Source organism: Cnephaeus nilssonii, assembly GCF_951640355.1.
Source record: "Cnephaeus nilssonii genome assembly, chromosome: 4".
NCBI classification, from domain to species: Eukaryota; Metazoa; Chordata; class Mammalia; order Chiroptera; family Vespertilionidae; genus Cnephaeus; species Cnephaeus nilssonii.
In genome coordinates, this window is record NC_137075.1 from 15691373 (window position 1) to 15763461 (window position 72089).

The 72089-nt window shown below is 41.6% G+C and overlaps 1 protein-coding gene across 1 annotated transcript; it reads right to left on the reverse strand.

Annotated features, from left to right (window-relative positions):
- Positions 1-220: 220 nt before the first annotated feature.
- LOC307098696 (cyclin-Y-like protein 1) lies at positions 221-46530 on the reverse strand. The gene is made up of 10 exons (XM_079769724.1): positions 46363-46530; positions 45334-45365; positions 31882-31933; positions 30284-30403; positions 26536-26702; positions 15516-15678; positions 13412-14374; positions 7495-7649; positions 6444-6536; positions 221-320 (listed from the first exon to the last, which is right to left on the reverse strand). The coding sequence occupies exons 1-7, from the start codon at positions 46450-46452 to the stop codon at positions 14264-14266; spliced, it is 735 nt and encodes a 244-aa protein (XP_079625850.1). The 5' UTR covers positions 46453-46530; the 3' UTR covers positions 221-320; positions 6444-6536; positions 7495-7649; positions 13412-14263.
- Positions 46531-72089: the final 25559 nt, after the last annotated feature.

The window sequence follows — 72089 nt, forward strand, 5'->3', positions numbered from 1 at the left end:
TTGGTAAGATTATTTTGGTTTGCTTTTTACATATATGTCTACTTCTCACCTTGAACTGTAATAGGGAGATGCCTAGAACTGTGCCTGGTACAAAGCAAGTAGAGCAAGTGTAAGCAACGTTTTATAAAAGAATTTTAATGTAAACACATAGAAAAGTACTTTCTACAGAACCACATTAACTTTCAATGTCGTTACATGCACACTGTGTTCCATCTGTCCTCTGTAATCAGATGTATTTTTCCCATCTCTTCTCTTTTGAAGCCATTTTCTTGCTTTCTTTGTAAATGATAAGCCATTTTTTTCTCTAAAAGGTGTTGTTTCTAAGACATTAAAGAAAATATATTGGTTAACATTAACTTGCTATTTAGAAATGCAAAACAAATATTTGTAATATGACAATATATTGGAAATGAATAGTCATTCCTGTCTTGTGACTTGTAAGGTTCTCTGAGTATAAATTTGGGAGGGTAGTAAGTAAAGGGTAAATTTCCATTGTGGTCAAATAGGATGAATATACATATTTAACATAGATGCAATTTACCTCACTGCACATATTCAGGGAACTAGTCCAGTTTCAGATCATAAAGGGTCTCTTAATCCACAGCTGTCCTAGGAAGCTGAGGGAATTTCTAAATCTTCTTCAATTGGAGGATGTCTGAGTGGCTTAACCACAGTCACGCAGGACCACCATAGGTAAACATAATATAATACATGAAATGTGACTTTCCTTTGTGAATTTCAGTACTAATATTGATCCTGGATGTACCAGGAAGGATATCATTGCACAGAGCAAGAACCTCAGATCTCCTCAGAGGGTTCCCCAGCATAGTCAGCAAGAGAATGGATCAGTACATGCATGTGAAAAACTACCCAAGGCCACAGAAAGGCCCATCCTAAAGGATTAGAGAGAACAGAACCCCTCACCCACCTGTCATGTCTCTTCTCAACCACCCTGGAAAAATTTTAGTCACTGTGCATTGGGTAGAGTATTAAAATGGGGAATAACTAGTCCCAGATTAAACATGGTTCTGGCTCCACCTAACAAATGTTAAAAAGCAAGACCTATAATAATCAAACTGCTTCTAAATAAATTACCTATATCTAAGGAAATAGCTAAAAACATTTACAAGCACATAAAAATACTCAGCACCCAAAAAGTAACATTCATGGTATCTGGCATCCAATCAAATACTACTAAGCATATAAAGAAGCAGGGAAATATGGCCCATTAAATGACTAAATCAAATATAGTACATGGACCAAAATCCAAATAGTCCATGTATGGAAAATGGAAAATGTTCAAAGGGATATCCAAAAAAATTTCAAATGCAACCATTGGAAATATTGATGGATATCCCAAATACAAATGAAGATCAGGTAGCACCATGTCTATTGAAAATAAAGTTGTTGATAACACTTGGATTGTTCCTTATAACCCGTATTTGTGCCTTAAGTATAACTGTCATATGAATGTTGAAGTCTCTGCATCGCTTATAGCGAATGGTTAGTAAAACTTGGAGATGGCAAACTTGATAGCAGTTTTCATTTAGGAATGGATATTATTGAAATCCCCTGTGAAATTATTTGTAATGGAACTATTATTGAAGCTACCTTTGGAAGTAGTATATCTATATATAATATTAAAAATATATCTAAACGTGCGATTCTTTGTCCAAAAAATGAGCACGTTCAAAAATTAAATGAAATTTTGGATATACTCGAGGAAGAGTTTTACACATATTTGAGTGATGATTCCATTGATTCAATGGATGATGCTAAAAAGGAAAATTTTCCCATCTAATTTCTTAATAGTATTACTCCTTCGGGAATGCTGTGTCATAAATTAAAATGGAAAGTGGGTGCAATCATCATGCTACTGAGAAATCTTAATAGTAAATGGGGTTTTTGTAATGGTACCAGATTTATTATCAAAAGATTGCGACCTAACATTATCAAAGCTGAAGAATTAACAGGATCTGCAGAGGGAGAGGTTGTTCTGATTCCAAGAACTGATTTGTCCCCGTCTGACACTGGCCTCCGATTTAAATTGATTCGACGACAGTTTCCCGTGATGCCAGCATTGGCAATGACTATTAATAAATCACAAGGACAAACTCTAGACAGAGTAGGAATATTCCTACCTGAACCTGTTTTTGCCCATCCTAAAGGATTAGAGAGAATAGAACCTATTCTCAGTTATATGTTGCTTTCTCTTGAGTTCAAAGAGCGTGTGACGTGAAAGTTGTAAATACTTCATCCCAAGGGAAATTAGTCAAGCACACTGAAAATGTTTTCACTCTTAATGTGGTGTACAGGGAGATATTAGAATAAGCTTAATCACTTTATCTGTCATTGTTTGTATCAATGTTGTTTTTATGTGATGTTTTTATATCATGTTTTTGTTGTTTTTATTTCATCTTTGTTGTTATATCATGTTATTATTTATTAATAAATTTATATATTATTTTCATATACATTTTACCAATTTTCTTTCATCTCTGACATTTCTATTATAGAGAAAGGGCAAATAGCAATATTAAAATATTTCCTCTAATTAATTCCCTTTCAATGTGCACAAATTCATGCACTGGGCCACTATTATCAAATAATAGGACAGTACTTTTTATATTATAGTCAAAACATAATATGGCTGAAATACAGTAAAAATTTCCAAAACTTTCAGTTTTGTACATTTCATATCATTGGGGGGAACTGATCCACTATCATTCTATATAGGGTACTTTCAAAAATAAAAACTAGCAAAAGCTTCTCCTCTTAACAGCCCATATTAGAGGTGAAAGTTAACTCTATCTTCTTGTCACTCTCTCCTCTCTGCTTCTGTCCACCACCAACAAGCAAATTATAAGTCAAGAGCCTAACAGAAACCAGGTCAAGTGTAGTGAAAGTCAAACACTGGTTTTCGAATGGGCTTCTTTCCTTCCTGCACTCCTATTGGGAATGCAGGTGTGGTTATTTATTATTTTACTAAAGCTAAATTTTAAAAAGTATCTTCCTCACACTTAGGGCTACAGAGGAGTTAAATGGTGTCTATAACTCCCACAATCATCTCTTTAACAGCAGATATTGGTTCACATATGTAGTTTGTGGTATCAGCCTCATTATTTTATGTAACAACTTGTATATTATTGCTGAGAAGAAAGATTAATGTGGGTACATTAAATAGACCTGAAATGACTTCAAGAAGTCTGACAGCTACAATTATTTATGAATGACACACTGAACACACCTTTTCTCCTAATATTTTAAATGTATCTCTCACCTTTTCAATTTTTCTAAGAAGACTAAGTTTTCTTATTTGTTCCCACTGTCGTCTTTCTTCTCTGTCCATCAAGTGGTGGCGCTGCTCTTCTGCTCTGCGCTCACATTGTTCTAATTTCCTACTTATCCAAATCCTATATAATAAAACCCTAATATTCAAATCGACCAAATGGTGGAACGACCGGTCGCTATGACGTGCACTGACCACCAGGGGGGCAGACACTCAATGCAGGAGCTGCCCCCTGGTGGTCAGTGCACTCCCACAGGGGAAGCGCCGCTCAGCCAGAAGCTGGGCTCATGGCTGGCAAGCGCAACGGTGGTGGTAGGAGCCTCTCCTGCCTCCGCGGCAGCACTAAGGACCCCAACTGCTGGCTTAGGCCCACTCCCCACAGCCGAGGGGTGCTGGACTGCGAGAGGGCGCAGGCCGGGCTGAGGCTCTCCCCCACCCACAGTGCACGAATGTTGTGCACTGGGCCTCTAGTATCTAAATAAAAGTACAAATGCAAGTGAAGGTGAATTGGGTGTTCCCCTTATAGTGGCATCAGCTGCTTTGATACGCCCAAACTACCGCCTTGCTCACTTTATTTTTACAGTTTTACTATCAGCTCTATTCATGTATTTGTAAGCCAGCTCTCACCATGTTTTGTTATACAGCTCTCCCTACTATGTTCTTATGGCCAAGACAATGGTAAAATGTGGAGCAGACTCATTAAAAACATTTCGCACAGAAATATTCATCACTCAGTGGGTTTAGGGATAAGTTTGCAAAGAAGGCTGGAATAACTGAAAATTGATGTCAAATCTAGAAAAAAAAAGCAGATTTAAATTTCCTAAGAAAATGATGTATCCTGGGTCCCCTCTGATTTGCAGAGCCTTGAACAAATCCTCCATCTATAGTTCGGGTCTTGGTATGTCAATATGCTTATGGAATTACCACAAAATGAACCCATAGAATATAAAAGTCAGGCTGTGCAGCCCAATCCCTCACCTTAAAGAAGGAGGAAAGAGGAGGAGGAAAAAACTATAATGTCCCTTCACTTCCTAAAAATGTGCTTGACCACAGAATGGCAATGGTTGACTATGAGGAGGTAATATCTGAAGAGTCACACGTTTTCACTTAGGGACAATGCATATTTACATTGGCACTAGCTACAATTTAAGTAGACATCTATTTTTGACTTTGCACTAATAACTTCCTCAAATTTAATGCTGGCTGTCAACCATTAAAGAGGAATCATAAAAAGCGTGCGCTAAAAGATTCTTTTCCTCCATTTCCAATTACAGGAAGGATTTTGGATCTGATTTTGGTCTGATTCTTTCTTCAGTTATGTTTGGATTACCTCTTAGACTCCTAGAAAGCCTGTCATTTCCAGTGGAAATTGCTCTTCCTTTCCTTGCCATCCAAGTTCCTAATTTCTGTACCTCTTGGTCTCTCCCTTCCTCTCCATACTGAGGGCGGTAGTGGAGTTAGTGTCTAGTACATTAAAAAAATTCCTAACTTCAATTCTTTCTTGAATTTTTCCAATGTATTTGAGTTCACAATCTACCATACTTTCCGGCGTATAAGATGACTGGGCGTATAAGATTTTCCTGGGTTAAAAAGTCATTTTATACGCCGGAAAATACGGTATATTGGACTATATTGATGGGATTAGATATAATGGATTAGATATATTGGACTACTGTATTTTCCGGCGTATAAAACGACTTTTTAACCCAGGAAAATCTTATATGCCCAGTCGTCTTATACGCCGGAAAATACGGCATACATAAAATATGCACTAACTTCAATTTTACCTGGGCCTTATTAATTGCTCCTGGTCCTTAAAAGATTGGGTGTCTTCCCATAACAACCAATTTTGGAACAGCAAAGCATCAGAAAATCTAGGTAGTTGATTGTTTTCTTGTAGTTTATTTACTTGTTTTGCAAGCATTTTCTATTTTAAAAAGGTGTGTATCATATATATGTATATATCTGTATATGTGTATATATAAATATGAAGTGTTTTTAAAATTTACAGAAATAAACTGTTCTTTGATATGCCTTTTTATATTTAGTGTTTAGTAAAATTCCTGTCCTTTCTAAATAACTAATTCTGTTTAACTGCATTTAAATCTTTTTTGAATCCATTACAGATATGGGTAACTGAACCAAAGTAAAAATTTCTCTCTCTGAAAATGAAAGGTAAATATCTCACCATACATTTCCATCCATTCTAAAAAATTTTAATGAAAATATGGAAGAAGGGCAGAAACTCTAGATAAAAAGGGGAAAATGGGGGATAATATAGAACACTTAAAGGTATAGGAAAGTTATTCTCATTTCTATACTACTCTCTTACCTCTTACATTTGTAAAAGTACACATATGCATACCTTTCTAATTTTTATTCAACCTTCTTGATCCTAAAATTGAGTCAAAAATTGCAAGGAACCTGGCCAGTATGGGTCAGTTGGTTGTGTGTTGTCCCGTGCACTGAGAGGTTGGTGGTTTAATTCTCTGTCAGGGCACCTGCCCAGCTGTGGGTTTGAACCCCATTAGGGGGCATACAGGAGGCAGCTGATCGATGTGATGTGCCCTCACATCAATCTTTCTCTCTTCTCCCTCTAAAAAAAATCAATAAAACTATTTAAAAAATAATAAAAAAATGAAAGGATGTCACTATTTATACCCACTCACTCTACACCTAATCATTCCACTTTACCTTTATCATATAATTTTTTAGTGGTTGAACATAGCTGCATGCGTGTGGGTGCAAACACGCAGTGTGCATGTTCTGGAGTCACCCGTAGGACATTATAACTGTGCTCACTGTTCCTCTCCTGTCACTCAGGCTGGTTTTGGTTCTAGCTTAAGAATCGTGATGTCACAATAGACTTTTCCTATTGGCCCCAACTCAGATAGAAGGAACACATTGGGTAGCAATTGAATTATGCCCTCTATCACTGATATATTAATATATGACCTGATCCCTTTCCTTTCCTTGGCCCAATAAAGCAACCTCAAATTATTTTTTATTCTTGTTCTAAATTTTCATTTGGAAAATATATTTAATTAGTCTGTCAAAATTAAAGGTAAAAGTATTTTTTAAGAAAGTACTTTTCATACAAGTAAACCTTTCTTCCAAACCCTATGTAAGAAAACAAATTAAGTATTTAACTTACGTGTTCTTTTATGTAGTTTTTTTTTTGAAGTCTAACTTTAGACTTGTTAAGATATTGCCCATACCTATTAAATGCTCTCAAGTTACATACAACCTAAAAAACAAAACAATAACAAAAAATATAAATACAAACATTTAAAAACCATAGCAATCACTTTCAGGAGTAAAAATAATAATAATATAAAATTTGATAACATTTTGGTATCGAGTAGTAAATTGCTAATAATTTTGTAAGTGGTATCTCTCTACAATTGTTAAACAACATTAGTATCTCTCTACAATTGTTGAACAACAGGAAATTTCTATCCAAATTCATTACTTTTAAAAAATATGACTTATAAATTTAGTACACACAATTGAAGTTATTAGAATAAAATACCAATGTAATAATAATATCCAATACAAATCAGGATATAAGACTATTCTTATGTTCTATTAAGATTCTAGCACCCGACCGGTGTTCTTCAATAGTGAGTGTCAATCCATGAACCAGGAGGTCATGGTTTGATTCCTGGTCAGGGCACATGCCTGAGTTGTAGGCTTAATCCCCAGTGGGGGGCATGTGGGAGGCAGCTGATTGATTATTCTCTCTCATCATTGATGTTTCTATCTCTCTCCCTCTCCCTTCCTTCCTGAAATCAATAAAAAACAAAACAAAACAAAAAAACTAGATTATATATAAAAAAGCTTCTATCAGGCTAATTTTGCCTCAAATTTTTAAAAATTTCATAGGACATAATCCTTGACAAGCATACAGAACCATTGGAGACAGAGAAAGAGAACTATGATACAGTTGGGAAATTATCTTTATATTTTCAAATTATTTTATCATCTTTTGATATTACAAATAAAAAAAAGATGGAAGTAGCATCATTTAAAAACAACTATCTTCTGATTTCCCTTGACCCAAAATACTAAGTAATTTATAGTATTCCCCATTAAGTATCTCTCATGACCAAGTTAAAGGTGAAACCCATCCCTACTCCAGTGAGGTATAGGAGCAAGCTTATATCAAGTCTTCAATGATTAAAACAAAGTAATCTTCAACCCACTTCATTACTGCTGGTGGTGTAGCCTCCTTCCTTTAATCTCTTCTGGATATCTTTGCATGAATGGTATGCTCTTAAATGTGGATCATGGAGACTATTATATTGGTTTTCCAAAAGTTGACAATAAGGATCAGATTGAAACCATAATGTTGAAAAGGCTGCAAATACAGATTTTAAAATATGACAAATGTGAAATTAATTTCATTTTTAAATATCTAACTATTAAAATGACTAGGATGTTCACTGAAAATAAAGCATGCAAGAAGAATTTGAAGTGGGGAAGACTGCCAACAGAAAGATTTGGATTGAGTAATGCTAATTGCTTATGCCTACTTTCCCCCCACTGACCTGAGTTATTCTAAACACCCACCCTCACTCAATTCCTCCACTGATCTCCATCAGTCCCTGGCCCTGAGCTGAGAAGAAAGGAAGAGGTGAAAAGAAAGAGAAGAGGATAAAATTTGTTTTAATGTGTAAAGCTAATGCCAAGTTTCTTCACTTCCCTCCTCCTTCTTCCAGGTCAAGGCACTGTACTCAAAGTATAAAGAGATAATATCTACACTAATAAAAGAGAAACATGCAAATTGACCATCACTTCGCTACTCACACCAGCCAATCAGGAGTGAGTATGCAAATTAACCCAACAAGATGGCGGCGGCCACAGAGCTGGAGTGAGCAGGAGGCTTGGGTTGCCCCCAAAGCCAAGCTTCCCACCCGCCCTGGCGACGGCTGAAGGAGGGGCTGGGAGCGAAGACTGCAGGGGAGCGAAGACTGCAGGCTTGGCTCTGGCCCGGGAACGAAGACTGCAGGCTCCAGCCGGGAGCAAAGGCCTGGGTCTCGGGTGCCGGAGGAAAACTGGTGCTTGGAGCCAGGGAAAGGAAGGCCTATTGCACGAATCTTCATGCAACAGGCCTCTAGTTAATAATTATGACTATTATGTCTCAACTAGAGGCCCAGTGCACAAAATTCGTGCATGGGGGTGTGTGTCCCTCAGCCCAGCCTGCACCCTCTTCAATCTGGTTCCCCTCAAGGGATATCCGACTGTCCGTTTAGGCCCGATCCCATCCCTCTCACAATCCAGGACTGCTGGTTCCCAACCGCTTGCTGACCTGCCTGCCTGATTGCCCCTAATCGCTTCTGCCTACCAGCCTGATCACCCCCTAACCACTCTCCTGCTAGCCTGATCAACGCCTAACTGCTCCCCTGCCAGCCCGATTGCCCCTAACTGCCCTCCCCTGCTGGCCTGGTCCCCCCTAATTGCCCTCCCCTGCCAGCCTGGTTGCCCCTAACTGTCCTCCCCTGCAGGCCTGGTCCCCCCCAACTGCTCTCCCCTGCAGGCCTGGGTCCCCCCCAACTGTCCTCCCCTGAAGGCCTGGTCCCCCCCAACTACCCTCCCTTGCAGGCCTGTTCCCCCCCAACTGCCCTCCCCTGCTGGCCATCTTGTGGTGGCCATCTTGTGTCCACATGGGGGAGGCCATCTTTGACCACATGGGGGCGGCCATCTTGTGTGTTGGAGTGATGGTCAATTTGAATATTACTCTTTTATTAGATAGGATAATCTGAAAATGAAGAAAATGGAAAATCTCTTTCCATGATGCATGGAAACAAGCTTATATAAAAAAATAGAAGTAAAACTCCGACGTTAAAGATGATGGATTAAAAAGTTATTATATCTTGGGGTCTTATCCAATACAAAAAAAAACAAACACAGCAATCTTTGAGTGCTTCAGTCAGAAAAAAATTAAAGATCTGAATTATAAAGTTCAATACATTGAAGAACCAGGTATAAAGGATATTGATAGGAATTGAGATTTCTGCATATGTGTAAAGAACAAATACAACCTTGTACAATAGCCATTAGCATATAAAAGAAGAAAAATATCAGCTAATAGTCATTTCTATATGTGATACTTTAGAAGAAACAGCTCAGTTATTTAATCTCATTTGTAAATTAAAACATTTCCAAAGTGAGTGTGTGTTTTTGGGTGTTTTTGTGGGTTTTTTTGGTGTTAGTTCTTAGTCCATTTTCCAATAGCAGGACGGTGTTAATGCGTTAAGGGAGACCTGTGAAAGGGAGAATGTGGAGGACAGTAGTGTAGATTCTGTCCTAACGTCTTTATATTATTTTTGTTTTCCTTTGTGTGTTTTTGGCAAGGAAAACAGAAGTTTTCGTTTAATGTCAAAGCAGAAATTGGCCCAAGTGAAAGGTGACTGGGATGTGTGGGGATGTGGGAATCCTGAGGACCCGTGCCCTGTTTGCAGGCCTTCAATTCCATTTATAAGACGCCACAGTCCTGACCTGTCTGCAGGGACCTGTGTTGCTCTGTCTGGCAGCAGCCACGTCAGTCATAAGCAGCCTGGCTGGGTGGGATCCTCAAGGAACTCCCTTAAGGTAGGTGGGAGGACGCTTCATATGTGGGCAAAGGGGCAGACTGGTGGAACCTGATAGGATGCTATCTTTCCTTTCCATTTAAAGCTTCCTTGGAAACTTTCTGTTCTCATGCTTAACACCAGACTTTAATCCCTTCCAGGGGGCCTAAATCATAAAGTGTAATCATTCTTAATTGCTAGTGCTTCCCCAAGAAGGCAAAGAAAGGAATTGTATGGGGCAATGCCTTGAAGTCAGTGAAGCCAGATATGAAGCAACCAAATATCGTGAGTTAACATCTTTTAGATGTTGACATTTACTGTTGACTTTTTAGATATTGACATTTAGTTGTGATGAGATGTTTCTCAAGATCAACCTGGGCTACTGACCTATATACAAAGAACACCTTTTAAACAAACCCATTCACAGGAGCTAGTGTAACCCTATTGCTGTCAATTAAAATAATTAGTTTGTTTCCCTTTAAATAAATAAAAAAATAAATAAATATGTAAATATTACTTCATTGAGGAGTTTTTACTGAAAGAAAAGGAAAGCTCTCATAAACTCAGTCTTCAAGGAAATAGTTTGGTGCTTAATTATAATTAAAGACAGTTTTTTTGGGGGGGATGAATGTAATGAAGAATAGAGAGAACATCTTTTTAAAAGTAGCTGACAAGTGCCCTGGTCGGCATGCTCAGTGGTTGGAGCCTTGGCCTGCACACCATGGGTTCAATTCCCAATCATGGGTACATACTTAGGTTGTGGTTCACTCCCCACCCCTGGTTGGAGCGCATGCAGGAGGCAACCAGTTGATGTGTCTCACATAGATGTTTCTCTCTCTCTCTCTCTCTCCCTTCCCCCTCCCTCCCTTCCACTCTCTCTAAAAAGCAATGGGGGGGGGGAAAAATCCTCAGGTGAGGATTAACAACAACAACAAAAAGTAGTTGACAAGTGAATTAATATTTGACAAAAAATGGTAGTACAGCAAACAATATATTTGAGGGAAGACATGGTTAAGTTTAGATACAAAAGGGGAGTGATATAGGTTTGAAGCCTGCTTTAGGAAAGCTAGTTTGTGTGAATGTGACCCAGTTAAATTGTGTGATGTAGGCATGTGTTCAGTTAGCTTGCTCTATCTTAGAACAGATTTGTTTTTAAAAACAAATTATTTTCTATAACGCAAAACCCATGGACACAGACAATAGTGTGGTGAAGGCCTGAGGCAGGGGTCAGTGGCAGGCTAGAAGCGGTCAATGGGGGGAAAAAGGGACATATGTAATACTTTTAACAACAAAGTTTAAAAACAAATATTTTCCAGAAGCAAAGCCTGCCTTAAGAAATCATGTTTACTAGGCAAGTATCAAATACTAAGGAGCCCTATCATTTCTGACATCAGAGAGTAGAAGGGTAAGTGGGTCACTTGGAATTCTTCCTTATAGAATTTTTTGTGATAATAATCAAAGAAACCATTTAAAAAGCATTTATGAACCTCCTTCAGTGTAGTGATTGAGTCAACGGCTGAGGAGGTTTGAAGGTGAGAATAGCATTGAGGACTAAAACAAAAACTTGAGGGCAGTACACACTATAACCCACTATGATTTAAGTTGTAAAGTTGTAAATATAGAATTGTAGTGTTGAGTAAAACCATACAAATCAAGAACAATGCAAATTCTAAAAATTTGGGGGCTATGATAGCTCAGAAAAAAAATCTTGAAAGATGGCTGAAATTCATAGACTGAGGAGAAAAGGAAGGGTACTATCATCCTAGTGAATTATTTTCCACTCATTTCCTTCAACTGTAAATTTTTTTGAAAAGTTATGCTTGAAAACCTGAAAAAGAAATGTCATTGAACTGTTTAAATTTTTAAAATTCTTCCTTGGAAATGTATTTGCTATTGTAACTGCAGAGGTAGGAAAGAAAACACTGACATCACAGACACATTTTAGCTCAAGGAGGCAATAGTGCATCACAGTCCCATAGGGAAAGCAAGATGTATATCACAATCAATCAAAATGTACTTTCTAAAAATAATAGTTAATGGAATGCATTATAGGTAGAATAAGTCATTTATTCAATACTAGAGGCCTGGTGCATGAATTAGTGCATTGGTGGGGTCCCTAGGCCTGGCTGGCAATCAGGGCCCATGGAGGCCAACCGGGGGGAGGAACAGAGGGGAGGGACAGTGGGAGGTTGGCCGGCTGGGGGACTACGGAAGGTTGGCTGTGGGAGCACACTGACCACCAGGGGGCAGCTCCTGCATTGAGCATCTGCCCCTTGGTGGTCAGTGAGCATCATGGCGACTGGTTGACCACTCGTTCCGGTCGTTTGGTCCTAACGGTCGCTTAGGTTTTTATATATATAGATAGAAGATAAGCACTTGGAACTACCAATTAGCAAAAGTCACCTGCTAGCAAGATAGTTCCTGGAAAGAAAAATAGAACAGCAACTACTTTCATCTAGCTTCTGTACCACCAGAAATCTCCATTTTACTAGTTCATTATGGCAGTTTTTAGACCAGTTATATATTAATTTTCAAAGAGAAATCTTCAAAGTCTGAAAAGCTGAAATTAAAGCTCATAATTAAAATTACTTTAAAATAATTCATATACAGTAACAATGTCCAAAAAGTTCCGGAGTAAAGGAAACAATGCATAATGAAAAAAAAAAAAGTATCCATTTTGCTTTAGGAAACAACAAAAAATATTTAAGAAATTTTCTAATGTCAAAAAAATCGCTTTTTTCCCCCAATATCAAAGTAAACATTAAAGCATTTGAAACTCTAGTATATAGAAATATACTTTAAACTTTCTAAATGAGAGTACCAAAGCTCAAAAGAGAATGTCAAGTAGGAGGTTAACTAGAACTTTTTAAAAAGTTTAAAAGACACATTTCCTCTTTCTCCAAAAATGAAAGCAAAAATAAACACATGTAATATCCTGTAGTAATTAAAATAATCAAAACAGAAATTAAAAATACTAAGGTTTCGTTTTTTATAAGAGTACTAACAGCTTGTTTTGGGGCAGGAAAGGTGATATATCTTGAGGGGATTTTGTTTGTTTGTTTGTTTTGTTTTGAATTAGATTAGAAGCTCATGATGTTATAACTATTCATTTCACTTTTAAGAGATTTTTTATTTGCATTTCTCTGATGATTAGTGATCTTGAGCATTTTTTCTTGTCTACTGGCCACCTGTATGCCCTTTTGGAGCAGTGTTTATTCAGGTCCTTAGCCCATTTTTTAATTGGATGGTTTGTCTTCCTGGTGTTGAGTTATATGAGTACTTTGTATATTTTGGAAAGTATCATTGGTGAATATGTTCTCCTATTCAATGGGTTCTCTTTTCGTTTTTCAGCAGGATAGATGATATTTTTCATGTAACTGTAGATGAGCAGCTCATAATATTACAACCTCTCTTCTCTCCCTTAAGAACAGAAATAATAACTGCTAGTTTTTGAGCAAAAGAGGTGATATTTCTCCAGTTTTTGTGTTTGTAGATGACAGGCTACTAATGATACAACCCTAACTTCTCTTTCAAGACAGGAAACACTTACCTTCTGTGTTTTGAGTAGAAGTTATATTTCTACAGTCCTTGTACTTGTAGATGAGGGCCTCATGATGATACAGCCCCTCATTTTTTCATTAAGAGTGCAAATAAGCCCTGGCTGGTGTGGGTAAGTTGGTTTTTGTACAGGAGCAGTTGGGTGTCATCCTGTTCAGCAAAGGGTTGCAGGTTTGATTCCCAGTTGGGGCACATGCCCAGGTTGTGTACTGGATCCCTGGTAGGGGGCGTGCAGGAGACAGCTGATTGATGTTTCACTCTCACATCCATGTTTCTCTTTCTCTCCCTTCCTCCCTCTCAAAAAATCAATTTAAATAATAGCTTTGCTGGGTTTTGAGCAATAAGTTGATATTTTTCCAGTTCTTTTTGTAGATGAGGGGCTCATGATGCTACAATACCTCATTTTTTTCTTAAGAGAGAAAATGTTTGCTGGGTTTTGAGCAGGAGCGGTGACATTTCTCCAGTCCATGCCCTTGCAGATGAGGGTTCATGAAGTTATAACCCTTCATTTTTTTTTCTTATAAGAGAAGAATACCAACTTTGCTTGTTTTTGAGCAGGAAAGGTGATATATCTTCAGGTCTTATTTTTGTGGATAAGTTCATGATGTTACAACCTCTCATTTCTTCCTTAAGAGAGGAAATACTAACTTGGTTTATTTTTGAGCAGGAAGGTGATTTTTTTTTTTAGTTCTTTACCTTGTAGACAAAAGGCTTATAATATTATAACCCCTCATTTCTCCCTTGTGAGAAATACTAGCTTTGTTGGTTTTTGAGCAGGAGCGGTAACATTTCTCCAGTTATTGTAGATGAGGGGTTCATCATGTCACAACCCCTCATTTCTAGTTTAAGATAAAATAGCATTGGCACACTGCATATCAGTATAATTATCACAGCTGCTAGATTTTTTTATAGCCACCATGCACAGGTTTTTGTTTTCACAATATCTGGAAATGGCCTAGGAGGAGAAATGAGATAAAACACAGGTATGTTAAAAATAAGAGTTCCAACCTTCACAAAGAAAGCATCACTGATAAGCCACACAGTCCCATTTTTTTACATGAATTATAGTTACTGCCTCTTTGGATAGCTGTGGTCTACACTGCTAGGTCCTTGGGATCTACTTTATGCTAATTCACCAAGGTAAGTCATTTAGGGACTATGATTAGATTTCAGCGCAAAGGGGAACTTAGAATTTTTTAAAGTTTGGGTTTTCTCAACGATGGCACGATAGGTTCCTAACAACAATATCATCTACTGCCTATACACTTGGTTCCTTGAATATAATAAACATACACTTGGGCAAATCAGTGTTTACTCAGCTATTTAAATTCTACCCACTCTTTATTAGTTAGTATATACTTTAAGCAGATTTTAATGAGACAGGCATGTGCTGTACTTTATTGAAAGGTAGGAAAGGTCTAATGATTGAAGCACCGTAAGGTACTATTTCACTTGCACATTAACTAAGGTGGAAACACATCTTATTCTAAAGTACCACCAAAGTACCACAGAAAGTGTCCATTTTAAAAGTGTCCATTTTAGTTGTGAATTATTTTGTTGCATATGAACCAAAGTCTTAAGTCATAAATATACTTTGTGCCATGTATTTTACAATTTCCATTAAAAACCCATGTACTTTCTACACCAAGTGTTTGAAACACATATTCTACAATCTAAGTATAGTTCTCTCAGGTTAGCTTTGTCTAACAAACTCATGGGACTGAACTGTGATATATACAGAAAAGACATGGATTTACAAACTGAGTTAAGAGTAGTAAGTAGATTATATTTGTAGATATGATTAGTGATACAATTGTAAGACATTATTTATATATGGTTAGAAAAAAGAACAGTTTAAAATAACCATCAAAGATTAAATTTGATTTAAATTATTTTGAATCGTGGTCACAGAAGCGATAAAATTTTTTTTTTATAATGTGGGATTCTCAAACCATAAAAGATACCAGCAATATGATGTGAAAGAGTTAATAACTCTTCAATGTGTTAGTTTAAAAAAACTTTTAATTTTTCTAGTCATTACGTAATATGACTTATCCACAGATGCTGGTTTGATGTCTGGCAGAAAACAGCCTTACCTCTAAGTTCTGTGCTCTTTCTTTTCGAAGAGGAGCAAACACAACGGGCAGTCCATGGTCACTGGCTAAGGACCGAAGATCAAAATAGTATTTGGCATAGACACTGGCGGAAACATTAAGACGAAACTGGAGTAGATGTAAATATTGCCTTTCCAAGTCATTTCTGGGGAAGAAAGAAAACACAAAAGCAACATGGGACAATTTTAGTCAACAAGGCTATCTTCAAAATTACCCTTCTAAGCTACTAGGATGGCTGTAAGTTTTGTTTTGAGACAAATAAAGGTTACCCGGCAGTACTAACACATGACTGTTCAAACAACAAACAAGGTACAGCTACTTGTGGTCCCTTTTGCCTCTAGCACTTTGAGTTTCGGGCAAGGGGGAGGAGGTTCCCTCTCTCTTGTGCACTCCTGCTGACTCAGGGCTCATGCATCCAAGTCCCATTGGTGCGGCTGTAGATTCATGCTTCTCGCTCACTCACAGGGCCCCACTCTAGTGTTCAGAAGAAGGGAATGATGTGTGTGCTGCTTCTAGGCTCTGAGGAACTTGCAGACATTCTCACCAGGCCAACAACAGGAAGGGCCTTATTAAAGTAGAGATGTGCCAACCAAAGGAGTGGGCACTCACCATGGCAACAAATGGATCCACTGAGAGCCACCACTATTATCTCTGAGGGGGGAAACTCCAGGCAACAAGGATTCATCTCTAATAAATCTATACTAATAAAAGGGTGATATGATAATCAGATCGGACGTCCTTCCAGACAAAGCCACAGCGGCTGCAAGGGCCGGCAGCCATGGCGGCTGTGAGGGTGGGTCCAGCACCGTGGTCCCTTTTGCAGAGGCCACGTGAGAAGGCGCCACAGGAGAAGGCAGAAGGGAGAAGGCTGGCACCGCGGGAGAAGGCAGAAGGGAGAAGGCCGGCGCCTCAGGAGAAGGGAGAAGGCCAGCGTCGTGGGAGAAGGCAGAAGGGAGAACCCCGGCACCGCGGGAGAAGGTGGCAGTTAGACAGTTAGGGGGATTAGGCCAGGAAGGGAGAGCAGTTACACAGTTAGGGGGATCAGGCTGGCAGGGGAGAGCAGTTAGGGGGATAGGGCCAGCAGGGGAGAGCAGTTAGGGGGATTGGTCCACCAGGGGAGAGCAGTTAGGGGGATCAAGATCAAGCTGGCAGGGGAGAGCAGTTAGGGTGATCAGGCCAGCAGGGGAGAGCAGTTAGGGGCATCAGGCAGGCAGGCGAGTGGTTAGGAGCCAGTGGTCCCGGATTGCTAGAGGGATCCCGGATTGGAAAGGGTGCAGGCCGAGCTGAGGGACCCCCCGCCCCAGGCATGAATTTCATGCACTGGGCCTCTAGTAAGTAAGTAAATAAATATGCCACATTCCATGGGAAAGGGACCCCCCCCCCCGCACCCCCCGCTCTGGGGGCATAGGGCTAATGTCAAAGACCATATGCAAGCTTCTGTTCACTTTAATCTTACTGGAGTGAGAAATTGTCACTATGACAGAACTGGATGCACTTTTAAAACTTTGGAAGACAGAAAGATTAAAGATAGATGTCTTGACTGGACTAATAGAGCATGCGAGTCAGACTCAAGAGTTCTCCAGTGTTGGGAATGCAATCCCGAGACGTTCAGCATCCCCTGACCCTTGCCAGAACAGAAGGGGTGAGTTCAATAAAGCGGGAAAGGAAATTTGGGAGCAGTCCTTTGCCATGTGACCATACAGCTGTCACTTGCCAAGTAGTTAAATAAAATCAGTAAATTGTACTACTTCCAGTCATCCTTTGATAGAGTTAATTAATAAAATGGTAACTACCTGAACAAACATGAGAGGGTTTTTAAACATATTTGGTTTCTTAGTTTTAAAGTTTTAGTATTTTATTCATTGGATAGGTCAACAAAAGTCTGATGTTCTCCTGCATGGAGAGGGGTCAGAATATTAGCAGAGATGAGGTTTTTCTCACTTGTTAAACTTTAAACCTAGTGAACCTACTTCCAAAATTAATTTCCTGTTCATATGATCATAAGCCTATAGAAAGTAAATCAGATAATGTTTTGATAATCAGCTAAGCAGGACTTAATTTACTACAGGAATAAATGCACGTTACCATCCTTTTAATATTTTCTTCAGTAATATAGGTTAATTGTGAAGAAATACAGTACCTTCATAGGATTAGCAGTCTACTAATAGAGGCTTAATCATGGAAGAAAAGCCTTATGTCTAAAGATTATACATCATCTGGGTTTTTTTGTTTGTTTGTTTTTGGGTTGATTTTTATGGACTTTTTTTGGTTTTTCAATGGCGAGACAGCTGAATGTTTACAAGCACAACAAATTTTCTGAATAGCAGCTGCTCAGTTTAACTTATTCTTTTGAAGGGAAATAATATTCTAAAAAGACACATAGATGTTGGAAAGTTTTAAGGAAAAGCTGATAGACACCAATTTTTCAATTTCCATTCAAAAGAGAACATTACAAATAGTCAGCAGCAGGGCCTTGACACCAATGTATACTAAGCACTGTTATAATACCTTCCAATTTCCAAAGATCATAAATAAAAGCAGCCTATTATAAACATAGCTCCTGGTATTTCTCTGTTCATACACACAAAGCATGCTTTACAAGTGGTCTGTGGCTAGGCACTGCCACCATTTCCCCTAGGGTTCACATCTATGTAAACTCACACATTTCTCTGCATGTTCTCTCATGTTATAACTAGACCCAGAGCCCCACCAGTTGAGGTGCAGGTTTTGAGAAAAGTTCCGTTGCCATTATGGCAGGGCTAGTGTTCCTGAGTACAAATTATACTTCCTCCAAGGGACCAGTCTGAAGACTCATGACAGTGGTGTCAAAGTCACTTCAGCTTCCTCGACTTCCAAAAGCACTTCCATTTGTTTCAAGTTTATTATCTGCTGTCACATCGTTTGCTAATGGCCACCAGCAAGACAACCGTGACTCTTCCGTTTGCACTATTACATGAAGAACTTAAACTTCTCCGCCTGCCTGAGAGGTCGGAGCTTCCTAAACCATCAGACCAACTTTCAAATGCGTGCAATGCTCTTTAAAAAGCAGGAGCAAGCACAGGGTTCTGAAACCTTTATATGTGGTTAATTTTCTACAATGGTTTCTTTAACAACACGACTTTAGATAAAAAGGAGGAAAAGACCAGTAAATGCAAACATAACATTGTGTGACTCAGATTTAAGCTTTAGCCACCCCCCTCAATAGTCTAGAGGCCGTAAGACCATCACAGTGGCCAAAAACTTATTTCAAAGGCCAGATGTATGCCCCTTAAAAATGGACTGGAAACAACAGAAAAACACTGGGTGGGATCCAAAATGGTGGCAGAGTAGGTAAAAGTTATACTCACCTCTTCCTTTGACCGAACTGGAATTGCAACTAAAATATAGAACATTCAACCTGAATAGCCAACTGACGACTACCTGAACGGATTTCTTATAACCAAGGATTTATAAAGAAGCCACATTGACCCTGGTAGGAAGGGCTGGCCCCGGCACCCACATGCAGTGTCTGAGAATCCATAGGGATATCTCAGCTACAAAGGTCCCTTCTTAAAAGTGAGGGGCTCAGCCCCATGCCAAGCTACCCAGCCCAGAGCACCAGAGCTGGGAAGAGGAGCCCACATGATGTCTGGCTGTGAAAATAAGCAGGGATCTGTCTTCCAGGGAGAGACAGGAGATAGGAATCTGCTAGAAATCCAGGTGCCCTCTTAAAGAGCCAGCACACAAAATCTTGTTTGTGGCCATTTACCCTGAGCTTGACAGAGGGAGGGTGGCTTCGAGTGGACTAGTGAGAAGAGACTGGATTGTGTGGCTCATGGGGAGAGAGCTAAGGGACAGCTGCCAGGATCTCTGTGCCGAGTCCCTCTTCCACACTGCCCACACACGTCATCTTTCTTGGGTTGAGGACTCTTCTATGACATTTGCCTGAGGGAATGCGCTAGCCCCAGCTTCCCGACTCTCTGTCTTCCCACCCTGTGGTGCTCATACCCTATGGAAAATTCAGCTACCTAGGCCCAGGGTGTAGAGGTCTAGCAGATTCAGGGGATGTCAGAGACTGGGTTCTGTGGCTCTAAGTCAGGGGCCAATTTTCCCTCGCATACACGACTGGTGCAGAGCCATCCCTTCACATGGCCAACTCTTGGTCTGTTTCAGCCTAAACTCTGCTGCTTGACACCAAGATGACTCCCTGAGACCCCAGCACACCATAAAGGTCTGTGGGCACCCAGCATTTGGCAGCTGGCCTTGGTGCACCCTGAGAATTTTTTCTGAGTGGCCTGAGACTCAGCACTGGCACCAAGTCTGAATACATATCAGTCCAGTGAACACCACTCATCTATACCTGATGACTCACTTAGTACCTACCTAACCCAACTTGGTACCGCTCGAGGCTCTTTCAGTGACTGAGCCTAACAGGCAGCCTACAGGTGGAAGCAGGAGAAAGCAGATCTCAAAGTGGCCTTCTTCTGCCTTTTGGGCCTTTGCTGACCGGCACCAAAACTCAGTGGAAGGTATCCTTGGTGTGCAGCTTGGCCTTCGCATGCACACCAATCAAACCCTGGCCAGCCACAAACTGTGGACTGCTCTGTAGCTCCAAGATGATTGCCCAGGGCCAGTCACAGGCACTGGGCAGTGTCTGACACTGACCTACAGGGAGTTCCTCCCAAGAGACTTCAGAACCAACGCACTCGGCGGCCAGCTTCAGACAATGTCCAAGGACCCAACTAACTTCACAAGCGGCACATCCAAAGGGAGATCTTGGGCACCAGACCCTGCTGAGGCGAATTCTGTTTCATGTGGTAAGCTCCTGCTCAGCAGCTCATACACTACAAGGATATAACCCTTGTAAACATTTATGCACCCAACAGAGGAGCACCTAAATATACAAAGTAAATGCTGATGGACATAAAGAAAGCCACAGTAATACAGTCATCATATAGGGAAGTTTAACACCCCACTGACATCAACGGGTAGATCTTCCAGACAGAAAATCAACAAGAAGAGCAGCCTTAAATGATACACTAGACCACATGGATTTTTAAAAACTTAAAAAATGTATATGTTCTTATTGATTTTAGAGAGAGGGGGAGGGAGAAGGATAGAGAAATAGAAACATCGACCCCCTGCCTCCTACTCACCGCCTATTGGGGATTGAGCCAACAACATGGGCATGTGCCCTGACTAGGAATTGAACCGGGACCTCTTGGTCCATGGGTCGATGCTCTGGCCAGGTGACCATATGAATTTAATTGATAGTTTCAGAGCATTTAGCCTCAAAGAAGCAGAATATACATTATTTTCAAGTGCACATAGAATACTTTCTACCATAAATTACATGTTAGAACACAAAACAAATGTCAATAAACTTAAGAAACTTGAAATCATATCAAGCATTTTTTCTGACCACAGGATATCATACTAGAAGTCAATTACAAAATAAACAGAAAAACACACAAATGCATGGAGGCTAGATAACATATAACTAAACAATAAATGGGTTAAAAATGAGATCAAGAAAGAAATCAAAAGATACCTTGAGACAAACGAAAATGGAAATACATAATCTATTCAACATACCAAAAGCAGACTTAAGAGGGAAATTCACAGCATTACAAACTTACCTCAAGAAACAAGAAAAATCTCAAATAAACAATTCAACCTTTCACTTAAAAGAATGAGAAAAAGAACAATAAACAATGCCAGAGAGCAGAAGGAAGAAATAATAAAGACCAGAGTGGAAATAAAAATAAAACGACAATACAAAAGATCAATAAACCAAGATCTGGGTATTTGAAAAAAAACAAAAAAAAACAAAAAGACACAAGACTGATAAACCTTTAACCAGACTCATTAAGAAAAAGAGGACCCAAATAAATAAAAACAGAAATAAAAGAGGAGTAGGAAGAAAAAAACAGAAATGAAACAGGAGTAGGAAGAACTGACACCACAGGAATACAAAGGATTATAAGAAAATATTATGAACAACTATATTCCAAATTAGACAATCTGGAAGAAATGGGTAAATTCCTAGAAATAGATAATCTTCCAAAATTGAATAAAAAAGATACAGGAAATCTGAACAGATTGATTACAGCTAATGAACTCTAAGCTGTAATAAAAAACTTCCAATAAACAAAAGGCCTGGACATAATGACATCACAGGCAAGTTTTACTAAACATTCAAGAAGAACTAACACCAATCCCCAAACGATTCCAAAAAGTTTAAGAGGATTAAAAACTCCCAAGCTTATTTTATTTTTTATTTATTTTTATTTTTTATTTCTTTATTGATTAAGGTGTCACATATTTGTCCTCCTCCCCCCTTTCCCATCCCCCACCCCACCCCGCTGTTGTCCTTAACCATTGGTTAGGCTTGTATGCATGCACACAGTCCTTTGGTTGATCTCTCCCCGCTACCCTCCCTCTGAGGCCCGACAGTCCGATCGATGCCTCCTAGTTTCTGGGTCTGTTCTTGTTCATCAGTCTATGTTGTTCATCATTTCCCCTAGATGAGTGAGATCATGTGTTACTAGAAATATACTTATAAGAACCGAATGTGAGACGAGCAATAATAGTTATGCTGACAGGCAAATGAATCAGTTTGTAGTAAGTTTCTTTCTGGACCAACAGTTCTTTTGAGACCCAATTTCAATGTCCACCAGTTCCTTATGTGTACATGTCGGCACTGACTTTTCAGCTCTGGATGGTGGACAAATGGTGGTAATGCAGGTCTGACTCCCTCTGGTTTGGTCTCGCCTGGACCCAGGGGTGTGGCTTCACCCGGACTCAGGGGCGCGTGGCCTCACCCGGACCTGGGACCCAGCCTCACCCGGGCCCCGGGGCACATGGCCTCACCCGGACCCAGGGGCGCGTCCCAAGCTTATTTTAAGAGGCCAGCATTCTTCTAATTCCAAAACCAGATAAAAACACTACAAGGAAAGAAAATTAAAGTATAATATCCTTGATGAACACAGATGCAGGAATCTTCAACAAAATGTTAGCAAACCGAATTCAGCAATACATTAAAAAGATCATACACCATGATCAAATGAAATTTATTCCTGGAATGTAAGGTTGGTACAATACCTGCAAATCAATTAACATGCTACACCACATAAACAAAATGAGAGATAAAAACCATATGATCATATCAATGGATGCAGAAAAGAAATTGACAAAATCCATAACCAATTGGTGATAAAAACTCTCAGCAAAGTGGAACTAGATGGAGCATATCACAACATATTAAAGACCATATATGACAAACACACAGAGAACATCATATTCAATGAAGAAAAATTCAAATAGTTTCCCTTAAGATCAGGAACAAGACAGGGATATCCACTTTCATCACTCTTATTCAAAATAGTACTGAAAGTTCTAGTCGTAGCAATCACACAATAAGAAAAAAATAAAAGGCAATCAAATTGGAAAGGAAGAAGCAAAACTGGCATTATTTACAGATGACATGATACTATGTATAGAGAACCATAGGGATTCCACCAAAAACCTACTACAACTGATAAATGAATTCAGTAAAGTAGCATGATACAAAAACAATCAGAAATCAGTTGCATTTTTATACAACAACTAGAGGCCCGATGCGTGAAATTCATGCAAGAATAGGCCTTCCTTCCCCCGGCTGCCAGCACCAGCTTCCCTCTGGCCCCTGAGACCCAGGCTTCCCTCTGGCACCTGGGACCCAGGCTTCACTCACAGCCCCAGCTTTGTCTGGCAGGATGTCTGTTCTAATTAGCACATTTTTATACTTTTATTATTATAGATAATGAACTATTAGTAAAAGAGAAGGATCTCTTACCCTTTTGAGATAGCAAGGAGGGACTTGGAGAGCATTATGCTAAGCAAAATAAGCCAGTCAGGGAAAGACAAGTACCACTGATTTCACTCATAAGTGGAATCTAATGAACAAAATAAACCGATGAACAAAATTGATCTAAAGACATAGAAGCATGGAAAAGACAGTGGAATCTCAGAGGGAAGCTAGGGGAGGGTGGGTGGGTGGGAAGAGATCAACCAAAGAATGTATATGTACATAAGCATAACCCATGGACACAGACAATAGGGTAGTGAAGGCCTGGGGTGGGGGGAAGGGATGGGCTAGAAGGGTAAAAGGGGAAGAAAGGGGATATATGTAATACTTTCAACAATAAAGATTAAAAATAAAGAAAGGGAAACTAAAAAACAATCCCATATACAATTGCATAAAAAAACACCCACCAAAATACCTAGGAATAAATTTAACCAAGAAGGTAAAAGACCTGTACTCAGAAAATTATAAGACACTGAAGAAAACAACTGAAGAAGATACATATAAATGGAAGCATATACCATACTCATGGATAGGAAAAATGAGCACCTTTAAAATGTACATACTACCCAAAGCAATCTATAGATGCAATGCAATTCCTATCAAGATACCAATGGTGTATTTTACAGAAATAGAACAATAATCCAAAATTTCATATGGAACCACAAAAGACCCCGAATACTTACAGCAATCTCAAGAAAAAAGAACAAGGATGGAGGTATCACACTATCTGATATCCAACTACACTACAAGGTTATAGTAATCAAAACAGCATGATACTGGCATAAAAACAGACATGTAGATAAATGGAAGAGAATAGAAAGCTCAGAAATAAACCCATACCTACATGGTCAATTAATATTTGACAAAGGAGAGAAGGTCATATAATGGGGTAAAGACAGTGTATTCAATAAATGGCTTTGGGTAATTTGGACAGATACATACAAAAAATGAAACTAGACCACCTTCTTACACCATATACAAGAATAAACTCAAAATGGATTATTAACTTAAATGTAAGACTCAAAACCATAAAACTCCTAGAAGAAAACATTAGGCAGTAAAATCTGGAACATTTCCCTTAGTAATATATACACTTTTTAAAGAGCATCTCAAGCAACTGTAACAAAAGAAAAAAATAAACAAACTGGAGTATATCAAACTAAAAAGTTTTAGCAAAGGAGAACATCAACAAAATAAAAAGACAACCCACTGATGGGAAAATATTATTTGACAATAATATGATTGGAATAAATTTAACCAAGGAGATAAAAGACCTGTACTCAGAAAATTATAAGACACTGAAGAAAAGGGATTAATATACACAATTTATAAAAAACTTACACAACTCATGCCAGGGTAGCAGGCTTGATCCCTGGTAGGGGGTGTGCAGGAGGCAGCCAAACAGTGTTTTACTCTCACATTGATGTTTCTCTCTCTCTCCCTCTCCCTTCCTTCCTCTCTCTCTAAAAAAATAATAATAATATACACTAATAAAAGAGTAAGATGCAAATTGACCGTACCTTTGCGATGCCCACCAGACAATCAGGAGTGAGTATGCAAATTAACCCAACAAAGATGGCAGGTTAATTTGCATACGCAGGCGCCAAGTGGCCCAGGGTGGGGCGGGATGCTTGTGTCATCGCCATGGCGGTGATGCAGGCGTTATGCACTGCCCCAGCCGCTCTGGGCCTCTGGGCAGTGTAGGAAGGCTGAAAGGTAGCTCCGGCCGGAGCGAAGGTGGTGCCAGCAGCCAGGGGAAGGAAGGCCCATTCTTGCACGAATCTTCATGCATCGGGCCTCTACTTCAATTAATAAAAATCTTGTAAACATTTTTTACAAATTAAAACTTATACAACTCAATACCTATAAACAAACAATCCAATTAAAAAATGGGCAGGGGACCTCAACTTCTCCAAAGCAGACATACAGATGGCCAACAGACATATGAAAAGATATTTAACATCACTAATCATCCAAGAAATGCAAATTAAAACCACAATGAGATATCACCTCACACCTGTCAGAATGGCTACCCTCAATAAATCAACAAACAGCAAGTGTTGGTGAGGATGTGTAGAAAAAGGAACCTTCATGCACTTTTGGTGGGAATGTAGATTGGTGTAGCCACTATGGAAAACAGTATGGCGTTTCTTTAACAATTTAAAAATGGAATTGCCTTATGACTCAGTGATTCCACTTCTGGGTATATATCCGAAGAAGCCCAAAACATAATTCAAAAGAATATATGCACCCCTATGTTCACTGCAGTATTACTTACAATAGCCAAGCTATGGAAGCAACCAAGTGCCAATCAATAGATGAAAGGATTAAAAAGTGGTGGTATATTACTCAGCCATAAAAAAGAATTAAATCTTGCAATTTGTGACAACACAGATGGACCTACAGGGTATTATGCTAAGTGAACTAAGTCAGAGAAGTACAAATACCATATCATTTCACTTATATGTGGACTCTAAAGTACAGTATAAATGAACATACAAAACAGAAGCAAACTCATAGATACAGAGAACAGACTGATGGCTTCCAGAGGGGAAGAGGGTGGGGGACTGGGTGAAAAAGGTGAAGGTACTGAGAAGTACAAATTGGTTATAAAATAGTCATGGGGATGCAAATTAAACCATAGGAAATATAGTCAATAACACTGTAATAACTATGTATGGTGCCAAGTTGTACTGAAAATATTGGGGAAAACACTTTGTAAAGTATATGGTTTTCTAACCACCATGCTGTACAATTGAGACTAATACAAAATAATATTGAGTGAAAAGTCTTAGTGAAACAAATAAATAATAAAAAGGAGGGGGGAAAAGAACTGGAACTGGTAGCCAGACCACTTTAAGAAAGCCATGAATATATTTAAAGTACTGTTGTTCTCAGAAATGAGTTTGTACAATGGTTGCCAATAACCACCAGAGAAATACATTTCAAATTATCACCTAGATTATTATAACAATAATACATGAAGACCTAATAATTAATGAGGAATATGAATTGTTAAAGCAAATGTAGATTAAAAATATATGTAATTTTATGCCCAGTTCAGTTCTCTGCATAATGTAACCTTTACAAATATTTCTCAATATGTAAACTTTATTGGAGCAAATAAGTTATTGGAAAATGGTAAGAAAGTTCACAAAAACCTTGCTAACTCACATGTCCTTGACTGTAATGCCCTCGAAGATCTGGCAGAAGTCTGCATTCCTTAGAGCCCGGTCGTGCAAATACTTGGAGGCAAGAAGAATAGCTCCCAAAATAATTCTCTTCCAGTTAGTGGGGCAAATGTCGACCTCAGCATAAATTGAAAGTCTTTCTAAGTAAACCTGCAAAAGTAGAACACTGGCCTTTGATTTTATTTCAGGGCTTAAGTGCTATAATAAGAACTTAAACTTTCATCTGTTTTTGACATGCCTTTTATTCCTGGTTCTGTGGGGACTGCTTGGCCAGCCAAAGACAGAGACCAAGTTACAGTTGCAAATGAGATACTTCTGTGGCCTACTTGGCCAGGTGAATTTCCAGTCCAATTTTTGGTCACAGGAATGAATGGACATCTTAGCAAAGGACTTCCTGAAGAAATGTTACTGCCTTTCCACTTGTAAAGGGCCCAGTGTAGGTACTCAAGTGACTACCACGTGCACTGTTTCACACCCGGCTGGTAGTTATATGGCGATTTTACATAGTACTTGTATATGTAAACCCCTGGTAATACGGACCACCTTTGCATCTTCTTTACATAGTAACTAGTCCTTTTGTGGCACAAGCTGAAGATAAACCCTGGTCATCAAGACAGCCCCCCAGTGGCTGCTGTGCGGTGCAGCAGGACAGGCAGTACAAACAGGTGTGCTTGAGGCAGGTCTTGACAATGGTCACGTATTCCTGGACTTAGTGCCTTTGTAAGAAACACATGCACACCACGGGTAGCCCTTTAATATCCCCTAATCTCCACATCTCCACCATCATTTTATGAACTCCACCTCTGTCTCACACAACCTGAAGCTTAGTCAGTTCTGTTGGTTTCGGGTGGTAGCAGAGCTGCCAGTCTCTGTCTCCCTGGCTCTCCAGGTAGCTGGTGAGGTTTCATGAATTCTTCACATGTATTACATGTCTGTTCTACAAAGAACTGGGTGCAGTTAACAGCCAAATACAGATTACAGAGGCAAGCTGGGATTTGTTGTTATTTCAAAGGGTGCTTTATAGAAGAGTATGCATGCCATTTTACAAAAAGAAAAAAAAGTCCAATTTTAAAGAGTATATTTACTGTCAGAGGTTATCAGATTGACAGCTCTTCAAACTCAATGTATTTTTTAAAAACAAATGGTTATTGAACATTATGCATCCTTAGTGAAAATTTCCACCAACCCCCCAAAACTCAGCGATCTTAGATATCCTAAGAATGAACCTCCTTACAGAGTTCAACTGTCTGCTTTATAGGAATAATGAGAGGCACTTATACAACATTGGCAATCTCTCAGCTTCCCATCATCTTCACTGCAGACTTGGTATGTGCCATTACTCATTCATTTATACCATGTGACCCCTGTGTCAGTGGAATTGAGATTTCTCTTCTCACTGAAACTCTTCTAGCAGTGAAGTCAATCCCATCCCACTTCTGAAGAACACCTCCCACAATTACCTCTTTTGAAAATATCTGTGTTTTCCAATGGTCTTAGGCTCTACAGCAGCGGTTCTCAACCTGTGGGTCGCGACCCACAGGTTGAGAACCGCTAGCAGGGTCACCTAAGACCATTGGAAAACACAAATATTTACATTACGATTCATAACAGTAGCAAAATTACAGTTATGAAGTAGCAACGAAAATAATTTTATGGTTGGGGGTCCCCACAACATGAGGAACTGTATTAAAGGGTCGCGGCATTAGAAAGGTTGAGAACCACTGGCCTAGGTGCTGGGCCAAAACCTCCAATTGAGTTAACCTGCTCCAATCTGTTAGCAATTCTTGTAATCAGACCACTTTCTATTTGTCACTTCTCACCTGTGTCACTGGCTTCTTGGCCCCCACTCGGCCTCCCAGTTACTATCCTCCCAAAGCAGCCAGGAGAGCCTCTTTAATTAAGAGCACTTCACTCCCCTACTAAATATCTGCCAAAGCTTTCCCATCAAACAAATAAAAATGTAACTTATTCCCATGACCTGGAAGCTACAAAGCCCTATAAGATAGGACATTGCCCTTCTATGCGCTCATGTCCTACATTCTTTCCCTCATTCCACACTCTGACCACACTGGCCGTACCTCACTGCTCCTCAAACACACAAAACATGTAGCCGTCTCCGAATATGGCCCTTGTTCCCTCTGTCTATCACACTAGAGCTCATCTGCCTCAGTTCAGTCATGTCAGGGTTCCAATGGTATCCCTTTAAAGAGGCTCTTCCTGATCATTCTATCTAAAGTAGCAAGCCCCTGTCATCACTTTATCACTTCACCCTGCTCTACCTTCTTGGTATTTACTACTACCTGAACTATTCATCTTTTTAACAAAACTCATTTAAAGAAATATGTATGTCTTCCTCACTAGAATATAAGCTCCATAAAAGCAAGAAACTTTATTCAATCTCGTCTCCCCTCTATCCTCAGCACTTAGATCTGTAAGGACTATCAGCACTGAAGGGAGAAGTCCCCAGGAATGGCTTAGAGTGGTGGCAAAACCAGGAGAAAATAATAAAAAAGAAGTCAAGATAGGTGAGGTTCAAGGGAGTGTGGTCAAAATGCTGTCAAGAAGTTGCTCATTCCATAAATAGCCACTGAATATCTAACTCTGTCACTATTCTATCTTCTATACACTTTTTTTATTTACATTCCTTCTCTGCATTGGAACAGCTAATCTTAATTTCCTACTGTAGCTCAGATTCATGCTCTAATTCCATATATTCAAACGATTACTAGAGATTGCCCCTCTGCTGTCTCGCAGGTGCATCAATCTTTACTCGCCTGCAAAGGACTCACCCTCTTCCAACCCAGATGCCCTCCTTCCTGTATTCCCTGGCTCTCCGTGTGAGAGCACCACTCCTGCCTTTCCCCAGCACGCGCTCAGCACTCCAGAGGGCTGGCAGCTCCATGGAAGGGCCTGTGTCTGACCCAGTGCCCATTGAGGGGTCTCTACTCAGAAGCACAGGCTGCCTCTCCAAAATGTTAGCTGAAGGAGGGGGCACTGACTGACCTAAGTACTCCTCCCCCAGACCATGCAGAGACTTTCCCCTTTAGGACTGCCCGAGGGAAGAGTGATACAATCCCCATGCCTTCTCTCTAGAATGGGCCACTCATTCCAAATGATAAAATCTTACCTTAGGAATTCTGTATGAATGGCACAATGGTCCTTACACAGCTGTAGCTGAGCAGGCAACTAGCAAAGCTCTTTTAGATCCCACTGGCACTAGAATCCTGGGCAACTTCACAGACAGGCACAAGAGGACAGCAAGGACGGATGAATACCCATCATCCAAGGAACAGAGAATTGAGGGCTCTGGTTCTCAATCAGGACACACATTACAACTGCCTGGGGAATCCAGCCTGCAACTCAGCTTAGACCTACACTGAACCTGTCACTGCCTGGGGCCCAGAGGGTCTGCTATTGCCCCCATCCTACGCCATTAGCATGCCTTGTATGTGTGCCTGTGTGTGCACTGCATGCGCATGTGTCTCCTGAGGTGTAGTGGAAGAAACCGGGTATCTCTCCTGCTGCCTTTAAAAGCAACTGTGTTGTGGTGAGAAAAGCAAGGACATTTTAAATCATGATTATTAAGCTCAAATGTGTGTATTTTACTTCCTTTGATACGTTGCCCTTAATAAAGTTCTGATGATCATTTCAGGAACCGACTTTTATTCGAAAAACAAGACCATACCCTGTGGACAAGACGGAAAAGATGCTTTCTGAAAGAACTATCTTACCAAAGCTATTATTGCCCATTCAGCTGTTAGCTTTGTGGCACTGAAAAAAGGGTGAATGAATCTGTAAATGCTTTCAGAATCAGGATTATGATTAAAGTATTCCTCTGGAACTATTTCTTGCTGAAAGGAAAAAAAAAAAGCAAAGTAAGTATCCACTGAAGAAAAACACTTAAGTACTTTTATGATAGCTTGTGCCCACATGCCCCTAATATCATAGTCTTCTGTTTGTGCCCACATGCCTCTTAAGATAATTTTGATTGGGTGACATGTCTTTTAGTCTCTTAAATATAAACAATGGGGCCTTAAAAAACAACAGTGAGCCCAAGCTGGTTTGGCTCAGTGGATGAAGCGTCCACCTGCAGACTGAAGGGTCCCAGGTTCGATTATGGTCAAGGGCACATGCCTGGGTTGTGGGCTCGATCCCTGGTGGGGGGCATGCAGAAAGCAGCTGATCAATGAATCTCTCTCATCATTAATGTTTCTATCTCTGTCTCCCTCTCCCTTTCTCTCTAAAATCAATACACACACACACACACACACACACACACACACACACAAGCCTAGGTGGCCCTCGCACTCTTGAGCACTCACATCATCACAAGATGGCTGTCCCATGTCGTCACAAGATGGCCACCACAAGATGGCTGCCACAAGATGGCCAGCAGGGGAGAGCAGCTGTGGGCGATCAGGCCAGCAGAAGAGGGCAGTTGGGGGTGAACAGGCCTGAAGAGGAGGGCAGTTAGGAGCGATCAGGCCAGCAGGGGAGGGCAGTTGTGGGCGATCAGGAAGGCAGGCAGGTGAGCAGTTAGGAGCCATCGGTCCTGGATTGTGAGAGGGATGTCCCGGATTGGAGAGGGTACAGGCTGGGCTGAGGGGACGCCCCCCATGCACAAATTTTGTGCACTGGGCCTCTAGTATGTATATAATAGTGATTCAATACCAACACACATTAAAGATAAATACAGGCACAGACTCAGAAAATGTATATGTTCCTTTCCACCTTCCTTCTACAGAATTCTATCTAAACATAAACCATCTTTAGGTTCAAAAGTCTTGTTGATCACCATGTCATACTTCTGCAATCAACTCTGAAAATGCATTTTCAGTTTCCTGTAACCATCAGACTCTAAGGCCGGGCTGTGCTAAACAGTGGTCACCAGCCTTACATCGCTATAGAGCATCTGAAGTGAATTTGAAATTCTTTTGTCATTCTAATTAATCCAAAATTTAAATAGCTGTTTAATTTTCTTCATAGAGATCTTAACATATCTGTTAGGCTTATTTACAAATATTTGTATTGTTTGATGTTACTGAAAATTATCTTTTAAAAAGATACTTTTGCGGGGGGCATGTTGACTTACTTTAGCTTACTAGTTATACAAAGCTACAACTCAGTTCTTACTAACATTTCTTAAACATTTGTTTTTTAAAATCATTAGATGCAACATGGGGTGGGGAAGAAAACTTAAAGGAAGATAATTTTGACTTCAAGCTGGAGGGAGTAATTTTCTTCTAGTGATTAATTTCAAAGCAAATCAGCATAAAATAAACACAACTGTATGAGAGAGAAATACAACCTCAATACAACTGGCACTTACTGTGAATGGATGTAACCTTTCATCAAAAATGTCCTCAGATCTATTTGCATGTCTAAAAAATAAGAAAGTGATTTTAAGAAACGAATCCAGGAATTGTTAATATCTTAGTAACGCATCTCCTGGGAGTAGAGAGATGGGTGGAGGGAGAAGCTTAACCTTTAACAAAGTCCTACAAATTCTTCTCTTAGGTTCTGTAAGAATTTTCTGACCTCTTTTTACTCAGCACATCAAGTTCTGTGAAATCTTTTCTATAATGACCAGCCAGAGTTGCCTTTATAAGCATTGACCTTCCCTAATAGGCAATGCTAGACAACCAAATCAGTTGCCACTCCTCTAAGCTCACACTGGAAGACACAGGGACATTTTATAAAGCAGTAGGGGTGGGCAACCGTTCATGTGAATATGAGATTCATGTTTTTTTCTCTGTGATTTTTTTTCTCTTTTTAGTTTCCTATATTATATCATTATGTATTTCTTCTTGCCACTTTTAAATAGACTGATTCAAAAATTTGCCTTTTTATTTTAAAAGTGACCAGTCCATTGATTTTAGAGAGGAAGGGAGAGAGAGACAGAGAGGAAGAAAGGAAGAGGAAGAAAGGGAGAAGGGGAGGAAGAAAGGGAGAAGAAGAAAAGGAGAGGAAAGGAAAGGGGACAGGGGGGAGGGAGGGAGAGGGAGAAACATTGGTTGGCTGCCTCCTGCAAGCACCCAACTGGGGATCAAACCCTCCATTGCCCTGACCAGTAGTCAAACATGCCCGCCACCTTTTGGTGTATGGGGTGATGCTCCCCCAACTGAGCCACACAGGCCAGGGCAGCGAGGCTTCTTTTTAGTTTAATTTTCCACACTAATATACTCTGCTCATTTCAACAGTGGTTCTCCAAGTGTGTTTTACAGGCTCCCGGGGTTCTCCCGGACCATTTCAGAAGACCCATGAGGCCAAACTATTTTTACATTACAGAAATAGTAAGGCATTGCCTGCATTTGCACTGACATTTGCAACCATTGTTATAAAAGCAAAAGTCATGGTTTGTGAGAATGAGTCAAGGCAGGGGTACCACACTGTACTAGTAGTCATTTTATTCTTCACTGCCTCTTGTTGGAAAACAAATTCTGCTTTATTTAAGAACATCTTTGATAAAGCAGTAACAATTAGTAATGTTATTAAGGCTGATTCTTCTTTTTCTATTCTGAACAAGGGGGAAGTATACATTAAGCACTTCTGCATACTGAAATGTGCTTGTTAAGGAAAAGCACTTGTGATTTAGTTGTGAGCTGAGCGAGCTACTTTTTTTCATTGAATAACATCTTTATTTGATAGTGCAACTGTCATTCTCTCAAAACTGAACAGTGAGCCTGTCACTTCAAGGAAAATAACTTGTGTATTTGTTGCCAATGACACAATTCAAGCTATCAAGCTAAAAATCAAGATTGGGGGGAAACTGTACCTTTTTTTTTGTGAGCTTGACAGCTTTTCAATACTTAGGCTTTTCTGATAAGACTGGTGTTGATATGATGCTGACTAACAAAAGTGAGCTTTAATACTGTATAAAGAAATGTGAGCCAATACTTTCCAAATGACCAATGCATAATATTATAAATTATATCCAAGTAAAAAGATTGATTCAGTGTATAAGATACATGACTATTAATTTAACAGAGACCTACTGCAAGTGCATAAATATGACTTAAAATCCCACTGTAATTAATTTAACAAACCAGCACTTATGGACTTCTGGTACAGTATCAAAGAATATCCATAATTATCTGAAGACTTTAAGAACACACCCTTTGCTAGCTATAAAGCGACATGAGGCTAGGCCTTCGCATTGTTTCTTCAAAACAAGTTATTGAGATGACTGAAGTAATCACAAAGGCTTGAAGACAGGGTGTACATGAGAATCAGCTGTCTTCTATTAAATCAGACATAAAGAGATTTGCAAAAATATATATAAATGACAATTTCCACTCAACTTTTTGTTGTGGGAAATAATTATCTTTTGTAAAGAATTACGTTAATGCTCTGGCTCCCTGTCAGGGGTGAATTTGTCTCCCGGGGAAACATATGGCCATGGCTGGAACATTTTTTGTTGTCAGAATGAGGCCTGGGAAGAGTGCCATTGGCATCTAGTGAGGAGAGGCCAGGGAAGCTGCTAAACATCCTGTAACGCACAAGGCAGTCCCCTACAACAAAGCATTATCCTGCTCAAAATGTCAACAGTGCTATAAAAAAAGACATGTTTCAACATACAAGGGACTTATTTTAAATTTCTAATACAGTAAATATCAATATAGCCCACATAAACAAATATTCTTTGGGATCCTCAATAACTTAAGCATTAAGAGTCCTAAGACAAAAACAAACGATTCACTTCAATAATGTAATAAAAGCACTATATAGTTTACTCCAATAATGTCTATGTTTATCATCTAACACTACACTTTATATCTTGTATGTTTATTAACTAGAATAACAAGACAGGTTTAAAAACTCACCTGTTCTTTATGTGGTAATATATTGCTAATGCCAGGCTGAGAAAAAAAAAATTGTAACAATTGATTTTATGTTAGGTCTGAAGACTTTTTGTTGTTGTTAATCCTCACCCGAGGATATTTTTCCATTAATTTTTAGAGAGAGTGGAAGGGAGGGGGAGAGACACAGAGAGAAAAACATCGATGTGAGAGAGACACATCAACTGGTTGCCTCCTGCACACCCACAACAAGTACAGGAGATGGAGCCTGCAACCCAGGTACGTGCCCTTGACCGGAATCGAACGCAGGACCCTTCAGTCCATGGATGAATGCTCTATCCACTGAGCCAAACTGGCTAGGGCTGAAGACATTTTTTAAATGTGGTGAGGGAAGACCCTCCCAGCTGCCCAGTGGCTATGAAATCCTCATTCAGAACAGTATAGCATGGGCACTTTTCACCTTGTAATTCTTTGGCTTTAAGCAAAATTAAGAAAACCAATATGCTAGAGAATATACTGTTAGAAGAGAATCATTGATCAGCTGCCTCCTGTACACCCGACACTGGGGATCGAGCCCACAACCCAGGCATGTGACCTGACAGGAATCGAACAGAGACCTCACTGAGCCATGCCAAATTGATTTTAAAATCACAGAATTGAAGCATATAAACTGAAAAGAACCAATGAACTTCTGATGACATTTAATTCAAAACCCATTTTACGGAGAAGGTAACCAAGGCTTAAAACTGACTTGCTCAAGGTCCCATCAAGAGTGAGAAGCCTCCTTCTCCTACACCAGTGATGGCGAACCTATGACACGCGTGTCAGCACTGACACACGTAGCCATTTCTGATGACACACGGCCGCTTAGGCGGCCGCATGCCGAGGATGAAACATTTGCTGCTCCTGAGGATGAAACATTTGCGAAATAATGTTTTTTCCTCAAAGTGACACACTACCCGAGTTATGCTCAGTTTTTTGGCGAAGTTTGACACACCAAGCTCAAAAGGTTGCCCATCACTGTCCTACACTCTACCAGGCAGTGTGGTTCCCAGGCTGGGCTGTGCATTGCCATCATCAAGAGAAGCTTTAAAAACTGCCTTCTCCCACCTTGAAATAATCTGATTTCACCGGCATTGGGTACGACTTGGGATTGTTTTGAAAGCTTCTCAGGTGATTGTAATGTGCAGCAAAGTTTGAGAACACATGAATTAGGGTTAAAATCAGAATCACTCGCCCTAACTGGTTTAGCTCAGTGGATAGAGCATCAGCCTGTGGACTGAAAGGTCCCAGGGTCGATTCCTTTCAAGGGCATGTACCTTGGTTGTATTCCCAGTAGGAGGTGTGCAGGAGGCAGCTGATCGATGTTTCTAACTCTCTATCCCTCTCCCTTCCTCTCTGTAAAAAATCAATAAAATATATATTAAAAAAAAAATCAGAATCACTCGGTATGCTTTGCTCCATATAATACTCCTCCCATCCTTCCTCAGCTTATCAAAAGGCTTGCAAGAGTGTATGTTAGGGGAGAGGGAATGGAATACATCTGTTTAGAGACATATATTTTGAAAAAAGTTGCTAAGTGATTCTAATAAGTCTCACCCACCCCATTGAGAATGTACTACTACCCCATAACAAACATTTTTTTCTAAACCATTCCTAAAAGCCAATTAGCTCTATTAATTTTTTCAGTAAATCTTTATTTCATCAACAGTAAATGTACTGAATGATCCATTTTCAAATCTTGATGAGAGCAAATGAAAACTTATTGTACTTCCAAAAATTAGACTAATTTGGAGAACAAAATAGCATAACACCTACTTGTCTGAGCAAAGTTAATCTTTAAAACTACCTTTGAATTATATACCGTATTTTCCAGCGTGTAAGACGACTGGGCGTATAGAAGATTTTCCTGGGTTAAAAAGTTGTTTTATACGCTGGAAAATACAGTACTGTAACATCAGAACCCTTTGAATTCAAAAGAAGCTATGGAATAGAGAGTGAAGTGTCTTTTTGTTTTTGTTTTACTCATAGATTTAGTGTCCTGGCTGAATAAAAAAGACTAAATGATTATGCGACAGCTGCCAAAGTTCAAGACTTTAGGTAGAGATCGGGCTCAATTTTTGCTGAGACACAGTTTGATCTCAACTATTGTTGTAAGTGAGAGAAGAAAGTTATATTATTATGATTGTGAACTTGCTGTTTTTAAGTAAAGTAGAAGTTACTGATAAAATTAGCAAAAAAGCTGGTACAATAGAAAAAAATTAAGTTTATAAACAAATTATGTTTTTAGGACTGAAAAGTAAAAATTAGGAATGAGGACATTAATATTTTCAGGTAGCATTTCCCAAAATGTGTTCTGGAATATCAATACTCATATCCCAGGGAGACATTGATAATATTCCTTGGACACCCCAATGAGATTCAGGAAGCCCTACATCCTAGTTTGGTTTTATTTGGCTCTTAAATAAGCTTAAAAGTTTCATCTTAAGTGACCACCCCTGGTGGTCAGTGCACGTCATAGTAAGCGGTTGAGCAGTGTTAGCATATCATTAGCATATCATGCTTTGATTGGCTGAATGGATGACCGGACGACTGGACACTTAGTATATTAGGCTTTTATTATATAGTGTGTGTATGTGTGTGTGTGTATATATATATATATATATATATATATATATATATATATATAATAGATCTATAAAATTAAAATCTCAGTTGAACATATTTTATCCACAAAGAAATTTAGCTTGAAAAGTTGTTCCTTAAGACTGGTTTGATGCCTTTTTCCTGGAAGGAGAAGTGAATTTTAACATACAAATAGTGCAGAAAAAAAAGTAAGCAGGGGAAAATCTGACAGGAAGCAATTGAATGTAAATGCAGATGCACTCTGGTGCCAGTGGGGGACAAACTGTTCCTTCTTCCAAGAGTAGCTTCCAAAGTGGTAGCTACCACATTGTTTTAAGCCTGTATCTCATAAAGAAATACTTTTTTTCCTAGAAATACTTTTTTCCCCCCCTTAACCCAATCACTAAAAAGGACAATCAGATGAAATTACATATGGGTAGGATCCTTTTAGCATCAGGGTCTGTCACTGAGCCCTGGGCAACCTATTTGTACTCACCATTGCATGGTGATTCTGACATTAGGATGGCAAATTGTGCTGTCATCTAAAAATATTGTTGAGCATGAGCTATACTTTGCACTACGGTGACCTGGAGATACCTGAAGGGAAGGGGAATAGAAGGAAATATCACAGTAAGTTAAACCTATAAAAGTGTGTTTTTTTCTTGGTTAAAATGTCAAACAATTAAGCATTACAACTGTTCTCATACTCTATGAATGCTTTATGAATGCTTTAGTGCAATATCATGTGCAGCTCTATGGTAAACCCATTAGATGCTCTGACTTGCAACCATGAAATCTCAGGAAGGGGTCATATAACCCAAGTTGGCAAACACCTATGATAAATTCCCTTTATAATAACGTAAAACATTAAAAATAAGACTTCAGTGCTTTTTGTTTTCTTAAGAAATGAAAAGCAGCTGAGATTTTTATTTCTATTCTTTATTTTCTACATTAAAACATAATTCTTTAGGTAATATTGAAGGAAGAGCATTTTACTGGAGTAAATGAAAGCCAGTAGTAACTATCAGTTCAGGAGACAGTGTGATAAGCCACGTGTATTTGCGTCAGAGGTGTGTGTGCTGGGGCTGGCCTATGGCTAACAAGCTCGGGGGCCAGAGTTCTCTCTGGGCCTCAGTTTCCTTATCTTAAGAGTATCGTTTTAAGATTCTCTCACATACAGCACCCAGATAAAACAACTCTGAGAATTTAGCTCTCACTTCATATTTAATTAAGACTACCATTACATTACCCAAATGAGTACCTCAGAGAACACTTCACATTACGTTATTAATTCTATTCTCTAAGTTGCTTGACACTCATCATGCTGCTCTCTGACTACCAGGCCTTTTCTTCCTCCCTTTTCCAGCAAGTTAACTTCCCACTTCCCACCTACCTCCAGGATACCTCTGCCAGCAGCCACACTTCACAACTTCTCCCTTTCTCTACATTCACACACCCGAGATATGATTTGTTACATGGTCTCAAGTGCTTCCAGGGCATCCCCCTCATAAAAAGTGAGCCTCTCTAGGGAAGGCAGGACTTGTACTCCCCTTCTACCTCTAGCTGCTGAGCACAGAATCCAGGGGAAATTAGGAGTTCAACAAGTGTTTGACTAAGTATTTAAAATCAATTACAACGGGAAGGTAATTGATACAAACTAAAACTTATCTACTGTGCTATCAGAGAGATGACAGGAAATATTTGAGAACCCCTAGAGAATAAATTAACTTTGAAACACTTTAGAAGTATTCATTTATTTTAAAAGTACTTATTGATTTTCAAAGAGCCCAACAATATAACAATAATCAAGTATGGAAACAGCCTAAGCTCTGTGAGGACAATCCTTTGAAAGTAAAACTAATCCCAGTCGCTGTAACTAGTCGGAAGTAACAGCAGCATTCTTTAACATTACAGAACACCAACAATTTTAATATGCCTGGTTTTGTTAGTGGCAAAATGGCACCAGATGTTAGACCTCAGTCCTTGAGTTCAGCGGAGAAAGAATTTAGAGCCAAGAACTCAAATTATAAGAGAAAGTTTATATAGAAAGTCACAGAGGTAGAAGAGAGCCAGCTGGTCTGCATGGATTCAGGGAACAAGTTATAGAGGCAAAAGAAGGGCCCTTGGAACTTAGGAGAAAGAAAGCAAGGATATACCTGGCTGGGGAAAAGAGAGGGGGAAAGGCACTGACTAACTATAGAGCAGCAGTCACCAAGCTTTCGGACCTCACGGACCACCAGTGTCCGCGGACCACCGGTTGGCGACCACTGCTCTAGAGAGATAGCAAGCACTGGGTCCTTTGTCTTAAGAGTTTTTATCTAAACGTAGAAATTTTAGGGGAGGTCATAAAGGAGGATCTCAAGAGAATGTTCATGAGCTTTTCAGGTGTCCCTTCAGGGTTGTGGTCTCCACTTACTGTCCAGTGCCAGGGCAGGGGTTGATTGGTCCTGAGGCAGCCATGGCATTGCCCCCCTAGCCTTGCTGCTTTCCTGGGCCTGGAGCTGAAACACAACTGAGGCCTAGATGTTATCTCTAGTGTGACCAAAACTCTGTCTCTGTGGTCAACAGACTGAGGCTTTGTTCCTCAGATCATTTGATGCAGATCAGAACCTATTGTCCTGAGGGCTTAATGCTTAAGGGAGTGGTCGTGCAAGGGTTTGCATGGGAGTCATATGAGGCTAATTCTCTGGCTCCCTTGTTCCTCCTCTAAGGAGGTCAATATGCTGGGGGAGGAGAGTTCAGGGGAGGGTCTGAGCCACATGACCAGTGATCTAAAAGGTCAGGATGTGTAAACCGCATGACCATCCATTTGCTAGGGGAGGAAAGGTCACTCTGGGGGCAAGGTCCCACCCTACAATATTTAGTTTCCCAGTTTTGCCCATTGCTAGGCAGGTCAAATTTTCTGCCCTACTGACATACTTGGCCTATTCTTCCTAATTGCCTAATATAACAGTTATGTTGCATTTTAAAACAAATTCACGTGAGCCTACCTTCCTCATCCTATATAATAAAAGCCTAATATGCTAAGTGTCTAATCAACTGGTCATCTGTTCAACCAATCAAAGTGTAATATGCTAATGATATGCTAAGGCCACTCAACTGCTTGCTCTGACGTGCACTGACCACCAGGGGGCAGACAGTCGACCAGTCGGCCAGTCGCTATGATATGCACTGATTACCAGGGGGCAGATGCTCCCACCAGTAGGTTAGCTTGATGCTGGGGTCTGGCCAATTGGGACTGAGCGAGATGGGCCAGACATGCCCTGGAGCCCTCCCGCGGTCCCTCCCTGACTGGCCAACCTTCTGTGTCCCTCCCTGGCCCCGATCGTGCACCAGTGGGGTCCCTCGGCCTGGCCTGTGCCCTCTCGCAATCCAGGACCCCCTCGGGGGATGTCAGAGAGCCGGTTTCAGCCTGATCCCACAGGTCAGGCCAAGGGACCCCACTGGTGCATGAATTCGTGCACTGGGCCTCTAGTATTAACATAAAATAGCTTTCATCATGCTCTCATACTTTCCCATCAGTTTTCCCACAAACACACAAACAACAGGACAGGGAGAAAATCTAGTTGATATCTTTGAAAATATAGAGCATTTAAAAATTGCCAGTAGTGAATAGTCAGAAATTTCTTTATCTATCTATATAAACGGCTAATATGTTAAGTGTCCTTCCCACCTTCTGACCAGTCGCTATGATGAGCACTGATCACCAGGAGGCAGACGCTCAACACAGGAGCTACCATGACACGCATAGAGAAACAGCACCATGGACCTGGCGCCCAGAAAGCAACACTCAGCTTCCCCCAAATGGGACACAGGCCCCGCCACCACCCTGGAGTGACAGTCCACCAAATTGCAGCCAACGCTGCTGAGACCATGGTGCAAAATGCAGCCCATAGCCCAGCCCAGCCTGGAAACGGTTGCTGTGGGTGCCGGGTAATGATGTCATGTAGCCACGCCCGGCTTCCTCTCCCTAGCGACTAGCCTCCTTAAAGTTCCAGAAACACAGGTGGAAATATTTTATACCAAATGTATGTGAAGCATTTTCCCGTGCCTCATCTCATTTGATCCTCACAGAAGTCCTGGAGTAGGTAGATAGGAGACTTGATGAAATCTTATTTTCTTTTCATTAGCCAGAAAATGGAGATTTAGAAAGCTTAAAAACTTGACCCGACTGAAAAGAAGTAAGAAATGGTGGACCTTGAAAATGACTTCAGGTTTTCTCACTGTACAGAATATAGTCAAACACTGCTACAGTTAAATATATTACCCTTTGTTCTCCCTGCGTGATCTACAATAATAATCTGCTTAGTGTTGATATTTACTGCTGTGTTGCTGACAATTACCTGAAAGAGAAGTTGGGGTGCTTCACTGGGCTGGAAAAAGTTTAGCTAAATCAGAAAGCAGGTCTAATTAAGCAAGTTTATCTATCTATATTTATATATATATATGTGTGTATACACACACACACACATATAAAAGGCTAAGTTGACTCACGCATGCGTGATACATGCAAGGCTCTCGCCGGTGCCAATAGCACGTGTGTGTTTCCATCTGTCATTATTGATCATGAATTTGGTTGACACTTCTATTATAGAGAAAGGGCGAATAGCGATATTAAGATATTTCTTCTAATTAATTTCCTTTCAATGTGCATGAATTCATGCACTCAGCCACTAGTATTATATAAAACACCATTTTGCCTGTTTCTGATGTTTTACTTCAAGGCCACTTATTCCTTATTAACCAAAAGTTCCAGATGGCATTTTTTTTTTTTTTTAAATCACTATTTGGGGGAACAAATTCTCCTTCAAGCCAGTAATGTCTTAACTATAACTAAAACTCTGATATGTTCCTTAAGCTATGCAGTTAACACGTAATTTACTTTTGGGATCTCAAAAGGACAAATACAGCATAAAATATGAAAACTCATTCATATACTTTTATTCTAAACTAGAGGCCGGGTGCACGAAATTCGTGCATGGGAGGGGGGTCCCTCAGCCTGGCCTGCGCCCTCTCGCCATCCAGGACCCCTCGGGGGATGTCTGACTACTGGTTTAGAGGTTAGAAAAAAACCTTGTGAGAGAATAAACCAAAACAAAACAGAGGCCACTCCAGCGAGGGTGGGTTCTGAGGAGCTAGGGTTAACTTTCTGCGTGAAGATTCGCCAGGCCAGGGAAGAGGGGAGGAAGGAGTGAATGTGTGTGTGTGTGTGAGAAAGAGAATGAGAGAGAGAGAGAGACCTCCCACAGACTCCAAACTCTTTTGTTCTAAAGCACAAAACTTTGCTTTCCCCACGTTTATCGCATGTCTAAACACAAACCATCATGTATTTCAAGCAAATGTATTAGGGAAGGAGAATGCAGCCTTAAAGCAAAGAGTGGGGGTGTCAGAAGTGAGTAACTCCTTTCATCCCCCCAGCTGAAGCTCCTAGGGAGCCTGCCTCTTTGCAAATCCACATTTATCTCTTATCCTGGGAGGGGAAGGTCATGGGGACTGCACCCATGGTACTCGCCCCAAGTTTCATTTCCTCACCCTCCTGTATCGCTTTCCACCCCACCATTGATCCAGTTAATGGGGTTGAAGGTCTGCAGCTGGACACCTCCAGGCGGAGAGTGCACTGGGGGGCAGGTGGTCCAGCTCTGAGGCCTCTGTGTCCATGCCCCACCCCCGCCAGCTTCCTGCTTGTGGGCAGCAGCTCGGGGTGTTCCACCCCACTGCACACCAGACTCAATCTGACTGGGTGCAGGTAGAGATTGGGTGGCTCTGGGGTGGGCGGCTCCGCAGCTAGTGCCTTCGAATTACATGCTGCTGGGAGGAAAAGAAAAGCCTCCACAGAAAGAGGTTTTTCAAAAGCCTTCAGGGACCAGGAGGTTGGCCGGCCGGGGCCTTCCTTCCCCCAGCTGCCAGCAGCTGGCCCCGCCTCCCACCTGCACCCGCCTTGGCCTGGTGCCACCAACATCCGCTGCCACCTGCCATTGGTACCCCGTCCCCATTGGGCGATCAGCATCTGCCAGCTAGGGGGAGGGACTGGGAGGTTGGCCGGCAGGCCCCAATCAGGTGATCGGGTGGTCAGTGTGTGACATAGCAACTGGTCATTCTGGTCGTTTGGTTGTTCTGCTGTAACGGTCACTTAGGCTTTTATATATAGAGATGGGAAGTTATCTTTTAAGGTCACTACTCTACAGGTGTAATATGGCATGTAATATAGCATAATAACTTTAATTATGACCAAAACCTATAAACAGGGGAGTAAAAAGAATAGGACAAAAAGGCACCAAAATATAGACTAGTTGGTAAAGCTTTGGGTGATATTTGCTCCCATTTTCCTCTATTTAAAATTTTTTTTCTATTATAGTGGTTTGTATTTGAAAATATTCATGCTAAAACATTGAAAATTTTTAATTAGACATGGGCTCCCAGCTCTATGAGGGTTCATTTAGTAAATCAACAAGGTGCAATCTACTGGCTAGATACAACTAAAGAAACACTGAACACTTCGTCATCACTCCAGTATCAAATATCTAGTGTCCACTAGCGCAGCGGTCACCAACCTTTCAGACCTCACAGACCACCAGTGGTCCGCAGACCTCCAGTTGGCGACTGCTGCACTAGGTCCGAAAGGTTGGCGACCGCTGGTTTAAGGAAACCTTTGGAGCAGCGGTCGCCAACCGGGCGTCTGCGGACCACTGGTGGTCTGTGAGGTCCGGAAGGTTGGCGGCTGCTGCACGAGAAGGCGGCAGAATTAAGCTTACTAGCAAAGTCTGGATACCTTGGCTGCCAGAAGGTTACTTTCCTTTCATCTTGCTTGAAAATTTTAAATAATTGTTCTTTATGGTTGAAACTTTACTATTGCTGACTTCCAACCTTCATAAACTACACTGACAAACATCAAGATAAAAAAATGCAAATATAAAAAAATAAAAAGCTAAAATAATATTGACAATTCATTTAATGTTCGTAGGTATTTCAGTTGGTCACTAGAACAGACAGAAACAAAAATCCCAGTGTATCTTCAATTAGTTCACTACAAACTGCAGAATAGATGGACTTTTATTCTATAATCTTTGCAAGGAAGGGAAGGGGTTCCTTAGACTTAAAGTTTAATAGCAAAGACTGGAAAAATAACCATACCTAGAAGTCTAATAAATGACAACCCAAACCTTACTATCCAGTCAAGTACCTGTTGAAATCCTGCCCCCACCGATTGTGCCTACTGTCTCATCTTAAGCCATCAACAACTAAAGCTGAAGTGTACTGTTTTCTCTCGACTTTTTCACAAGACAAGTTTTGGATATTCAGAATTAATGACTTTTAATTAACTTAAAAATTTCTAACACTTTATGCATTAATGAAAACTGCTCCATCAATGTTGCACACAAATGGCACAATCTGGCAAAATTCATGGTTTGAATAGAATTCTTAATCAAGACTTTAGTAGAAAAGTGTAGTATGCTAGCTATAGGTATAACCAAAAATAACTCTCTGTATTAATATATTAATTTTCTTGAATTAAAACTTTATTTTTTAATTAAATTTATTGTGGGGACATTGGTCAACATGAACATACAGGTTTTACGTTGAATTAAAACTTTAAACTTTGACTTACACGTTAATGATAGGTTCTAAGTTTGAGTTAGAACTGGTAAGTTTGAGATTTGTGGACTGACCACAAATCTATTTCCTTTTAGAGCTATATCATTAGAATTAAAGGCATAAAGAAAGCTATACCCAGTATAAGGTAAACAGCAGATGGTTTTTAACGTTTGAGAGTTGAAGACTACATAAATGAGTGGCAACTATCATGGCAGAACAAAGGAGAAGAAGCACACCTTGGTGCCTACAGAGAGTGGCTGGGAAAGGAGTCAGAAAGCCAGTCTGTCTTACAGAACCCAAGACAGGCTCAGAATTGGGCCCCGAAATTCTTGCAATGAAGCCCTGTCAGTTAACTGATACATGTTGAGGGGACAGAGGGAGGGAAATAAGGCTATGCTGAAGTGAGAAAGTTAGCTTTCAGCTGCTATGACAATTAAGTCAATAGATAGTATTAAAAATTGACTTAGCTATTTTATTATTCATTTTGTTAAAAAACAAGATTAAAAATTAAGGTAGATCTTTATACCACAACCATTTATTGACATTTAATGTAAAGTCAGAACTCCTTAAAAAATGGGCATTACTAAGCCAAAAACTTTCCTGAATATGTAAGTTTAATAATTAAGATAACAGAAAAGATTTAGAAAATCTACCAAAAAAAGTCTATGCTAATGATATGAGATCCATTATACATTTTAAAAAATCACAGCAGACAATTTTTAATTCAAATTATTAATTTCTTAACTTTTCAACTGTTTACTTACGTGGCATGAATAGTTCTTCTTCTTTTCTCGCACTAAGAATTAAAAAAAAATTAACTAATCAATTATGATACAAATGCCATAGGAAAACAAAATTTTGTATGTTGAAAGATTACCAACATACAAAATATGACAAAATTTTATTCCATTTTTTTAAATAATTTTCAACGAAATTTATAGTTTAAATCACCTGGCAAGATGAGTCCCATAAAGTAAAATCTTAAAACTTTTACTTTTCTGACCTAACAAAAAATATCCTATGTTAGGTACAAATAAAAGTCTCTCCATGTATAAAAGAAAAGGGCAAAGCAAATTAGGCCAGTGAGAAACTTAGCTAATAAAGAAGCTTAACTGTTGTGCTTCTGAACCACTACTCAATTATAGTTTCTAATTCTACATTTATACCCACTTTGCTTGAATCGTCAGGACTTAACAGTTGAGAGCTCTAAGAACCTGCCAGGCACCTGGAAGCATCCTGAACCACGACTGGTAATCAACTAGGATATTTTACTAAAAAAATATGAATGGAGGGCATGTGCTGGTGGGAAGGGGAGACCAGGGGAGGTCAATGGGGGGAAAAAGGAGACATATGCACTACTATTTGTAATATTTTAAACAATAATAAAATTAAATTAAATTAAAATAAAGGAAAAAGTAAAAAAAAAAAATATGAATGGGTCTTTACTCAATTGCAAAGTAACCGATCCAATTTAAATTTTACAGTGAGTGTGGCTAACCTAAGTAGACATATGTACAACACACAAAATCGTTTTGCTCTAACAAAGATCAGAAGAAAAATAAAAGCTCCAAAGAGGGCCTTGGGCTGTCCTGTTTCCCACTCTGCCTCCTTTGATGCAGGACAGCGTCACAGGCATGCGTTCCTTAGGCCTGAGACAGGGGCACGGGACAGCTTTTCCTTCACTGGCTCACCCTCTCTCTACACGTGAGCAGAACCATGGCTCTGGAAGAAACTGAGAAATACAGCAATCCTGACCAAAAACGATCAGCTTCACAGTCAAAATGCACACATACCGTGAAAACACACGTTAAAACCCCATTTTCTATTGTGCTGCATGACTTCAAATAAAATGGAACCATCACTTCTTGTACTTCTGCTTTCATAATCAAATGAAAGATTTGATCACATATGCCTTTTTAAGCAAGTAAACTCAACTGAACATAACATTAAGAAAAATAAGCAGGCAAGCAGAAGTGTCAAAATCCTACAGTTCTGGTTCTTATCCTAACACAAACAGGGCACAGGAAATTGACAGAGTTGCACATGCTCGTGCTAAGCTTCTGGGAACTCCATAGGGCTCTGTTCCTCTGAGGCACCCCAGCAGCATTACATAGGGTGAGAGAGTTTGAATAGCTTAAGGGTTCTAGATGTGTGACAGTGATATGTAAAATAAAGCCAAAATCACAAATTCAGTCCTCATATATAAACAACTGATATTTTTGATTTCTTCAAATAAAAACCTGTGACCTAAATCCTATCTTGACTTACCATCCATTTGAGATTTCTTCAGGAAAATTGTGCTTGCCCTTGGATTGTCAGAAGGGATTAATTCTAAAACCAACTCTATATAGGAAGAAGAGAAAAAAAGCATACTAATTTAGTTGAGTAGAAAAATACATAATTTTAAAAATAGCTACACATCACTTTCAATCACTTTTAATCACTTATAACAGTAGTAGAGGTCCGTTGCACGAAGATTTGTGCAATAGGCCTTCCTTCCTCTGGCTGCTGGCATGGTTTTCCTCCAGCACCCGGACCCAGGCCTTCACACTGGCCGCCGCCTTCCATCTTTGCTCCGGCCAGAGCCTTCAGTGTTCACTCAGGCCGGAGCTCCGCTCCTGTAGCTCCCTCTACCCCTGCCCTCCCCCTCATAGCAGGCATCCCACCCCACTCAGCTGCTCTGCGCCTGCATATGCAAATTAACCGACTATCTTTGTTGGGTTAATTTGCATACTCGCTCCTGATTGGCTGGTGGGTGTCACTGATGTACGGTCAATTTCCATATTTCTCTTTTATTAGTGTAGCTTGGGAAGAGTTTTTAAGTAATGGTAACAATCCAATTTTAGTAAAGGCAACAATATAAAAATTCTACTGGGAAAATTCAAAATTGTAGAATCTTTCCATATATGTGAAATAAAACAAGGCTATGTCTTTGACTTTTTTTAACTTGCACCTAAGAAATCTCTGAATCACATACTAGTATGTGTTTCCCACCTTCTACTTTATCAATTAGAAATACAGTCACTCCCTTTTATTTTGATGTTATTAGCACATTCCAGAAAGTGTCAAGAAGCAAGTTATGCTATGGTCAATTAGTGTCAGATACCTGCTAGTATATCAAATATGCCCAAATCACGTGAGCTGTTTTTGGCAAATGTTCTTTACACATTTAGGTTAATTCTAACTCCATTCAAAAAATGAGTTTAGTTAGTTGCAGCTTACTTGGGGCTATTCATCACGGCACATTGAAAAGGATAGCATAAAAGCTCAATGCTCTACTCTACTTTCATGGTAGTGACTTTTAAACTTTCATCACAGTGATTTTTAAATTCTTCCCTCAATTTCCAAAGCTAAAGTTTCACTTCTTCCTTCCAGGCCCCACGATTACTTTGAGACTTCAATAAGAATAAGCCCGGACCTGATCCTAGGGCTGCTCGTGCAAATGAAATGCGCTGTAACTATGTAAAGATAGGTCTGCCTGCAGTCCACCTTGCATCAAGGTGGGATAATCTTCTATTCTGGCAAGAATACAAAACAACTACTTTTGAATTTTAATAATATAAAGTTTTTTTACACATCAACAAAATTGCATTGGGCACATCTATCACCCCATGTCAGCCTCTTCTGTCCAGCAGCTGTTACATAGTCATTTCACATCTTTAGGTCTCGCTTTCTCCATCAGCAACAGAGGGAGAACATTCATGAGGCTTTATTTGCAGTTAGAAGGGACAAATGAGATATACATGTAAGTGAGTTATAAATCTTAAAAGAATTATACAAAGGTCCTATTTTGGTCTCTCATTCAACACAACCCATCTACCAACTGTTTATAAAATCACTCAGAGGCTCACCTCACAACACAAGCAGAGAAAGCAGAAGTTTTCACAGGTAATCACTTGCTTTGCGTTTAAAGGTGCACAATATGGAGTCTTAACTCCTAAGACTTTATGTTACAAATTAAAGCCTAAGTTTATGCTCCTAATTTGTTCATTTTTTTTCCCCACAATATTTGAATATTCTGAAAAGGGAGTACTTTTCAGTTAGAAAGCCATATCCACCCAGGGGAATCCACTGGCTACTTTTAAAGAAATTAAAAGCTCAACTAAAGTTTAAATAGAATAAAAGCTATAATGCATTTTCTCTATGAAATAATGGGGTTTTAACATCTTTGTGAAAGAATGTTTTCTACTTAAAAAAAAAAACACATAGTCTTGCCTTGGCTGGCACAGCTCAGTGGTTAGAGGATCGGCTTGGGCACCAGAGGGCTGAGGGTCTGATTCCCAGTCAAGGGCAAGTACCTGGGCTGCAGGTTCATTTCCAGGCCCTGGGGTGGGTGTGTGCAGGAGGCAACCAATCAGTGTGTCTCAAATCAATGTTTCTCTCTCTCTCTCTCTTTACCACCCACTCCTTCCACCCTCTCTAAATATCAATGGAAAAAAATATCCTCCAGTGAGGATTAACACAAAACAAAACAACAAAACAAAACACACACAGTCTTTGTTAGCTACGTTGTTACCCAGAATTATTTTAAACCAAATGTTTCCTCTTTTCTTCCTCTCTCCATCATCCTCCACTCCCCCCCCCCGCCACCCCTTTAGGCATCTGGTCTTTAGAACCTTTACCTCAACATTCTTACAGTTAAACAGGCATCTACTGGCAGGAGGGGAGAGGATGGAGAGGGAGCCACGGAGACAAATATTCTTGTGCACGATGTGGCGTCTTAACTCCCAAGACTTTATGTTACAAATTCAAGTCTAGAGTTATGGGTTCTTCTCTTTTGAAACTTCTGACCAGCACTTTTGTGAGCCACCCCACCCCTCCTTTAGAACAAATAATATGAAAGTGAAGTCTGTTAAGTCACTGAAGTAAGACTGAAGACATATTTGTGTCAAAGTAAACATATTAAAGTAATCAGAACTCGGTGGGTTCTCCTTTGTGTAAAAAGATGAACAAAAAATGATTCTCTGCAGCACTGGCAGTAACATTTCACATCATGCAGTAATTTTAAGTTCCTTCTCCCACCATTTCCTTCCGTGTTCAAATTATAGTTGGAAGGAATAAAGCAGCTTCTATCCAGGCAACTGAAAACAGCTTTACGTAAAAATACCATATAGGTTCTATGTTAGTTATCTATTTTGAATTTAAATAAAAAAACCCTAAAACCTTTGCAGCTGAACTGTCTCAAACATCAACTATCTTAACAGGTGGGAGCAAGGGTATCACCAGGCCTTACATGGTTCCTTCACGTAAGTACCATATGGATAGGTAAGGACAGGGAGATGATGGATGCTCTGAGGTTGGGGTATTAAAGTTTTCATTGAGAAAAAGAAGAAAATATACCGCAAAGTCTTCATAGAGTCCCAGGAGACACTAAACCGAGCCATGCATGAACAGGAAGGACCACTGACTGGAGTGTCTCAGGCTGAGTTGGGAATAGAAGAAAGAACCAGGTGTTTGGGTAGTGAAAGGGAAAGAAACTGGCCAGACATGACCAGGAAAGAACACGGGGTGAGGATGCCAGGAAGAGCCAGCTCTTGGAAACCAGCTCCTGGCAAGGAGGAGCCTGATGGTGGCTCCCTTCTAGGGGATCCTGGGGTCAGGGGAGGCCAGAGGTATGCCTGAGAGCATCAAACACCTGCCACCTCCTTACCTTTGGGCATTTCCAGGTCACCGAGATACAGTACAGGGCGGCCCACGCAGGCTTGGAAATTCAACTCGGCAGGTTCCAGGGCAGTTGGGGCTGGTGGTGCTGCCACCGAGTTCCTGGTGCCCGCCACACAGACACCAGACTCTTCGTCCCGATTCACCCACCCAGAGTGCTGGCCCAGCTTGGGGCTGGCATTGGACTTCAGGCAGCAGGTCAGTTTGTTCCCCATGAGGAACTCCCACTCCTGGCTGCTGCCACCGCCTTAGCTCAACAGTCCCTCCCACCCCCGCCCCACCAAGCCCCTGCTGCTGCCTTGCGCTGGTGTCAGCTGCTACTGCCGCCACTGAGTTGACTAGTCTGTGAGGATGGTAAGCAGCCTGACTTATTTAAAAGGTGTGGTGATCAGACAACTGCTGAGAATCACAACCACTTCAAGAGGAGAGCACAGCCAAAGCTCCTCCTTCCACAGTTGCTTCTCAACTGAAGGCAGTTCTGGCCCCAGCCAACCAGCACACATTCTGTGGTCACCTGGTTACAAGGGACCAATGATGCCCAGAGTTCCCTCCATGCACCCACCTTACAGAAAAGGCCATGGTTCAGAATGCTCCCCTTCCCCGCCCTGCAGCCACTCCACCCCCCTCCCCTTGCCAAACGCACACACTTGGCCCAGTCTTGGGTTCCATCCATAATTTCCTAAACATAGTCAAATGTTATCAGGAGGGCAGGAAAGCTACAAATGCCATTGGCTATGGCACCTGGCTGAAGAAGTGAATAGGAAGTGAGAAAGTGAAGAAAGTAACTAAGGGCTTCTCTTTCCAAGCGTTTGGCTGAGAAGAGAGATGTGGCAGTAGTTAGAAGGAAATACCGTTAGGATTTTTTATTTTAAGATGAAAAAATATGAGTATACTTACATGTTAAGGGTAAGAGCCAATGGAGAAAAAAAAAGTCTGAAGTAAGAGAAGGAAGAATGAATGGAGCAAGGCCCCCAAATAAGCAGAAGCGGATGCCTCCTGAGCAGGGATAGATTAGCTTTGGAACAATAGAAAAACAAGGAGGGAGAAGGACACATTTCTGGTAGAGGAGAGATTTAGGAAGACCTTATTTAATGACCTCTATTAATCTTTATTTTAATATATGTAAAGCATTTGGCTGATATGGCTCAGTGGTTGAGTGTTGGCCTATGAACCAGGATGTCATAGTTCAATTCCCAGTCAGGGCACATGCCTGGATTGCAAGCTCACTTCCCAGTAGGGGACATGCAGGAGGTTGACTGATGATTCGCTGTCATCATTGATGTTTCTATCTCTCCCTCCCTCTCCCTTCCTCTCTGAAATCAACAAAAATATATATGTATGGAAAGCTACACTGGGAAGGAGAGGATAATGTGTAGAGAAGTATACACTTCAGAAAAGCTCAAAACACTTAATGAAAGCCAAATATCTTTCCTCAAAGGTGGGTAGGTTGAAAAGAAATTTGAACCAAAACCAAGGAGCTCTACTATAAATAGGTATGTCACAACAGTAGAAGAGAAGGCTAATTATTTCTCCCAAATAATTAACAAATTTGTTAACCTGATGAGGTGGCACCAATTGGGAGAGATCTAAATCAGCAGCTGGGTGCTACCATTTGCTGTACAACTGTTAGCAAGTATCACTGTGACAGGCTTCTCTCAGTCAGTACTTACATTTAGTTATGTTCTGTTTCACACATCATTTTAACTATCCCAGGTTAACACCACTAAAGTCACACCAACAAACTGCACAGCATGACAGATTAATGACAAATGGAAAACAGGTATGCGTGCCACCTCCATAAAATGTCAACTCCAGTTTGAGGCATTCTAGTATATTAAGTCTGACCCTCACCAGCCCCACTTGTCAATGATTTTGAAAATGCAGTTGGCATACACATGGGTTTCTGATCATGTGGCCATTCCTCCTCCACACTGGCACTCAGAGAATACTTCAAGACAACACATGATGCTGAAACTCAGCCGATCTCAACTCTGGCTGCATGCCAGAATCAGAAGGAGGGCTTTGGAAAAGTTAGGCATGTTCAGGCCCCACCAGACCCTAAGTCAGAATCTCTGGGGTATATCCTAAGCATCAATGCGGCTTTGAAATTGGTGATTATTATGCCCACCCAGGTTGAGCCCCACTGGGAATGCTTTTGTTCCTCCCAAGACTGTGAGGCAGACGGTTTAACACACTCTACATTACAAAGGGAATACTTAAAAAATTATTGCTGAGCTAAACTGAACATACAGTAAGTCCTCGGGTTACGTCTGAGATCTGTCCCTGTGGCGCGGATCCCACATAAGCACCTCCGTCACTCCCACGGAGCACATACACAGCAGTAATGAAGTGAAACAGTAAAAAAAAATTTAAAAGAAAGATAACAATTCCTCACCTTTACTTGTGGTAAATAGATAATAAAAAACATAAAGCATATATGTACATAAGTCAAAATGACGGAACTTTTTTTTTTTTTTACATAAGTAAATGGGAGATGGCGACGTAACCACGAAACAACTTACTTCGAGTCCGACGTAACCCGAGGACTGCCTGTATTTCCACATCACACAACTTCCACTTCTATAACAGGCAAGGAACCTCAGGGATGAAGGATGGCTGGCCATCTGTGATCTCATTTTCCCGACCACGCAAAATTGTAACACCTGCTGTCACACCTCCAGGTTGAAGGAAGTGCAATGAAGGAGTGAGTGTGCCTTCTCCTCACTGTTCCTCCAGCTTAGGGTTGAGAAACCTTTTAAGGTGGGCCTGATATTAAAGTTAGCAAAGCAGCAGCTGCCAAATATGGGGGTGTTCCTCTGGCACATTGCCATGACCAAAAGTGAGAGCTAAAAATGGTTCCTCCCAACAACGGCCTTCTGCCCAAATCACGGTTGCCAGAATAAGCAAATAAAAATGCAAGACACCAATCATGCTTGAATTTCAGAGGAACAATAAATAATTGTTCCTGTGCAATACTGGGAAATCCTTACGCTAAAAATGTACTCATGGATTATCTGAAGTGTCACTACACTGAATGTCCCGTATTTCATCTGACAACTCTACCAGTTCCAGCCCCAAAATAAATGTTCTAGCTTTATTGCTTTGTGTTGCTTTGTTTCTTGAAAAAGGGACGATGGTATTACGAGATAAGAACATTTGAAAACTTCATGTTTGTCTCCAACAACTTAACAAAGCTTTGGTATTCATAGACACAGGCACTACCTACAATAAGACATAAGCAGAATGTCCCTTTCTCCCAGCGACTCTTCCAAGAACTGATTTCTTCAGCTCTGAACAAAGGACTCAGCAGAAGGGAACTTCGTTATTAGCCACAGCAGAGCAAATTCATCAACCAAAGAAAGCACTCAACTCACACTTTACATCTCACCCTCTCCCTCACCCACCCCCCCAAAAAAAAAACTTCAAGGAATTGTGTGTAGAATCCAAACAGGGATGAAATTTTATCCACTAATCTTGTAATTATGAAATTCTATTTCCTGTTTTTGCACCTGGGAGAGAGAGGAAAGACACAGTAAAAAAGGGAGAAGAGAGAAGCAAGGAAAGTGGCATAATCAGATTTGCTCTCAGCAGACACTGGCTGAGGACCAGCAGAGCAAGAGGCAGCTCTGGCCTCCAGGAGAGAGAGCTGGATTATGGGTGAGTACACACAACCTCTCAACACAGGGCGGTGTTTGGACGAAGTTTTCTGCTGTACCCTCACCAGCTAGAACAGTGCCTGCCTGGCACACGGAAGCAATCAATCAGTATTTGTTGAATGAACAGTGAAGGTATGCACTCAGACCCGGGGAGAGATGGGAAAACCAGAGATGGCTCCTCAAAGGCGGGGATGCCTGTTGTTTTAGGAAGAGTGAAAATGAGTTAGTCAGGCCAAAGCGTTCCAGGAAGGAGGAGCGCCGTGTGCCGAGGCACACCAGAGTGAGCCTGCTGGACTCCCACGGGTGAAGACACCCAACAAACAGCTAAAGCACAGGTTGGTGCTCACAAGGGAGGTCTGGATAGGGACAAGATCTGGGAAACTGAAGGCCCAGTGTATAGACAGGATGCTCTGGGGTGGGGGTCGGGGGGTAGAGAGGAGGGTTCAAGGATGAAGCCACATCTTCCTCTTAAGGGGAAGGGAAGGAGAGGAGGGACCGGAAGGACACCTAAGAAGGGCAGTCCTAGCAGGAGGAGCCAAGCCACAAGAGGCTACTGCCACAAAAGCTGGGACAGCACGTCATGGAAACGGAGGTACCATGGTCAAAGGGGAGATAAAGCAGAGCAGCTTTTCTGACAATAAACGGAAGAAATGAATTGTTTGAGGGGGCTATGGGGCCACAGGTATGTCCTCATGGTGAGCGAGGCCTTAAGACCTATAAGATGAAGAGATGGAGCCACAGGCAGGGAGACACTGACTACACACCTCAAACTAAAAGTTGAATGCTGTGCACCAGGACTAGGGGATGTCTTTCCTCAACTTCCTCTCCCTCATATTCCCTCCAGGAGCCCCATACGCCCTACAGGACGAACAAGCCATGGCCCAGCTGGGCCTTGGGATCACTCCTGAGCGCCCTGGCTCTTTCCTGGGTGAGTGGTGCTGCTTCCGAACGGGAGGAGATGAACATTTCAAGAGGTAAGGGACTGGGGACCCAACGCCATTGCCACTTCATTCATTTAAAAACACCACACAAAAACAGAAACTGCCATGAACTAGAAAGACACGCGTTCACACAGATGACTATTCTGCCTATTCCTCGAAGGTCCTGTGGAACTAGGCAGGCAGCCAGGAATCTCCAGGGAGATAAATTACAAGAGTCACTCAGAAATTTTGCTTCCTCAGCGGTGCCTGTGCCGCCTTCAGCTCTGGGCAGAGAGCCGTGTTATCTGGGTGTGGTGCAAAAGCTATGGTGTGTTTTTTATTTTTTAAAAATGTCTTAATAATTATATTTTTATTTTTTTAAATCGTTTTATATTTGTTAATATTTATTCCTTAAATTTTTAAAAAATTTAATTTATTCGAGTAACATTGCTTACCAACAGTGTATGAGTTTCAGGTAAACAATTCTATAATACAGCATCTGTATATTTCATTATGTGCTCACCACACAAAGCCTAGTTCCCATCCATGACCATACCTTCTTCACCCTCCACCCATCCCCGCCCTGTCTGGTAACCACCATTCTGTTGTCTGTGTCTATGAGTTTGAAAAAACATGTTTTTTTAATAAAGGAACTCATTCCTCCTTAAAAATATATGGAACTCTACATCTCTGAGTAACAACAGTCAATTGTTTTTAAACAATCCCCCAAAAGCAGGTGATAAATGACTTATTCAAGATGCCAACTGCACAATATTAAAAACCATCCTATCTAATAAAGAGGCACTATGCTAATTGACCCTCACACTGTCGCAAAGATGGCAGTGCCCACAGTCAATAAGGAGGGAATATGCTAACTGACTGCCCCACCATCAAAGATGGTGGCACCCACAGCCAATTAGGAGGGAATATGCTAATTGACTGCCCTGCCCTCAAAGATGGCGGCGCCCACAGCCAATAAGGAGGGAATATGTTAACTGACTGCCCCACCCTCAAAGATGGTGGCACCCACAACCAATAAGGAGGGAATATGCTAATTGCTGCCCCACCCTCAAAGATGGTGGCACCCACAGCCAATAAGGAGGGACTATGCTAATTGCTGCCCTGCCCTCAAAGGTGGCAGCGCCCACAGCCAATAAGGAGGGAATATGCTAATTGACCACCCCACCCTCAAAGATGGCGGCGCCCACAGCCACAAGATGCCGGCACCCAGTCCCCTCAGCCCCCCAGCCGCCTAGGGCCTGCCCGAGGCACAGGCAAGCCTCGGATGGCAGCTGCCCAGCTGCCCAGGGCCAGCCCGAGGCTCAGGTAACCAGGGCTGGCCGAGGCTTGCGCTTCCAGCAGTGGCAGCAGCAGAGGTGTGATGGGGCATCGCCTTCCCCTGAAGGCTCGGTCGCCTCCCAACCCTGAGGGCTCCCGGACTGTGAGAGGGGGCAGGCCGGGCTGAGGGACCCCTCCTCCAGTGCATGAGTTTTCATGCACTGGGCCTCTAGTCTATACTAATAAAAGGGTAATATGCTAATTAGACTGGATACGCTGGACGTCTTCCGGACGTCCTTCCAGACAAAGCCGCAGTGGCTGCGAGCGCCGAGGGCTGGCAGTGTTATAGGGGCGGTGGCGCAGGAGGGGCCGCAGCGCGGGAGGGGCGGTGGCATAAGCCGGGCCAGTGCCATGGCCCCTTCCACAGAGGCAGCACAGGAGAGGGGGCTGCACAGTCCCAGTCCCAGTGATATGGCTCCACAGAGGCTGAACGGAGTGCTGTGCTTCAACCTCCCACAGCCCCTCCCCCAGCCAGCCTGGCCCCAGATCACCCCCCACCCACAAGTGGGCGGGGTCAGCACTAAGAAGCGAGGGCCGAGGGCCTGCAGCAGCAGCGGGGTGATGGAGGCGGCACCTTCCTTTGATCAGCCCGATCGCCTCCCGCAGAGGGAGGCCAGACTGTGGCTTAGGCCCACTCCCAAGCTGTCAGTAGGACATCCCCTGAAGGCTCCCAGACTGTGAGAGGGGGCAGGCCGGGCTGAGGGACCCCACTCCAGTGCACGAATTTTCACGCACTGGGCCTCTAGTCCTATATAATAAAAGGGTAATATGCAAATAGACCGAACAGCAGAATGACCAGAACACCTGCGGCCCCTCGCCCCGGCCAGCCCCACCCCTCATCGGCCCCCAGCCCCAGCCAGCCCGCCCCCAGTGGCCCTTATCAGTGTGGGCCGGCTGGACCCCACCAGTGCACGAATTCATGCACCGGGCCTCTAGTACTAACATAAAACTGATAAAAATGTGCAAGCTTTATAGTTTATAATAATCACACTCCATTTAAAAAGAAACAGTATAAAAAAGCAGTTCAATATCAAGTGCAAACTGGAACTAGGGCAATATTTCTTTTGCTCCCTGAAATTGTTTTTTTGGGTCAGAAATACATGCAGTGTGATTGGAGGTGGCCTTGGGCAGATTAAAGTGATGGAACCAAACATCCACAATGAGGATCTCTGAGGGCTATGGAGAGATTTTTGTGATGCACACAATAAATATTCTAGTTATATGAATGTGTAACCGAGTGAACACTCGCCTAGAAAAAGACAAGCAATATCCCTTCCACACAACACTTAAATGTACTAATCCAGCCACCTCTCTTAAAGCTAGGCTTTGACTAAGGTGAAAATACATTCTTGAGGTAGCTTTCTTAAGCTGAGAAGTTAAAAATCTAAGGAGAAAGTAGCAACGCTTTACCTGTTGGCAGGAGTGGTGGCAGTGTGGCATAGGGTGCATGCAAGTAGCTAGAATCAAAGTCTCCCCGTCTCCGATGTACAGTGGGGAGCCTCACTTGAAACAGTATGGCCCACCGCCCACAAGCATGGTAAGACCTGCAGCATCTTAGAGGCTGCACTGGACACACTGAATCAGAACCTGGCAAGTGGTTAATATCCATGTTGAAGTTAGGGAAGCAGTGGTTAGGAGAGCAAGATCAGCTGTCTTTCTGTAGGGCCCCCCATACCCAGAGGTCATAGGAAGACCAGGCAAGTTATCAAGTACTACTTTCATTTCATAACATATTTTCGTTTTATTTACCTTTTCTCTAAACTTTAGAGTCTAAAGTAACAGCTGTTTTCTTTATCCATAGCCTTAGCTTTTCAAAGTAGTTGGGCTTCATGCTTGCATCTAAAGTAATGCCAACTTTAAGGTATGTACAGGAACAGAATGGGGAAATGGAAAATATTTTTCAAGTTCAATTTTAGATATGATTATATTTTTTATTTTTATTTTTGGTGACAATTGACTAATTAGCAAACCAGTGTTTCACAGCAAGCAAAGATGTCACTTAAAGCATTATCTAGAAAAATGACACGCAGTCAGAACCACTCAGAAGGGGCCAAGGCTGGTGCCACAGAGCGCACAGACCAAGGCTGTATGCACAGCCACGCCACGGACGGGTGTTCCTCAACAGGCCCAAGTCCAGATGTCGCATATGTTTCCAGCCAGAACAGCAGTCCCACTACTTGAACAGATAACTACATCCACTACGGTGTAAACTCCTGAGGAGTGGGGATCATGGATCCGTTTTATATTGCCTGACAAACAGCAGGAAGGGGTAACAAATATTGATGAATCAGTGAATAAATGAACAGCATGTAAACCCAGGTTCATGCTACAACACTCTGCCCCTTCCATTTCAATTCCTGCAAAGGCAGGACAATGGAAGGAACCTCCAACCCACTCCTGATTGTCAAGAAGCTACTCCCCAGCTGGGAGGTCTCTGCCATGGCTCCCATGAGGACCACTGGAGGGACCTCTTCCCCATCACCACTAATTAGCACCGCTTCCTCATCTTGAAGACACTTGTAGGCCTTGGAAAGATAAATGCTGCACATTCTTCTGCTGCTGAAATGGACTTTACAGAGGTTGAACTTTCTGCACCCTTTCAGTAGCTGTAATGTGGACAACCCCATTCACCCAAGCAAGAACAAGAATGAGGGTAAAAAATAATGGAGATCAGTCACAAAGACAACTAATGGTTTCCTAAATAAATGTCCTGAGATTAGCAGAGGAGGCTGGGTGGAGGGAGGTTATGCTGGAAAAGCCAGACCTTTTGATGTTGGAACAGCTGGTTGAAGATTAACCAACCCAGCAGAATAAAAGGGAAAAGAGGATTATAGTAATTTGGGAGAGGAAGATAGATCAGACATGGCAACTGGTTCACAGACTTAGAATCTAACACCCACTATTCATTGTGCTCCTGTGGTCTGAGACATGAGTTTATTAGCAAGCTCAGCAACTCCGCTGATAATTTGCCCTCCCCCCGCCCTCCCCGCCCCGCACCTCCTAAAAGAGCTCTTTTTCAAATGCTTTATAAAGAAACTCAGGCTTGGCTGTGGGTGATGTTATTATTCTCTTGTTCCTCCCGACAGCCACAATTCCCAAGGAAGGTGGTTTGGCCAGAGCACCTTCCTTCCCATTTCTACACGATTCTTAGCCTTCAGAGCCCGCTCGAAAGCCACTTCCCTGTGAAGCCTCCTCTGTACCCGACTCCTTTTGTTTGATAGCAATTTTTGTTTATCTGTGCTCCCTTCATGGGAGCTTGGGTTCTTGAAAAGCAGGGGTTGGGTTTTAATTATTTCTGGATCCCCATAAGCAGTGACTGATAAATGTGTGAGCCGTGCTTGGTGGGCAGCATGACTGCTGGGCAGGAACTGGGTGGCTCCAATTGGCGTCTCTGTGCAGCAATCACGACTGAGGCAGTGTGACTAGAGCAATGGAGAAAGACACCCTAAAACAGCGGTCGCCAACCTTTCGGACCTCACGGACCACCAGTGGTCCACGGACCACCGGTTGGTGACCGCTGCTCCAAAGGTTTCTTTGGACCTCACGGACCACCAGTTGGCGACCACTGCCCCAAAAGGAGAGGAGGAGGATGGAGGACGTGTGTGGGGTTATCACCTCCACACTATACCAGCACATGACTTCAAGCCACATTGTTTTTCATGTATAAAAAGGAATTTCTTCAGAACACCTCTCAAGATTATGAAGAGCAAAACTGGCCGTGGATCTGAAAGCACTTGGAATCTACAATGGATCACACCAATTTAAGATAATAATATTAATACTTCAGGGATAGGAGGTGAAGAAAGCAAAGTATTTGTTGGATGGATGGGTAGGTAGGAGGGTAGGTAGATGGATGGAGGGATGGATGGATGGATGGATGGATGGATGGATGGATGGATGGATGAAGAATGGTTCATCAGCCATGAAGCAGCTAACAGGAAGATAAGGTTAGGAAGTATCTAACTTCACATCTTACCAGTCCACTATCTCCTGTAAACATCTCTGTAAGAAATATGAATTTAAAAATGGGAAGATATGAGCAGGGAATAGCCCCACCTAATTAACAAAATGTAACCTAATGAGTGCACATAAACTACACCCTGGTCTGAACGGTAGTAACTCCTTTCTCATGTTTACTTAGCGTTTATGTAGCACTTTAATATGTATTGATTTAGAAGTATAAGATTAATATTTAATTAACATCTAATACGTTTCCATCAAGACACTGAAAGAAACATTATAGACAATTTTATTTTTAAATTTGAAGAAGGAAATGAGGTTCAAAATGAAAAGAACACAAAAAATGTTTCAAAAGTAGTGGGGAAAATATACAGCTTTCTATCAATGTTAACGCCAACCAAAAACCTAAGTTACAGCACAAGAATCGGTTATAAAGAAAATACAGGTGTGTGTTAAATGCCAGCTTAACAGTTTGCTCTGCCAAGAGGTGAGTGAACTAAAGGATCACTTTCTGAGTTTAATTTCACAGGCAGTCTTTAAGTTTACAGTAAAGGAAAAAGTGGATCCATACAACTGTGCACCGAGCATATGCCCTGTGTGCCAGAGAAGTGGTTTAGGAAGGAGAGACTTAATTTCACTGCAGCCATAGTGGTAACATTTGGACAATCCATGGAGTGAGGGGGTCTGCACACAGAGCCTGGAGAAGCCCCCTTCTAACAGGCTCCCTGTGTTCCAGCAGGTGGCTGTTAATTTGATCAGACTGCAGACACATGTCCTCCAACCTCACTGGTTGGGTGCATTAACTTTTCTATCTTTTTCCCACGTCCAGATACATGTGCAGCAGATGGTAGGTAACAGAGAGAGATTGATCGGCCGAGCAAAAAGCGGAACACCTTGTCCTGGAGGAGGCATCTAAAAACCAATCACCTCCAACCTCTGCTTATGTTCCCCCAAATTTACCTAATCCTTAACATTATTATATTTGAAGGTGGCGCCTTGAGAGGTGATTATGTCATGAGGGTGGAGACCACATCAATTAGGTTAGTGGCCTCATTTTAAGATACCACAGGGAGCTCCCTCGTTCCTTCTATGTGAGAACATATCAGAACATGTCTATTAACCACCCTAACCAGACAGAAAATCAGCCAGTGCCTTGATCTTGGAATTCCCAGCCTTCACAACTGAGAGAAATAAATTTCTGTTGATTATAAACCACCCCATCTATGGTATTATGTTATAGCAGCCTGAATGGACTAAAACACTCCCTTTTCACCTTTGTTTCATTAGGAAAGTATAATCAATTTCCCAGAAATGTACTCATCCAAATCATTAATAAAATATTGTTAATAGTAAACTATAAATTATTAGTCTGATAAGAATCAATTAAGACACAAATAAAATGTTACATGTGCTTTAATTATCTCTGCTAAGATAAATTTCCACTAGAAAATGCTCTTGCTGTGTTGAGCTTCTCTCCAGGAGAGATATATAAGTTATAACTGGTACAAAGTAACCAAACCACAACCACACTCTAATCTCACAGTATGAAGAGGAAAACAGTGAACTTCATCCATTTAGACTGTAATCTGACTCACCTTACTGATTGAGGATAGCTTTAATCAGTTGTTCAATGACTTTAGTTCATCTCTGTCAAAATTGCATTAAAAATCACATTAAAGATATTTCCCTTTACATAAATTCAATACTTTTTCCACTCAAATTCTGAGTTCAATAAGTAAGTTCAAGCAAATAAAATGTTCAACTGACCTGGAAATAGTTGTCTTTCCTCATAAACTCATACTTCTCTATCCCTATGGGACACAGGGTAAAACAAAACAAGTAACAAAACAAACCTTTTATAAACTTAATACTAACTTCCAAACTATCTTTTCCTAAGTCACCTTTTCCTATGCCATTTTCTAGGAAAATATTTGAATATGTGTTTATATGTTTTACATAAAATTAAAAATATGAAATATTTGATGAACCTATTAAATCCATGATCTCTTTTTTAAAAAGAATAATCACTTGAAGATATGTATAAAGAAAGGGATAGAGAAAGAGAGAGAGGGAAAGAGAGAGGGAGAGAGGGAAAAAGAAATATTGATCGATTGCCTCCCGTACACACTCTGACAGTATAGAACCCACAACCTAGGTATGTGCCCTGACCAGGAATCGAACCCACAACCTGTTTGGTGTACAGGATGGTGCTCCAACCAACTGAGCCACCTAGCCAGGGCCATATTTAATCATCTTATCTCCTCATGATAATTACAGAAACAATTGTATAAAGCAATTTAAGTAATATGAGCTTTATACAATTGTTTCTGTAATTATCTTATTTAGAGCATCAACTGACATTGGGAATCACTATAGAACCAATATTTTCCAATCTATAGTCACTGCTTAAACATCTGATCACTAAAAGGAGTTTTCTTACAATTTTTGGGAGTACTCAGTGATGTGCTGAATACTTACAATCTAGGAAATAAAACTTCCTGTGTCTCAGTATGGATAAATTCTTGGAGTATCAGAAATAAACAACACAGACAACTAATAGCTATATTTTTAGTCATCCAAGTGTTTCTAGTATCTTACTCAAAAAACTCTTGCCAAATTACATTAAAAGTATCTTAGTGATGTCCTTCTTACTTTATGAATTTATTTTTCCATTTCTTTTCCAACTGGCTTGTAAAATAGCGCAGGGTAAAGACTTCTAAATAATCAAGCTTTCACAAAAATATACTGTCCCCCTCCATGCTACTCTTTTTTTTTTTTTGTCTAGTAAGTACCATAGTGTCTTCATACAGCAGATACTCAATATTTAGGATTTCAAGAGCAGAAAAGAGAACATAGCTGTAGGTGAGGGGAAGTGAGGATGAACACTGGAGTGGTACGTTCCAGCTGGAGAAGACCATTTAAATTGGCAAAGAATAGGAGGTCAAGTTAGAACAGGCATGGGAGAAAAGACAGGAAGATTGTAAAGGCCAGACCTAATAATTTAGATGTACTTTGGGCAATATGTATTAAAATGCTAAATGTTTTCTGCAGGAAAGAAATATGACTTAAATGGTGTTTGAAGAGGGACATCATGGAAGAGATGTTGGTTAAAAGAACAGACTAAAACAGGGAGAAAAGCATGCTGCCTTCAGCAAGTACCCTCTGAGGATGAAGGTATGCATAGTAGTGAAAATGCAGAAAACTGAATGAATGTTTATGAGATATGCTAGGAAGATATGTATAATGCCTTAACAAGTGGTAAGCTCTTTAGACTTAAAATAACTGAGTGAGTCCTTCTCTTTCTCCATTATTTATTTACCTCTTGGCCAAAGCCCTAAAATTCAGAAGGTTCAAACTTCTCTCCATTCTTGAGTTCATGTCCTTGGGAAGTGACTCAAGCCAGGACACTTCATTATCTTTCTCCTTCTTCCAGCCCATAAGGTTTGAATCCCACAAAATTGCCAGTGACTCCTTCAGCTGTTGTTCTGGACCCGCCCAAATGTCCCATGCCTTCCTTCTCTGGACCACACTGAACTTAATCCAATTGAGATGGAAAATTCACAAGACAAGTAGTTTTATGCTTCCTGTAGTTCCTAACAGGTGTAGTGTCAAGAATAATTCAGGTGTTCCCATACTGCCTCTTCCCTCTGCCTGAATGGGGTGTCTTCAATTGTTCACGTGGTCCAGGCCCAGGGCTGGTGGGACTCATTTGCCTAAGAGAGGCAGATAAATATCAGAAGGGCTGTTCTGCGCCTGAGACAACACCTGGGAAACCATTCCAAATTGGAGAGGGGACCCTATCGTTTCATTATATGAAGGCATTGGGAGCCTATGGGCATATTTAATCACAATTTTCTTCTACCTCATTTATTACCAATAGATATGTTTCAACAAAAATCAGAGCAAAGCTGAAAAGCAAGCAAGATCTCTAAAAGTGGCTTTTGGTGGGGATTTGGGACCTGCATGTTCTCCCTTCAGGTGTGAATAATCCCAACTCTGGAAGGAACACAGAGGACTCGTGCACCTTGCTTACAAATAAAAGAGAGAGAATGAGATCACATCCCGATGACCTCACGGGGGAAAATTAGTTATTTTGATGGTTGTAGCAAGGGTTCTTGAGGCAATCCTCAAGGATCCCCAACATGGCTCCAATTTGGTAGGATTTTGTTACACAGATGCAAAAACTTCATGCATTTCTCCAATTGTTACCTTCAGTGGCTTGGTCCCAAGAAGTAGTCTGCACTCTACCATTACCCTGAATGTATGGATGCATCTCTTTTCATAATTATTGAGGATTAGGGTCCATATTAGTTTCCTGCTGCTACTATAACAAATTACCACAATTCAGTGGCTTAAAACCACATGGATTTACTATTTTACATTCTGGGGATCAGAAGCCCAAAATCAGTATAACTGGCTTAAAGGTGAAGATGTTAGCAAAGGCAGCATTCCTTGTGAAGGCTCCAGGGAAGAATCCTTTTCCAGCTCCTAGAGGCCGCCTGCATTCCCTGGCTCACGGCCCCTCCCCCACCTTCACAGCCATCGGTGTAGCACCTTCCATCTCTCTCTGACTCTGACTCTCTGCTTCCGTTGTCACATCATCTCAGACTCTACCTTCCTCTTGTAAGGATTCTTGTGATTGGATCCACTTGGATAATCCAGAATAATCTTCCCACCTCAAGATCCTTAACTTAATTCTGTAAAGTCCCTTTTGCCATGTAGAATAATATTTCATAGGTTCCAGGGATTAGGGTTGGACATCTTTGGAGGCCATGATTCTAATTTCCACGGGGTCTGTGTGGTTGGAGAGCACATTTACCACAGGTCACCTTTCTTCTCTCAGCCTGGGTTTCCTCATCTCCAGAACAAGGAGTATAAACCTGACCTCCAGGATCCTTCTGATATTATATAAATACATCTATGTTGGTCGAAAGACATTTCTATAAAGATGCTATATAAATGCACCTGTAAGATTACCAACTGTATAAATTATAAGGCAGAGAAAGAACCTAAGGGGACACCCAGATTTCAAGTCTCATTGATAGAGCTAGGACACAAGGTGAAGGAAAGAGTTAGAAAAGGTAGAGTCGTCCACATAAAAGGATTTAATTAATGGAATCTTTAAGAATAAATAAATCCTGCAAGGGGTAAAAGAAAACGAAAATTATTTGTAGGCTGGAATCCATGAAGAGGAGGAGCTAGCAAATCATTTCAAGCAGAGGCTTGATCTGAAGAAGGTGGAATCATCTTAAATATGCTGACTGAACCGCTTATTTTGAGGAAACATTATAAACCACTTTCTAAAGTGCTTAATAGCCTAAAATTTTGCTTATTTACAAAAGTAATTATTTTCTTAATGTAGAACATACTATTGGGTTACATTATAGAATTTCTTTTAGAAAACAATTATTTCATACAATTAATTGGTCTTTTAGAGTGCTGAAGCTTAATTTAAAAAATACACCAGTTCCATGTTTGTTGGACCTGAATAATTTAGCTAGGACTAGTGTCTTTAAAAGTTCTGAAGTCATATTTGGTGATATCAAGTTCTGAAGTCATATTTGGAGATATCTATAACTTGGTCAAATTACAATAGCATTATTAACCTATATTATAATTTCCATTAAATATGCTTCACAGCCCTAACAGGTTTGGCTCAGTGGATAGAGCGTCAGCCTTCAGACTGAAGGGTCCCAGGTTCGATTCCGGTCAAGGGCATGTACCTTGGTTGTGGGCACATCCCCAATAGGGGGTGTGCAGGAAGCAGCTGATCAATGTTTCTCTCTCTCATCGATGTTTCTAACCTCTATCCCTCTCCCTTCCTCTCTGTAAAAAATCAATAAAATATATTTTTTTAAAATATGTTTCACAAAAGGTAGTTATCACAGAACAAATTATTCCATCTAGTTTTCTGAAAAACGTTTATCCATTTTTCCTTTAATATACAGTATTATACACGTCTGTTGTCTGTCTAACTTAATTTCCAAGTGTTTTTTAGTAAGTAATATTTAGAAAAATTACTAAATTAGTATTTATCCACAATAATAAAGACGTACAATTAGATTTATAGAGATATCATCACTAATTTGTTCAAAATGAAGAGTTGATTAAAACTCAGAAAGTACTTTCATTTGTAGGCTATTAGTTTAGAAATCCAGGCATCACTTGTATTATAAGACAAGAACATTCCATTTCTGAGAGTTAAATTACCTGATCTGATTTTTAGCAAAAATCTCTGTGAAATGTGGTGTCCAACCAAAACCTAGTAGGTTTTTTCCAGTTGAGGCCAACCAAGCCTTCCCCTATCTTACAAGTGCATGAACTTTTAATATTTCCATATACTGCATTTCAAGAGCATACAAAAAATTCACCCCTTCTTTGGAATTAATGGCCTCCTGAAACGCAAATATCATTCATTAAAATAGCTGATGCAAAAGGCAGTAGGGTATTGATGAAAGAGGCCACAATTCAACACCAATGATCTAATGTCCTAAACATTCATTCACTACATGAAGAGAGGCATATAATTTTTGTAGCTTACCAATGTCTCCCTTCCATAAAATATAATACTAAATTTGTACAAAATTGGTAATAGTCATATTATACCATAGCTATAGCAAAAACAATGCATGTAAGAGATGCCAGCAAATGGTACAGCAAGGGATGAATATGGAAACCTTTCATTCAACATGTAGGTAAGGCAGGGTCTGAGCAAGAGGACACTGGGTGAGCGCTCCTCGTTCATTCTGTCTGCAGGACTGACTTCACAGGACACACACCTTTCTGCAGGAGAGGGCCTGGGCAAGGAAGCTGTGTGGGGGGAGTGTCTCCAGGGCCGCAGGGGCCCTTGCGGGAGGCCGGCAGCGGTGTCCTGCGTGGAGGCAGGTGCTGCTCTGCGGTGGCCTCACTCGCCCTTTTGAAAAGGCGGGCAACAGAGAAGCACCCACAGAGGCGCGCCAAGGAAGCTTCGCGCCCCCCTCCTCCCCAAATCAGTATTTTACAGACAAAAGCGAGCACATTACTGGCAGGGCTGGGAAGCAAATTTGCAGAGGCCAACGATTAGACAAAAGGCAGGAGCTAGCGACCTACAGACCTGGAAATGGTTGTTGTTTTAAAGCGCTTAGGGCCTCCCAGTTCCAAGTCTTTCTCCCTTCCCGGGGTGTTTCCTGGGCCAATGAGGAAACCCCCCCCAAAGCCTGGAGAAGACGTCGGATAGGGAGGAGGAGGAGACCCCAAAACTTTCCCGAACTGCGGCACGCCGGTGCTGGCAGCAGCCGCGGACCTTGGAGTCCCGAATTGCAATGGGCATCCCAGGGGCAGCGGCCACCGCTCGCCTCTGCCGAGAAAGGGTGGAGCTGCCTTCGCGCCCGGGCTTCTGGAACGCGAGCCCGGAGGGGAGAGCGGGCGGCGGGACCCGGGGGCTGCCCCTGTCGCCAGGGCGAAGGAGGAGATGGAGCCGCGTGTCCATGTCACAGCATAAAGAAAAGGGCCTTGGGGTGCACCCGAACGCGCCACCCGAAGCAGCAAAGCTGGTGCCACCCGCACCCCCACCCGTCCCCGGGCCCTCGGTAACGTGTGGTCCAGGACCCTCGGCGTCCAGGCGGCGCCACCCCCGCCGGAGCCTCCCCACCTCCGCGGAGGGCCCGTGGCTCCCACAGCAGCCCGCCGCCCCCTCCGCCGCGCACCCACCTTGGGCTCCGGCGCCCGGATCCCGCAGCGCCGTGGTCACCACCTTTCAGACGTGACAGCCCAGCAGGCAGAGCAGGAGCGCCGCGGGCCGGCCGCCTCGGCCTCCGCCGACCCCCCGGGCGGAGCTGCGCTCAGGGTTGCGGGCCGCCTCGCCCGCCTCTTGGTCGCCAGTTTGCGCGCTCGGCCCGCTGTCCTCGGGCCGCGCCCCCGTCCGGTGCGCGCCCTATCCCCCCCGCCGCTCCCTCCGCCGCGCCCCTGTGGTGGGTGCCCCTAAGCCCGCGCCGCCCGCGGGCGGGATCCTGGTGCCCCCTGGCGGTCGCGGCGGCGCCACGGCGGGACTGTGCGCCCCTGAGCCTGGCTCTTGCCACGTGGTGAAGTCCTTGGCTCCCCGCACCTGCGCCGCTGGAGCAAGGGAGCATGACCTTTGGCACCAATACAGCCCTTATCCTCCCATCCCCCGCCATTTGGAAAAGAATCCCACCTGCCTTTGAGGTCCGAGGCCTTCACAAGTGGCTAACTGAGGGTCTCAGAGTGTGACCTGCCTCGGTTTCCTCAGTGTAATGCCATCCGGCAGCCATTCTTGTCCCAACGCACCTGTGCTCCCAGGGCGGATTTGACACCCACCCTAAAGGTCCACGGGAAGGGAATCCTAAGCCTGTATAAACTGTCCGGAGGCCCTCAGGGCCTGAGTGTTGACAGATGACATCTCTAGGTTGCATTGCGCTTAGATCTTTTTGGAAGGTTAGAGTGGGTAGGAAGGAAATTTATCTTGATTGAGGCCTAAGATTCTCTTCACTTTTATTTTGTCTTCACCATAACATCATCTAAGAGGTAGGTACTGTTATCCCCAATTACAGATGAGAAAACAGTCTAAATTGGATTAAGGAATTTGTCATTAGCACACAGCTGGTCAGTGGCAGAGCTAAGGTTCAAATAAAACAGGCTGATCCCGAGGATGAAGCTCTTCACAAACGCCTCAGGCTTCCCTTAAGCAGAGGTACACTCACCCCCCACCCCAACTTCCCATTCTCTCAACTTCCTCCTGTCTGTGCATTCCTCCACACATCCCTCATGACACCCTTGACTCTCTCTATCCCATCTCCAACCAGCATTGCATTGACCCCAGGACCTCTGCAAGGGAGCAAGGCTCTAAGGCAGGCGTCCTCAAACTACGGCCCGTGGGCCACATGTGGGTGTTTTTGCTGTTTTGTTTTTTTACTTCAAAATAAGATTTGTACAGTGTGCATAGGAATTTGTTCATAGTTTTTTTTTAACTATAGTCCGGCCCTCCAACGGTCTGAGGGACAGTGAACTGCCCCCCTGTTTAAAAAGTTTGAGGACCCCTGCTCTAAGGAAACCCAAACCAGATTCACCCTCTGCCCAGCGCAGCCTCCATAACACTAGGCCAAAGGAGGGTTATTACTCTACTTCTATTAATTGGGCATTAAGGCATGGCAAGCACTGTACCAAAAGGAGAATAAAGGGTGGCACTTGCCCAGTTGGCTTATAATACACAAATTATTGTGAGACACAATAAAAAAACAGGAGGTGGAGAAACCCATATGGGTTTTATCATCACCCTCAGGACCAATGCTACAATTAGTGCAAATTGCACACCTGCACGTGGTGGCAGGTAGTTAGGAAGGTGGAAAGAAAACTCACAATTAGGGACACCCTGATCCCTCCTCCTTCTAAGAGAGCCTCAGGAGGGAAGCGAATGGGATGACAGTCCAGCTCAGCCCTCAACTCCAGCCCACAGGAGCCCACAGGAGCACAGACCAGGCCAGCTAGATGGCTAGGTGGAGGATGGCTTCATGGAGCAGGGTGGTCCCAAAGTATAAGGACAGAAAAAAAGGCCTTTCTTTTTCTTTGCTCTGGCCTTCCACAATTTATGAGAAGCACCTGGTAATTAAACCCAAGTCTAGTAGCTGCTCTGATTCAAACAGCCTCTCTGTTCAGACTGGGGACAACAAGCTAAGCTGCTCTGAAGGCCACATTCTTGCATCTGACTCCGTCTGCTGTTTTCAGAACTCGGGGGTAGTTCCCACCATGGGATCTCTAGTTAGCAGAAAAGTCCCTTTCCCTGTCCCCTTCAAACAAGACTCTTTTGAACTATTCATACCTTTGCTCTAAGCATGTTTTCCAGGCTTGGGAAAGATATTGATAAGACACCTCCCTCAGATATCTGCTGGACTGTCTCCTGGGAAACAAGCAAACTAACTTTTTAAGACAGCCCCTAGTACAGTGATGGCGAACCTATGACATGCGTGTCAGCACTGACACGCGTAGCCATTTCTGATGACACGCGGCCGCTGAGGCGGCCGCATGCTGAGGATGAAACATTTGCTGTTCCTGAGGATGAAACATTTGCGACTAACTCCAAGACTCTAGTCGCAAATGTTTCATCCTCCCCTATTAGACACTCTGTTCCAGAGGTCTGTAGGCCAAAACAACAGAAGTCCGGCACAGAGCGTCTAGTTCTGGGACTTCCGGTTAAGCCGGGATCTTTGCCCTCACTTCCGCCGGCAGAGCAGGGAGCAGCGGAACGCAGTGGGGGACGCATCTCTGGGGGCCCTGCCATTACCAGTAACCAAATAACAGTTAACCACAGCAACCATTACCTACTGTTCTGGGGTGTCATGGATTTCTAATCCATCATTACTGAGATAAGTGAGGGGGAGGCTGGGAGAGGCGAGGGTTTGTGGCATGCTATGGGTGCCGTTTCCCGCCATTAGAAATAGCGGCAGCCATTTTAATTCACTTAAGGAACACCATCTTGCTCCATAGTGAAGACTCCATTTCACCACTATTACTATTGTGCATCCTTATTAACCCCTATTTCTGCTTATTAACCCTGCCCTTTCCTAAAAGACAATTATATGCACCATTTTGTGGTTAGTTAGGCTAGTTAACCCCTAATTGCCTGCAGGCCTAACAAGCTATCTATAATTCTATCTTCTGTCACTGCCCCCCTGATGGAGAACCCAAAAAATAAAAAACTAAGGTTAAGTAAAGGAAGTGGTAGTAGCAGTGGCCGACCCTTTCAAGAGACATGGACCGAGATGTATGGCTTTATAGAAAAAAATGGCAGATCATTTTGCGTTCTATGTACTGAAATGGCAGTAAGCAGAACGTGGAATATAAATAGACATTTTGAAACTAATCATTCCCAGCTCTTGGAAAAAAGTGAGGATGAAAGGAAGGAATACATCTCCAGGCAGCTACACCTTTATAAGAGCCAATCTAATTCCATCCTTAAATTTATGAAAGGCTCTACAAATTTAACATTTGCAAGTTTGAGCATTGCTCACTCTATAGCTCAGCATGGAATAGCACTCAGTGAGGGAGAATTTATTAAAGAAACTCTCCTAAGATGTGCACCAGTTCTATTTCACGATATGCAGAATAAAGATGCAATTATTAAGAGAATATCTGAGTTACCAATTAGTAGAAATATCATAAAAGATCGAATAATGAGACTGAACACAAACGTACAACATCAATTAAAGAGAGACATAAGGAAGTGTAAATATTTTTCGATCTCTCTTGATGAAACTACTGGTGTCACATCACATGCTCAGCTGGCCATTATTGGTCAATATTCTGATGGTCTCACAATGAGAGAAGAGTTAATAAAGTTAGTATCAGTGTCAACAAGTAAATCAGGAAGTGAAATATGTAAGGTTATACAAACATTTCGTGGCCTAAGCATTGATATCTCTAAAGTTGTGTCAGTGACGACAGATGGGGCACCAAATATGATGGAGGAAAAAGTCAGATTTGTCAAATTGTTTACAGAAGCTATTGGACATCCAATTGTGCCTTTTCATTGTATTATCCATCAGGAGGCTTTATGTGCCAAGGCAGGATTCACCGACTTAAATGACTTAATGTCAGTTGTTACAAAAATAGTTAATTTAATAGCTGCTCGCCCCCTTCACAAGCGAGAATTTTCAGCACTTTTACTGGAGGTTGATTCCACCTACAGTGGACTGCTGATGTACAATAATGTAAGATGGCTGAGCCGAGGCAAAGTTCTTGAGCGCTTTGTGGAGTGCTTTGAAGAAATTAAGGTATTTCTTGACGATAAGGATCTGGGAAACTTTCTCAGCTTAATGATGATAAGTGGGTCAACACCCTGATGTTTTTTACAGATCTCTCTGTTCATATTAATGAACTGAACTTAAAGTTACAAGGTTTTGGCAAAAGTATTGATGTTCTGTTTGGAAACATAAAAGCTTTTGAAAGTAAAGTTAAAATTTTCAAGCGAGATGTAGAAACTAAAACTTATAAGTA

Coding starts and splice junctions, on each gene's coding strand:
- LOC307098696 (XM_079769724.1), bottom strand. CDS start 46,452: ATGAAAGCAGAAGTACAAGAAGTGATGGTTCCATTTTATTTGAAGTCA. Junction 45,366..46,362: donor TTTTAACGTGTGTTTTCACG/GTATGTGTGCAT, acceptor TTTAATTCTTAG/TGCGAGAAAAGAAGAAGAAC. Junction 30,404..31,881: donor AAAGGTTACATCCATTCACA/GTAAGTGCCAGT, acceptor TTTTCCTTTCAG/CAAGAAATAGTTCCAGAGGA.